We start from the raw sequence: 72,089 nt of genomic DNA, 5'->3' as shown, positions 1-72,089 counted from the left end.
AATGTGAAAGTCGGTTTCCCACTTAGGCAAGTGTAGTGTGTGGAGTAGCACTGAGAGTATTAGTAAACAAGAAATGTAAGTAATAGAACCCGCCCCAGAACCCAGGAAATCAGGAGTAAATCACAATAACATTCCTAGAACACACTAGAACATGAGAAAGAAGATTATGCAAGAACAAGAAGAGACCTATGATGGATTCCTGGACCTGAAGACCTGTGAAAGAAGGGAACCAAGTCCAAGAAGCACTGAAGAGTCCAGGAGAACAGGAGTCCCTGCTAACCCGGATGAAGGTGCAAAAGAAGAACCACCGGTGAAGAACAACAGTAAGTACTGCACCCAAGAAGACGGATGCGGGTTCCTAGTTGGTGGATATGATGTCCAACGCCAGATAGATGATTGCAGTCTGGTTTGCATCACTGGATTCTGCCAACAAGCCTTGGTACATGCAACACTTGCGATTAGTGGAAAATGGTGCTGCCTGGGACGAGAAGGGACCTGGTGGACTCTACCTAGGAGGGGAAGTTAGAGGGGGCTCTCAGCAACTCTGAGAGCCATCAGAAGACTAGGCAGCATGTACAGGAGTCCCACAGCACTGGGGCAACAAAAGTGCAAAAGGAGGCCTGTGCAGCACTACAACGAATTGTCCTACGCTGCAGGAGAATCACCAGGAAGCTGTGCGTCTCATGAAGGAATGCTGGGGGCCAGAGCTGCACGGTGCATTAACAACTTTGTGGAAGGTTGCAAACAAGCCTTGGCAACTGCCAAATATGTGGTGCATGGGGGTACTGTCTTGCGTGGGGAGGCAAGCTCTTTCCTCCACCAAAGTTGGACAGTTGGATGTCAGGATCGTCGGGACCACTTCAGTCCACCAGTCGTGATGCAGGATCCATGCAGCTCATCAGGAGAGGGGTCCCACACAACCGGTCATCGTTGCAGAGAGGTGCCTCCTGAAGCACTCCAAGGGTGCAGGCTGAAGACAGGCTGTCTTCTGAGGATGCGTAACTGGGAAACAGTTGCAGTTGCTGGCAAGAGCTGAAGATACAATGTTGCAGAAGTCACATTTGCTTCTTTGTTGCAATTGTAGTGTTCCTGTAAGGTCCAGATGCAGTCTCTTCAGGAAAAAGGTGAAGTAAAAGATGCAGAGGATACCTGCTGGAGTCATACAATCCAAATCTGAAGAACCACCCAAGAGAGAGACCCTAAATAGCCCTGAAAGGGGGACTGGTCAGCTAATAGGTAAGCACCTATCAGGGGAGGGCTCTGACATCACCTGTTGGCACTGGTCACTCAGATGCTTTCAGAGTGTCCTGCCAACTTAGAATCCAAGATGGCAAAACCCAGGGTACCTTTGGAGGATTCTGAGCACTGCCCCTGGGGTGGTGATGGACAGGGAAGTGGTCACTCTCCTTTCCTTTGTCCAATTTCACACCAGAGCAGGGACTGGGGGTCCCTGAACCAGTGTAGACTTGATTATGCAAGGAGGGCACCAACTGTGCCCTTCAAAGCATTTCCAGAGGCTCTGGGAGGCTACCCCTCCCAAGCCTGTAACACCTATTTCAAAACGGCGAGGGTGTAACATCCCTCTCCCAAAGGAAATCCTTTGTTCTACCTTCTTGGGCTTGAGCTGCTCAAGTAACAGGAGGGCAGAAACCTGTCTAAGATGTGGCAGCAGCTGGGGCTGCCTGGAAAACCTCAGAAGACTGGAATGGCAATAGTGGGGGTCCTCTAAGGAGCCTACAGAGTGCATGGAATCATACAACCAATGCTTCCAACATGTTTGATGCCAAACATGCCTATGTTCGGAGTTATCATTATGTAGCTGGACATCGGGTAGTGACCTATGTCCAGTACACGCAGAAAATGGCGTCCCCCGCTCACAAAGTCCAGGAAAATGGTCCTGGAGGTCGTGGGGGCACCTCTGCTAGTGCAAGGATGTCCTCACACACAGGTACTCAGCACCCTGCCCTCAGGGCTAAAGGGCCTACTCTAGGGGTGACTCATAAGTGACCTGGTGCAGTGTAAATGGCAGTGAAAGGGTGCATGCACCTTTTCACACAGGCTACAATGGCAGTCCTGGAGAATCCTTTGCATGAGCTCCATGTGGGTGGCAAAAAAATGCTGCAGCCCATAGAGATCCCCTGGAACCCCAATGCCCTGGGTACCAAGGTACCATATACTAGGAACTTATAAGGGGGCACCAGTATGCCAATTTTTGGGTGAAATACTGGGTTACCAGTATGCTGTGATACAATTTAGAGGAGAGAGAGCATAATCACTGGGGTCCTGGTTATCAGGATCCCAGTGAACACAGTAAAACACAATGACATCAGCCAGAAAATGAGGGTAATCATGTCAAAAAGAGGGGACTTTCCTACAGTAGTTTACAAATTATTAAGATTGAATTGCAAAAACTGGGTTAATTTTAAAATATGTGCATTGAATATATTTAATGCCTGACAATTGCATGTATGAAAAGTAATAATGAAATTCAAAGTGGAAAATGTTATGTTGTGGTCAGTGGTGTACTGCAGAACAAAAGGAAAACTGATCAGACAAGAAGAAAGAGACAGATAGAAAATCCCAGTTCTAAATGAAGTACGCTCTTGGGGAAAGAAAAAGCAGACAAAAGATACCAATTGTTTATGTGAAATGTCAAATGCGCACATCTGTAAAATATACCCGTTTACCAGATCATTTTGTAAAGTCTATCACGATTCTCTGCCCAAACAATATGTAATTACTGAAAAGACAAGAGTATTTTTGTAGGCACAGTTACTAACTCTAATATTTGCTACCAAATTGCATGACTTATACACGGCCTGCAGTGTGGAAATGACTTCTGGGACTAGGAGCTGTGTTGGACCTGGCCCTTTTTACAAGGTCATCCCCCAAACTTTTTGCCTCCTTCCTCCTATTTTTACTGTCCTGTTATTGTTGGCTTTTGAACTCTGAGCACTTTACCACTGCTAACCAGTGCTAAAGTGAATATGCTCTCGGTGTAAATTGTACTATTAATTGGTTTATCCATGATTGGCATATTTGATTTACTAGTAAGTCCCTAGTAAAGTGCACTAGAGGTGCCCAGGGCCTGTAAATCAAATGCTCCTAGTGGGCCTGCAGCACTGATTGTGCCACCCACACAAGTAGCACTGTAATCATGTCTGAGACCTGCCACTGCAGTGTCTGTGTGTGCAGTTTTAAACTGTAAATTTGACTTGGCAAGTGTACCCACTTTCCAGGCCTAACCCTTCCCTTTTCCAACATATAAGACACCCCTAAGTTAGGCCTTAGGTAGCCGTATGGGCAGGGTGCAGTGTATGGCTAAGGTAGGACATATACTATTGTGTTTTATATGTCCTGACAGTGAAATACTGCCAAATTCGTTTTTCACTGTTGTAAGGCCTATCTCTCTCATAGGTTAACATGGGGGGCTGCCTTTAAACATGATTTAAGCGTAGCTTCCCTTTGGGAGCAGATAGCCATGTGGAGTTTGGGACCTCTGAACTCACAATTTAAAAATACATCTTTTAGTAAAGTTGTTTTTGAGATTGTGTTTGAAAATGCCACTTTTAGAAAGTGGCCATTTTCTTGCTTGAACCATTTTTGTGACTCTGCCTGTTTGTGGATTCCCTGTCTGTGTTAGTTTGATAGTTGGGTTGTTTGCACCTCTCTCCAGACAGTGACACAAAGGGGGCTGGGGTGTAGACTGCATATTCTGATGAGCCATCTGTGCTAGGAGGGAGGGGATGAGTGGTCACTCACACCTGAAAGGGCTGTGCCTGGCCTCACACAATGCAGTCTCCAACCCCCTGGTGTGTGTCTGAGGCCTTGTCTGGGAAAGGCAGTATTTCACAAACAAGTGAGACTTTTCTTTGAAGTAAGCCTACTTCAAAGACCAAAATGGGTATAAGAAGAGGACCCAAAACCACAGACTTTAGACACTTCGTGGGGTAGACACTCTACCTCACAGACACTTCTGGACAAGAAAACTGCTGGTGAAGAATCCCTGAACCAGACCTGCCAAGAGGAACTGCCTGGCTGCCCAAAGGACTCACTGTGACTGCTTTTCTGACAAGGACTGCTGCCTTGCTGTTGCCCTGTTGCCTTGCTGCTCTCTGGCTGTGCTGAGAAGTGTTCTGCAAGGGCTTGGATGGAGCTTGCCTCCTGTTCACTGAAGTCTCAGGACCAAACAGACTTCACTCCTGCAACTGGGCTCCTTGTGTTGAGAAAATTTGATGCACAACCTGCTGAAAAAACGATGCCCAGCCTGCCCCACGGTGTGAAAGTCAATGTACACTGAACCGTGATGATGCACCGCTACTTTGCAAGGAGAAGATCGACGCAGCGCCTGCGTTGCGACCGGAACTTCGACACACAGCCCACCTGATCGACACATAGCCGACCCGGGACGACGCAGCCTGACTTCCAGAGAGGAATCCACGCAGTGCTTGCCGTGCGGGAGAAATTTCCACGCAACACCCACTCGATCGACGCAGCACTTGTGACTTTGCTCCGGAAGCCCAGGATTCCACACAAAGTCCCCGGGGCACCAGAAATCCTTGCAACCCAAAGAGGGACCAAGTCCACGTGCTGGAAATCAACGCAAAGCTTTCCCCTGTGTGGAAAATAACAATGCAAGTCGGTGTGCGAAGTGGCGAAACCGGCGCACACCTCCCCGTTTTCCACGCATCACCGCCTCTGCAGTCCCTTGCAGAGATTTTGAACGCAAACCAGATACTTTGTGCCTGCAAGAGACCTTTATTGTTTTTAAAAGACATTTACTTGTTTCTCTACATCTACTTATTGCATTTGAATAATTTTGACCTGCATCTTATCAGATAAATATTATATATTTTTCTAAACACTGTGTGGTGTATTTTCTGTGGTGCTATATGGTGTTGTTGTATGATTTATTGCACAAATACTTTACACATTACCTTCTAAGTTAAGCCTGACTGCTCAGTGCCAAGCTACCAGAGGGTGGGCACAGGATAATTTGGATTGTGTGTGACTTACCCTTGCTAGAGTGAGGGTCCTTGCTTGGACAGGGGGTAACCTGACTGCCAACCAAAGACCCCATTCCTAACAAGTAGCATTTGTCATAAGCTAATTTTCTCCATGTAGTCTAGTAGCGAGGACCTGCTTGTTATCAGAATTCTGTTAATATGTAGTTTCACATCATAATCCCGCTGGCCCTTGCTCTATGGCTCTCTTCATATTCTTGTGGTGAAAGAAAATAAAATAAAAAAATTGTTTATACTAAATTTTCCAAAACAAGAAACAAAGACAAAGGAGATTTACAAAAATGGTCATAACTCACATTTCTCTTAAGTTAAACCATGTCTGTTCTTACTTTGTTAGCTGTACAAACCTTCGCTTACCAAATAAGCATGCCCTAAGCCTGTGATAAGAATCAGTCCTCACAGCTTGATTCACAAAGATAATTTTCTGATTATGGACTGTCTTACAACTGTCACTTAGCTTGTCTTGCATTGCACTGTCCAACGTGAATCACAAAATTCTTCAGAATCAGGGGTCTGCTAATTGCATCTTGATGCCAATGATGTCCTCTGCAAGATGGTGCCCCCTGAAAAGGTGTATGTAAGCGATTGACGTGTTGTATACTTTTAAGTATACTTATACTGTAGGTTCCAGCGATTTCATTTGTTGGTTCCATTGTCCTTTATCCTTGCTTGCTAGTGGTCATTTCAGCCTCTTTGTCCTGCCTTCTTCACTTTTGGAAAGCACCAACTACTGTATAATTATGCTAGGTCGTGTTTATGTCTTCTGTAGGGGACTTTTTTTTTTTAGTATTTGCCTGTTGGTCTTACACTGTGGGTGTGTGTTCAGTCCCTCCTCCACACCAGCTCCCTCTGCAAACATAAAACCAACACTAGAAGGAGGCTTTTCCAGTCATCCTTGTTTATCTTAGTTCCCACATTTGGCTTGGAATAGAGAGCTTTAATTCCTCCTTGCCTCTGCCATAGCCGGAAAAGACCAGCTGCTGTGCTCCGATGGGAGCTGCTTCAAGGGTGTGCCCTGCTGATTAGTCACTGAAAGCACAATGTTTGTATGAGTATGATCCCAAAAGCCTGCATTTAAATACGGCAAAAATGCAACTTACAATTTATTAAGACAAACTAAATACACTGTAAAAAATGAGAAACAGGCACAAAAATGTACATAAAACACTGCGAGTGCAGCTCTGGGCCCCTCAAGGCTATAACTGGCATTGCCTCTTTAAGGGGTCCCTTGAAACCGCCCTCACTCTCTACATGTTGTCCTTCATGTCCTCCTGTCCCTGCTGTTTATCTACACTATCCCACTCTGAAGCATTCTTCCCGGTAAACCCGGTTGTTGTACTGCACCTATTGCCCTTTTTATTTCCCTGATGACGGAGATTATTCTGATAAAAAAAATTATTTTTTACATCCATGTTTTTGCTTTTCGGTGTTGATCCATGTTACTGCATGTTCTTTGACAAAAAATCGCACATAGTTTTTCATGAACGTGCACCAATGCTTGGGTGCCTGTTGGATTTTACGATAAACAGCAGAATACTTAGTGTAGCATTGCATTCTTTAAAGCATCCAAATTGTAGTGGCGGCCGTCGGCTTTCTTATGTGAAAAATTTTTCTTTTTCATTTTCAGTTTCTGTGGCAAGAAAAGTCTAGTAACGAGTTTACAACGCTAATAGCTTTTTTTTATCTGCTGCTTTCCTTTCGGACGATGTTTATGATGTTCAGCTCCTCTTTACTGATCTCACATCGAGGAAACACCACACATTTTAGTTTTTCACTTATCCTGAAAAGCAACGACTGACTAAGGCATGCTTGCGGGTGGTGTGCAGTGTTAACTGTCTAGAACAAGGTGCTAAACCAGCAAGCAACGTGCCTCTAGAGTCCTTTTATCTCTGGTCAAAAATGTTGGACCCCTTGAAGTGTTTTCTAAGCCCTTTAATCAGAGTTGGGAAAGCGATTTGACTGAGCTTTAGGTAATATCTACCAGGGAGCCAGAGAGCAGCACTTTTGCTAGAATTTGGGGCCTCGTTACACGCTGTCTGTGTCAAAGCATCCAATGCGGAGCCAGTGCCCCAGAAGGGATGGTGTTTGGGTTTGTGCTTGTGCCTCCAATATTCCGTATTCAATTTCAGTGCCAGATTTCAGGGTAGGCCACACTGCTCATTGCTATAGCAGGCTAGAAACCGCACACTGGGGGTTATTCTAACTTTGGAGGAGTGCTAATCCGTCCCAAAAGTGACGGTAAAGTGACGGATATACCACCAGCCGTATTACGAGTTCCATAGGATATAATGGACTCGTAATACGGCTGGTGGTAAATCCGTCACTTTTCCGTCACTTTTGGGACGGATTAACACCTCCTCCAAAGTTAGAATAACCCCCACTGTGTCTTGTTTATTTTATTTCCACCATAACCAAAACCAGGGAAATAAATATTAATGCTATTTTGGTTCAAGGCACCGAGACTTCTGCTTCAAAAACAGCTACTCACAAAAGGCTTGTAAATCAAGCAGTCAACAAAGTACACAACAGAGAGCCCAGCTTGCTCAGTGAAACCACAGAACTAATTGTAATGTGAGATTTTAGTCACTGTTTCAATGGCTTGCTCTCTTCTGTTTACTGGCAGTTGTCTAGTCGTTCTTTAATAAGCATTTTTTAGACACTGAACAAAAGGAGTTAGCAGACCTTGTTAGGAAGAAAAAAAGCACGAACACCTTCAGGTATCATAATCCTTCATTTGATTGGAGGAGTTTGTGACGATTGAATGCATGTGCGTGCATTTCTCACTTGTTCTGCTTGATGCGTCTATGTTATGAACTCTGAAGAAGCAGGAAACTAGCCATGGTTGTTACAGCTTTTTCACATTTCACGGGACAGACTCACTTCATTTAGCAGCGAAAGCTCGGAATCCATTCATGGATAGAGGGCATTACCACAGACCATTCACTGTGGGATAGACACTTTTTCTCCAGGGTTTGGTGTTTGGTTAAGCTTAAACTCCAGGAAGATAGAAGTCTGCTGGATAGAGATAAAGATAGAGGAAGAAGGTAGATGGAAGTGCTTTAGTTATATGCAGGACCACTGGAATTATGTGGCAGAAAGGACCAATTATGTGGCAGAGTTGATCAGTTTATGTGGCAAGAAAAGTCCAGTTATGCATTTATGCACCAATAGCTCTAACTCAAGCAAATGTGAGACCTATTGCATTGCAAATGTTTGTTTACTGTTGATTTCACTGGTATTATCAGAAAAATGCCTGCAGCAAACATAAATACATGCAGTCTCCCACACTTTGCAGAACACATTTATAATGTGGCATTAGTTTAAAACAGTCCCAGTTTGCAAATGTGGGGCAGTTTTATAGCTTTCTGATTCGTCAATAGGACCACTTTTATTTGGATCCCCCGCCCATGTTCTGTCCCGTTTTGACCCTCGCATGCACTCTTAACCGATGCACCCTCGTTTCTGTTCTTGGGCGTTTCCTCTCTTTCCACAGAGGTAAGAAAGTGAGCTTGCCAGCGATGGACATGCAGTAAAACAAACACATTGCAATGAACCAAAGCACTGAAACCAACCTCTGTCCGTGGAGGGGACTTGGATAGTAAAGTCCACTAAAATAGTCCCAATGTGAAGTACATTGATCGCTTGTAGGCACCAACCAAGGGCACCCTGTGAAAAGCAGGTATCTCCACATGGGTTAGTTTATTTTCATTCTTTGATTCAGATTATGGGGGTTATTACAACTTTGGAGGAGGTGTTAATCTGTCCCAAATGTGAAGGATATACCACCAGCCGTATTACAAGTTCCATAGGATATAATGGACTCGTAATACGGCTAGTGGTATATCCGTCACTTTACCGTCACTTTTGGGACGGATTAACACCTCCTCCAAAGTTGTAATAACCCCCTATGTCCTTTACATCAGACCCCCATCCATCAGTGGTCAGAGCAACACAAGCTCCCAGCTTCAACTTCCACATAGTTCAAACATCACTTTCTCATCTGCAGTATTCAACACCAAGCTATTCCATAACCAAATACAACTTATTACATAACACCTAGTACAGCATACCACACCTCCCCCATTAATGCAAAACAGGCATGCTAAATCCCACATTATATTTTAAATTCTGTTCTTAAATGTGAAACAATTTACATTGAAGATATAAACGTACATAAAATCCTTAAGACGGGCTGGCCTTTTACTCACAAAGCAAACTTTTCCTCTTGACAATCGGCATTTTGCCACCATATAAAAATTCCCCAATGCCGACCTTCCCAGACTCTTGCCTGCCCTTGGTGACAGGATCATGATGTTCATGCTCTCTGTTAATAACAGGTTCACTTTGCACAGCATCCTTCCAAAGCACGACTCTACCCAAATTCCAAATTCGAAAATCCTAATTTTTCATCGCATTTTTGAAAGGCTTAATGACTCTTATGAGTTGCCTACATTTATCCATTAACCCACATTTCCTTGGGTCCTTTCTCTTTACCCAATCCCCAACACGGATTTTAGTATTCTTCACAGTCACCCGCTTATCAAACTATTCTTTTCTCATTCTCCATTCTCAACTCTTCCCTCTCAAGGACCTATTCTGTTCCAAGCAATTTCATTGTTTCACCTATGCCAACCACAATGTCATTAGAGGATCTCTTCTTCAACAAGTTGTAACTCCTGTTGAAGAATGGGGAGTTAATCTATACATGCAAACCTTTCTTTTAAGTTCCTCCATCTAATTCAAACCATTTGTCACCATATGCTGCATTCACTCCTTGACAATGCCATTAAAGTGCTTCATCATTCCATTGGACACTGGATGATATAAGGATGTTGTTTTATGCTTGTACTCCTCTCATTCAAAAACTCCTCCATCACCTTAGACGTCAGCTGCACACCATTGTCTGTCAACAAAGAAACAGCAAAGGCTTCTCTTCCAAATATTTCCTCCGGGAACCATTTGTTTTCACTGTATTCACCACCTTCAGTTCAGGCCACCAAGAAACCATATCCATGCATGTGATTATGAACTTATCACCACCTGACACACCAAATCAGATCCACAACATCCAGAGCGACCTCATTCGAAGGACCAGGTATTGTTTCTCTGGCGACTGTAGGTTGTGTTCTACATTTTAAGATTTTGTCCCTTTTGCAACACTAGCATTTTACATCACTACACACCTTTCCTTCTTCAGATCATCCCTTCTTCAACCTACCTCTTGTAAGTGTGTGTCATTCTCCTGTTCTCTTCTCTACTCATCCTCTTGAAATATGCCACCTGAAATCATACAGACCATGAAACGTTCATTGCCAAATTCATCCTCCAAAGCCACATTTTCCTCACCACTTTTCCCATCCACACACAACCTAGAGCAACAATCTGCAATGATATTCATAACACCAGGTACATAGGAAACAACAAAGTCAAACTCTTGCATTGCCACCACCCACCCATGAATCCTACTGGAGATAGCATCAATACCTTTAGTATAAAAAAAACCCTCCTTGAAAGGCTTATGATCGATTTATACCTCAAAAGGGAAACCACACAGGTAGTTTTTTAGTCTTCCTACCACTCAATGGCCAGCCAGAGCCTCTTTCTCTCTCTCTCAATCATTGGTTTCAGCTCCATGCAATGCTCTAGACATAAACAATATTGTGTTGATTTTCCCAGCAGACACTTGCTCCAACACCGTCTGCAGCCCTTTTGTGCTGGCATCCATTCTCAAGATGGTCTTGGAACCTGGCTTGAAGCTACACAAGTTTGTTGTTTTGCACATCCTCGAATTCTTTTTCACACTCCTTCGACCAAGTATACTCCACACCTTGTCTTAATAATTCCCTTATGCTACCACACACTTCAGCAAAGCCAGGGACAAATTTACTGTAAAACTCTGCAGTCCCAAGAAATTTCACCAGATAGTTCTTAGAAGCGGGACTCAGCATCTTCTTGATGGTATTCATCAAATCCTCCTTGGGTTGAATTCCATCTGCTGTAATATTCTCACTCAGTCTCTTCAAATCCTCACATACCTTGAAATCATGCTCCTACCGATTCCTTCCATGCACCAACACATCATCTTGGTACACCTTCACACCATCGACATCCTCCAGTGCATGCTTCATGGCCATCTAAAAAACAGCAGAGGTGGAAATTAAACCAAAAACATCTGTACATAATTGTAAGTCCTAAAGAGGGAGATAAACGATGTTAGCTCTCGTAACCAAGGATTAAATTATATCTGGTGTTACGCCAAGGTCAGGTCTAATGAAGTGAAGACATCTGCACCAACCAGGCAACACAACATTTCTGTAATATTTGGCAATGGATAGTGATCTGCTCCCACAGCCTTGTTCAGCTCTCTCAGGTCAACACAAAGCCTGGCTTCTCCATTCACTTTCCGAGCCATCACCACGAGCGACACCCATTCAGTTACCTCCACCTCTCGAATTGCTCCACACTTATGTAACTTGTCCAATTCCCTTTTCATTGCATCTTTAACTATCACAGGCACACTTCTTTTGCTGACTCACCTCAGACCTAAGCTTTATCTAGTGAACAGAATTCATCAGATGTCCCAACTCTTCAGAAGAGCTCAGGGAATTGTGTCTCACAGTCAATTGCCTTCCTCATACCATCACCCCTTGATATAATAACCCTTTCCTTTGCAACACAACCATCTTTCAATTTCACAGAAGATGTTTTGGTCGGATCCGGGAATCTAGATAAATCTCTTTGATGAAACCAACTCTTCAAGCAATCTCCCTGGAAGGACACATACATTTTAGCTGAAACCATTCTGTCACAAAACCCAATAGTCCCCCAAAACTAACCTATCAACTTGATGGACTGTCGTCCATAAGCTTTGGGTCTGATATCAGCTTTCATCAAGCTCACTGAACCCTTCAAACCTTCATAAAAAAACATCCTGGGTATGAATGTTATTTTCACCCCAGAATCAAATAGTATTCTTACTTAAAAACATTTGATCCGCATCATCTCAATTGGTCCATCACATTCTCCATTTCTTATTTGTAAAACAATTTTATCACATTCGGAATCATCAGAATCATATATCAGGTCTCATAGTTTTTTTGTACTCTTAAATGATCTGCAACAGGATGTGAAGAGACCTTTCTTGCCACAAGTTTTGCACATGGCCTTCCGACCAGGACACTCCTTAAAATCTGGCACAAGTGTAATATTTCTACATCTAAAGCATTTAAGCTGAGGTTTTTTCACCACCCTTTCTTCTTCCCTAGCAGGAGCAGTTGGGATGGCCTTACATTTCACCACTTGCACTGTTTCCTTCTTTTCATCACTAGACATCGTGTTGCGTATAATTTCCACACTTGCTACTGAATGTTCACATGTTTTTTCTATTGTTAATACCTCATTGAGTGAGGGGTTATCTTTCAGCCATAAGGTTTTCCTTGCCTTGTTCAGTATGCATCCTAACATGAATGACACCCTCCACTCCAACAGACCCACGCTTTCAGACAACCTCAAATAAGACAGCAATAAATTATCCGACTACCTCTTCAACTGCGCCAATGAAGTGCCCTATCACAAGATCCAGCAAACCGGCAAAATGGTTCACCCTTGAACTCCGCAAACCCAAAAGAAACTACAAGCAACTAGAAAGATGGTGGTGCACCAGCAGAGATCAAACAAACTGCTCAACCCTCAACAAAGTGCTGAAATAATGCCATCTCTGCATCAAAGAAACAAAGAAGATCACTTTCTTCAACTGCACTGAGGAAAACACCAATTGCCCAAAGGAACTCTTTAAGATCATCAAAGGGTTCTTCTGCCCGACTGCCACCAAAAACTCCATCCAACCATCACAGACCCTCTGCGACCCATTGGCAGAATACTTCCACAGGATCACAGCAATCTACAGCAATTTTCCTCACCAGCCCACCAGCATTGAGCACCTACTCACCCTAGAAAGAGGATCTCACAGCCACCGGAAAACGAACTGGATACCTCTAGCCACCCAGGAAACAGTGGACCTTATGAGACCAACCCACTCCGCTCACCCAATGACCCCTGCCCCCAACACATCTTCAACATGGGCAAGAAGGAAATCAGCCATTACCTCACTCCCATCATCAACACATCCATCATAACAGTCACTATCCCCAAAACCTGGAAACAAGCTGAAGTCAAGCCACTCCTAAAATAAATATGGCAGACCCTAGCAAACTAAAAAATTATCAACTCATTTCTCTGCTCCCTTTACCAGCTTTACCTCCCTTTACCAGCTAAATAAAATAAAAAAGCTCTCTGAACACCTGAATAAATGCACCTTATTTTTGATTTTTCAGTGGAAGAAGGTGGCTAGTCTGTCACAGAGGTCTTGAGATGGAGGGATGTTTGCTGTTTCTGACTGGGGTTTGGCAAACACCTTGTCCATGGAGAAGAGCTCTTTCATGTTGTGAGCGGTGGTGCTGATATTGTCCTGGAGGGTGGCTTTTCTGGTGACTCCGATGAGGTGGTGGTTGGATTTGGTGGCAGCTCTGAAGGCCTCGAAGTCTTTCGGGGACTTGCTGTTTCTCTTTTTTTTTTCTAGCTGTCTGCAGGTGCGCCTGGAATCCTGGAGTGTGGGGGAGAACAAGCTGGTCTTCTAGAGGTGGTGTTTGGCTGAGGTTTTACATAGAGGTGCTAGAGTGCTGGCGTATTCAAAGATCCATTGGTGGAAGTTCCATGTTGAGATGTTAGCGTCTGTTGTTAGGGGCAGGAGAGACTTGCTGAGGGTGTTGGTGAGCTGTTCCTCAAAAATCTGGTTCCATTTTCTGCTGGGGGCTCAGAGTGTGTGGAGGTGGATAGTCAGTGAGGTGATGGTGAAATTAAGGCAGTGGTTGTCAGTCCAGTGAAGCGTGGAGGTGTTGTCGACAGTGATGTTGTTGCTGGTAGAAAAGATGGCATTGAGTGTGTATAGCAACGTGTGCTGGTGAGGTGACCAGTTGCTTTAGTCCAATTGTGGCAAAGTTATTGAACAGGAAAACGGTGTTGGTGTCATTGTCGTTGTCAATGTGGTAGTTGAAGTCACCCAGGGGAAAGTAATTCGGGAGGCGATAGTGGGGAGGAGAGATGATGTCTCCCACTAGACCCTCATTTCCAGACTCTGCCACATCGGGATCAGAAGCAACGCCCTCAAATGGATCCATGCCTTCATCACAGGACGCACCCAGAAAGACTGCTTCCCTTCTTTTACTTCAGAGCCCAAGGACATCATATGCAGTGTCCCCCCCAGGGCTCCTCTCTTGGCCCCACCATGATCAATTCCTACTTGTCACCACTGGCAGAGATCGTACACTCCCACAGACTCAACATCATCTCATACACCCTCACCATGCAGCTCGTCCTCTCCCTCACCAAAGGACACGCCTCAGTCCTATGCCACATAGCTGACTGGATGAGAGACAACTGCCTCAAACTTAACACAGATAAAACAGAACTGATCATCCTTGGAAACAACTCCTTCCCCTGGGATAACTCATGGTGGCCCTCCGTTCTGGGACAAACCCCGACAGAACACGCCTGAAACCTCAGCTTCTCCATAAACAATAAGCTCATTTTCAGACAAGTAAGCACTGTGGTGCCATCCTGCTTTCAACAACTCTGCATGCTTCATAACATTTTCAAATGAATCCCCACCGAAACCAGAAAAGCAGTAATCCAGGTCACCACCACCAGAAAATTGTACTTTGGAAACGTCCTATACCTGGGACTCCTTTGCACATTCCAGACCATCCAGAATGCAGCAGCAAGACTTGTCCTGGATCTACCCAGAAGAACCCACATCACCCCCCACCTCAAGTACCTACACTGGTTACCCGTACACAATAGAAGCAATTTCAAGGTCCCCACCATTACCTTCAAGGTCCTCCACAACATCGGACACAACTTCATTAACCACAGACCCTCCTTCTACCAGCCCACCAGAGAGTTCAGATCAACTAACCTCGCCCTCGCCCAAATCCTGAGAATCCATGGCACCCGAAGTGGAGGTAGTGCCTTCTCCTACATCGCAGCAAAGAAATGGAACGACCTACCCACCTACCTATGAATAACACCCACCCTCACCAAATTCAGGAGAAAACTCAAGACATGGCTGTTTGAGGAATAACCGAACCAGCCTGCAGCCACAACTCCCAATGCGTGGACACCCCCAGATGGTGATAACTCATGCTCTATAAATCTATCTTGTACTGATTTGGATTGGATGAATTGGTCATACAACCTTTTATCAGTCGCTGCACCTAAATTGCATTTGTAAGTCAATTTCCTCAATGCTTTTACATAAACCTCAACTGACTTCCCACCTGCAGCATCCTTCTCCCAAAATGATAGTTATAAGAGTGTGCTCTCCTTTGGTAAGTGGTGTATATCAAGTTTTTTAGAGGGAAACCTCAAACTCGTTGAGTCCATTCGCTTCATCAGAGGACAATTCAGGCAAATGTTCAAACACCTCCTGCCCCTCTGGCCTTAAGGAATGCATAAGTAAAGACATGTTTCTCTCCGCTACTAGGGATGTACCACACACCCTGACACAATGCATAAAAATCTTCTTCCGTCTCCACCATGGTATTGTAGGTTCCCCCGGAGATGAAAGAAAGAAAGGAGGTGCTGTCATATTCTGCATGTTGTCAACATTAAAGTAAAGTAAAGTAGAGAAAAGAATTCACATACACACACATACATGTACTCTTACACACACCCTTAATCCCAATCACCAGTAGCCAACCAGATACTCGTGCAACCACGTGTGATGTCTCAATGTGTGAATCCACTGAATCACACTCACCAGTACCCAATGAGATACTCAAGGTGTCACTTCTGAAAAAAAGTATAAAGAGAGGAAGAAAAAAATGTGCATAAACAGTCCCACTTTCACAAGACGATCCCATAATATGTCAACGTGCACCACACTGAAAAAACAGCAGAAATGTTAACCCTTAACGTGTGGTGAAGATTGCCAGTTGCGCTGTCACATCCAAGCGATTTCTTGAAAGACCGGTGTCTAAAACAGTTTCTAAGAATTTCTGGCAATGAGTTGAGCACAAAAAGATGGCCACTGGTGCAGCAGGTCGACATGCACCCTCAATAGCACTGGACTAAGCCTAAAGTAAGATGGACACCAACGCAACATTCTTTTGTGTGCCCAGATATTCTGTTGTGCCGCTCTGACGCCCTCACCAGAGTTGAAATGCAGAACTTGGTGAATGCAAAACTCCATGCGGTGAGGCATGTGATATAATGTGGACAGGAATCCAGGTTCATATGGTGAGCATTGCAAATGAGCTGCCAATGCACTCACCAAAGTGCACGAGGTACAAGAGACATTTATCTTCATGCAGTGAGACATGGACTCGAGGCACAATGAGTCTGCCAAAATGCTCATCCTCTCTTCCCAAAGTTCAATTTAAATGCACCACACTCACCCGCACTGCTGTTCCATTGAACGTGAAGCAAGGCAAGAAAGGGACAAATTCGCTAGGAATCTCTGCTGGCGTACACGTCCTTGCCTTGACAATACAATTTAAATAGCTTTCAATAAAATTCAGTGATGTTGGGTCTGTGGCATAGGTCGATGCTTCCTTTCAGTCGTCGCCAATGTAACAAGCATTTTCAATGCAACGGGTCTTGCATTTGTTCGAGTTAGAGCTATTACCACCGTAAAGCAAAAAAAACGCAGCACAATCGTGCTATGTAAAATGCAGCCTGATCGCGCTGCGTGGAAAATAAACAGATAAAGTAGTCCGGACTCTAGGCTGAAAACATCGAGCCTCATATGTTTTTGGTACTTTACAGGTGCTGTGTAGGTGGGCTATCCACCGGAAAAGGCATGACGTATGCATGCCTTTCACAAATGAAAGCAAGCGGATTTTAAAAGGCAAGCCCACAAACCAATGTAAGTGAGTGATGTGGCATGGGTGTGGTTTGAAGCCCAAAGAGAGATTACAGAATGGACGGAGCACTTTGTGCTCAACCATAAAAAGCAGGAATCTGCACACAGATTAGTTTATCTTCTTCTTTTATTCAGGTTACTATGTCCAGTACATCAGATCCCATCCACCAGCAGGCAGAGACACACCAACTTCCAGCTCCAAATTCCCACTCAGTTCAAAACATCATAGTCCCAACTGGAGTATTCAACACCTAGCTATTCCAGAACCTAATACAACTTACTGCATAACACATAGTACAGCATACCACACTCCCACTCCCCTGGACTACTGAACTGACTGCACCAATGGTAACTACACCCCTGAACACTTGTGTTGGGAGTACCAAAAAACAGTGGCTAGATAGAAGTCTATACTGAGAACATGTAACAGGAATGAAGAGGGTGCAGAAAAAAAACTTGTGATAAGGGACGTAGGATTTACAAAGTTGCCTGTTGCAATTTTGAACGCAGTGGTTCTTGGGGACAATTGCCCATCCAATCCCTTTCCCATAAAATGCACAGGCAGGGGTGAAACTATCAGTGGTGTATCAGGTACATTGACAAGCAAAGGCAGGGATGTAACTAGCAGTGAGTAGTTGGTGCAGTGACACCCTACCCCAGAGATGGAGATGGAACAGCCTGCTGTGCTCTAGCTGCAGTGATTTAGTATTTTCCAGCTGAGCGTTTTCTAAACACAGGCCCAGCCTGGCGTCTAGCTGTAGGTTTACTCTTCACAGAGGCTGGGTAAAGTACTTTGGGACTATAACGAAAGGGAGGAATGAAAAAGAGAGAGGAACACTGTGAATGAAACGGGGATGGTGTGGGGAGCAATAGAACAGAGAGGAGAGGAAAAAGTCACACAATAAGAAAAAGAAATGATGATGAAGAAGAAAAAGGAAAGCAAGATGAGCAAAAAGGGCCAAGAAACATATAGGGGTCTGAAATAAGGATGCAGGGTATATCAGGGAAGAAGGAGATAGTAAGGTGGTGGAGGCAGAAGTAGGGAAGAGAGCAGAGAAAGGGATAGTGAGCAGAGAATGAAAGAGATGAAGGGAACAAGAGGAGAAAAGTATAGGTACACAGAAGAGAGTAGGAAGGAAAGGTAAATCAGAGAGACCCGTAAGCAGGGATGGATCTACTATTTGTGCAGCATGTGTAATGGACACCGCCATCCAGTAGTGTGAAGCACCTACTCTACTACAATTAGCTTTGTAGTTTTATACCACCCCAGGGTGGAAATGGGGCCCATTTTCCTTGCTTGCACCAGGGCCCATGGTACCCAGGCTATGCTACTGAGCCCAGCCCCAGTGACACCTCTTGAAATAGGTGCCATTTAATCACTTAGTGATTGTTCACAAGATTCCAAAGGGGTTGTATTGTATAAAGTTGCTATGAACAGTATTTACGGACTGGAGCAACAAACTGAAACAAAGTACACTTAATACGGGTGAAGTGAGAAACTTTGTTTATTTTTCCAAGTATGTAAATAAGGCTCAACCATAAAACGCGGAGGAGGCGTTAACCAGTCAGCGCTGCCTCAAGCCTTTCTCCTTCTCCCCCCGCACGCGCTCGTATTCCACGCTGATGTCAGCGATTACCTCAGAGTGGAATAAAACACCCCCCCCTCCTTTATATATCAAAGCAAAACAATTAAGAAAAGATAACAACAAATGTGTACATAAGAACTAAAGATAACAAGGGAAATATATGCACCACTGACAACCCTTGGAAAACGCCAAAGGGATTAAACATAATATTTACACATAGGCCCTCATTACAACCTTGGCGGGCAGCTTGGACCGCCGGTTGCGGCCGCCAATGCGGCCGCACCCCCCGCCGTGGCCATTTGGAGATCCCTGGTGGGCCGGCGGGCAGAAACCTAGTTTCCGCCCGCTGGCCCAGCTGGGATCTCGGCCGCAACACAGGAGCCGGCTCCAAATGGAGCCGGCGGTGTTGCGGCCGTGCGACGGGTGCAGTTGCACCCGTCGCTCTTTTCACTGTCTGCATAGCAGACAGTGAAAAGCTGCTCGGGGCCCTGTCAGGGGGCCCCTGCATTGCCCATGCCAGTGGCATGGGCAGTGCAGGGGCCCCCAGGGGCCCCACGACTCCCTGTGTTGCCAGCCTTTTCCTGGCGGTTTGAGGCTGGCGGTAGGGGGACTCGTAATCTGGCGGATTACAACCGCCGGTGCCATTGTGGCGCGAAACCGCCGGCCCCGGCGGTGCGACCGCCGCACTTCGGCCGCGGTCGTAATGCCCTGGGAAGCACTGCCAGCCTGTTGCCGGTGCTTCCTCCGGAACATCCCTGGCGGTCTTGGACCGCCAGGGTTGTAATGAGGGCCATATGGCCAGATGTACAAAAGGATTTTACTGATTCTGTGTCTATGGGAAAAAGCTTTCGTACATATGGCCCATAGTCTTTTAGATAAGCAGGGTTTCGCATTTTCCTATCAGAACTTCTTAATGTCCCAATCATCGGAATGTTGTCATCTTCCTTTTGTGAGTTGGCTTTCTGTTCTGCATCTTGTAAAAGCTTCCCTTTATACAGGACCACTCTGTTCAGATTCCATACACGATGATCATCTGTTCTGATGGCATTGTTGAAGACTTTAACGACTTTCATTGGTTTGGATAATCTATTGCCACCAGGTTGAAAACCAGGACGTTTTATCATAACTAAGTTGCCTATATTCACTTTTGTCACTTTAACAGAATGTCTGTGTTCAAAATAAATCTTGCGACTGTTCGCTTTGACATCTTCTCTTTCCTTCCTGATATTGTCATCATTAGTTCGATTGTCATTCCCCAAAAACATGTTGACCCAAGATGGTTCAAGTATGGTATTGGGCCGTCTACCCCAAAATAGTTCAAAAGGAGATATACCTGTGGTAGTGTGTGGTGTGAATCTGTATACCCCAATTCTTTTGCTTATTTCCTCCTGCCAATTCCTACCATCACATTTATCCAAGGAAATTGTCTCTTTCAAAACTCTGTTAAATCTCTCAATCATGCCATTGGATTCCGGATGGTACAGGGCACACTTTCTGTGCCTTATGTCACACTCAACAAGAAATTACTCCATTTCTTTAGATATTAGCTGCACACCATGATCAGTAAGCAACGTTTCAGGAATGCCTTCTCTCATGGACAGATCTTTCAAAAACTTTATAACATGTCCAGTTTCAATACCCCTGGAGAAACATATTTCAGGCCAACATGAAAACATATCCATCACAACTATGACATAGTTTTCTTGTCCACCATTATGTATTGGTCCTAAAATATCTAATGTGATGTCTTTCCATGGTTTGTCTGGGCAATCTCTTATCATCCTCGGTTGGACTTTTGGCTTCCTACTTTTCTCACTGATGGCACATTGCATACATTCCCTTACCAGACGTTCAATTTGCACATCCATTCCTGACCACCAATAACTAGATCGTAGCCTCTCTTTAGTCTTAGAGATACCCAAATGACCTTCATGAGCCAAGTTGAGTAACTCCACTCTCAGTTTAACAGGAGGAATCAGCCTCGTGCCAAGTAGCAGTAAACCTTCCCTAGAGGCCAGCTGATCCCTGACCATCCAAAAGTTTTTGCACAGATATCCCCCTTGAGCCTTGTGTGACCAACCACGATTTATTAGATCTACGACCTTTTGTAGAGTGACATCGCCCTTGACCTCTTCAAGCCATCTATCCTTTGAAATAACTTCGCAATCAAGTTCACACACTTCATTCGCAAAGGTATCACTGTCGTCAAAGGCATCACTGTCAGTATGATTAATCTTGTCCTCTTCCACTAACCTAGACAAGGTATCAGCAATTACATTCTCCACTCCAGGGATATACTTTACTTCAAAGCTATATTCCTGTAAGTCAATCACCCATCTGGATATTCTGGAAGATATAGAATCAATGCCTCTCTTGTTGAAAACCTCGCACAAGGGTTTGTGATCAGTCTTAATTACGAGTTTGGTACCCCACAGAAATGTTTTAAGTTTTTTAATGGCCCTATGGACTGCAACGGCTTTTCTTTCAATTACAGAATATCTAGATTCAGCCCCTTTGAGGCTTCTAGACAGAAACATAATGGTTTTGTCCTGGCCACGCCCATTCTGTTGTAAGACTGCACCAAGACCTTTGACTCTCGCATTGTGTTCATTCTTGTTCCTGCCATGCACTAAAATGTCATCTTGGTAAACACAAACCCCTTCCAAAGCTTTCAAAACTTTTTCCATAACTCTTTGGAAAACAGAGGCAGCTGAAATTAACCCAAAGGGAAGACGAGTATATCTGAATGTGCCAAAGGGTGTGAAGAAGGCAGTGAGATCCATAGACCTTTCATCCAGCTGAATCTGATGATAGGCTGATGCTAGGTCAATGGTGATGAACACCTTAGCATCGCCCAGCATCATGAGCAATTGAGAAATGTTGGGTAGGGGGTACTTATCAACCAAAACACACTTGTTCAGCTGTCTGAGATCGATGCATAACCTAAGGGAACTATTAGACTTCTTAGCTGCAACCACAGGGGCTAACCAAGCAGTACCCTCCACCTCTTCAATTACACCTTGATTCTTGAGTTTGTTCAATTCAGCCTGCACCTCCTCTCTTATGTTCCCGGAACACTCCTCACCTTACTACAAACTGGTACAGAACCCAGACAAATTTTTATTTTGTGCCTATAACCCTTTAAACAACCCAAATTTAAACACATTAGGGAATTCAGAACACAGGGTTTGTTGTAAATCTAAATCTGTCTGTTGTACCACTGCATTGACGGGAGGCATTTCCTTTAATATGATGGGATTATCAGAAGTGGGATCTAACATAACTCTGAAGTCCCTTTGATGCCACCAACTAATAATATTAAAACCCTTCTTTGAAACATAGACCTTGCCAGAGACATAGCGATCTTTATATTCAATTAAGCCTATGAAATATCCATGCAATGGTATAGGTTCACCTCCATAGGCGCATGGCTTAATATCAGGTTTGAGCAACGCAACAGTGTCCCTTAGATGAAGATTGAAGAAATCGTTAGAGATAATCGTGATCTTGGCACCAGAGTCAAAGAGAACTCTAGTTCTTTTGCCTTCAACCTGAATAAAATCCAGAGGGCCAACACACTTCCCAGTTTCAATTTGTAGGACAATTTGTCCACAATCAAAATCCGCAGGGCACACACCCTCACTATCCCTAGTAGTAACTTCATGGATAGATTATTTAGATTTTCTCAACCTGCACACAGAAAAGAAGTAACCCCTTTTTTTACAAAATGTACATGTTGCATTTATAGCGGGACAGCTTTTATCATTTGCAAAATGACCCGATTTGTCACATCTAAAACATCTCTTATCTCTATTGGGTCCCTTGCTATCCTTTTGTTTAACACCCACAGAGGTACCAGTACTTTTTGCAACCACACACACCTGATTGGGCGTATCATTCTTGATTGCATCAACACACTTCAAAGAATGTTCAATTTTCTTAGCAATAGCCAGCACTTCTTCAAGAGGAGGTTCATCTCTAAGCCACAGCTCCTCACCTACTTTCTCAATGTGACACCCTAACATGAATTGATCTCTAATTCTTTCATTAGTTAAACCCCCAAATTTACAGTATGATGCAAGACGTCTGAGATCCGTCACATAATTCTCAATACATTCACCTTCTCTCTGTAATCGTTTCCCAAAGTAATAACGCTCTAAAATAGTGCTAACCTTAGGGAGGTAGTGAGTATCCAACTTGCATATACAAGTTTCATACTCATTAAGATCTATTGCTTCACTGCCAGGAATGTCTGGTAAATCATCAAACACCTCTTGGCCCTCTGAGCCCAGGCAGTGAAGCAATAAACCAGTGCTCCTTTCAGCACTCAACGAAGTTCCACACACTTTTGCATATCGCTCAAATATTTTTTTACATTTAGGCCATTTAATGGGCGGCTCACCCGACGATGACAGGAAAAAAGGAGGTGCCAGAACATTCTGCATATTTGAAAGAGAATATTACGTACAGAACACACACAAGTAATGCAGCATCAAGTAGTTAGCAAGACCTAAAAAACAAAAGTCACCAAAGTACATGAGAGAGTACAAGTACTGCATAAACCAATAATAAAGCTGTGTAGATTTTTAACGTGACAGTAGTTCAACTGCCTTAGAAACTAGTAAAGAAGCTGTGCACATCAGCGGAATCCTTTGCACAGTGAACAGAGGATTTTTGCACATGAGGGGAATCCTTTGCACTGTACAGTTAAGAGTAAAAGTCAGAACTGCAATCCGGAATCCTTTGCACAGTGAACAGAGGATTTGTGCACGTGAGGGGAATCCTCTGCACTGTACAGTTTAGAGTTGAAGTCAGAACTGCAATCCACAGAGAAACGGTGAGGCATAATAGAGTCACCAACATCAAAGAACTTGAAAGGTGACCCCAAGTGAATTCTGTTGATTTCCTCAGCTTCTGAGCCAAACTAGCTGAGTTGTCTCCCTTTTCCAGGGTGTCTGAGAGCCTAGACACCATGACACACTGCAAGCATAGTCTACGGTGAGAGAAGAGGCTCGTATCCCTAAACGCGATTACAGCGCTTTACTGTGTGGGCGCTAAAAATACACAGAAGTAATCTCTCTGCCCAGACGATGCAGGATTCTTTAGCCCCTAGCTGCGGTGAGTCAGGAAGAGACCATTAGGGAGTCCGGCAGCAACAGAAATGGCTACAGTTGTAACCACCACAACAAAGCACTGAACAGCAAAAGGATTGAGCGTGCCACTGCAAAGGTTTCCAGGGAGACTGGCAGGCGTCCCTGCAGAGCGTGTGAGGGTTTCCTAGTAGAAACTCCTCGTGCCTGAGTTAAACAGCAACAAGCAGCCAACCGTAAAAAGTTAATGGGACCACCTACGGGGCTGAATAGTTCAAAAGAAACATTCCGTCTCTGAGCTCGTCCGGAATAATTTAGCAAACGCTCGCGTTCACATCCAGACAAACCGATCCTTTTGAAAATTAAGACGCCTTCAAACAGTGTCTCAGCGAATGCGGCGAAACGTGATTATGCTGAGCCTTTGATGAATCCCACCCTCGTCACCAGTGAAACAAAGTACACTTCATACGGGTGAAGTGAGAAACTTTGTTTATTTTTCCAAGTATATAAATAAGGCTCAACCATAAAACGTGGAGGAGGCGTTAACCGCTCCGCGATGCCTCAATCCTTTCTCCTTCTCCCCCCGCACATTCTCGTATTCCACGCTGATGTCAGCGATGACCTCAGAGTGGAATACCACAGAAATACTGGTCAATTTAAAAACCTCACTCAGTAAACCCTTTTCCACTTCATCTGCTACAGTCACTGACAGAAAGAGGATCATGTGGAAGATGATTTACTTAGTAGGCCTACCAAAGTCTACATGACAGCAGCTGCTTTACTTAGCTACATAGATAGCTACTCTTTGGTGTCTGAAAACAGACTTCATTCTGCTCAGTTAACAAATCCTACCATCATCCATAAAGCAAGTAAAGCCTTCGAGATTGTCTTGTTTTTTTTTAACTCTGAGGTTGATCACAGCCCAATGTGACCTCGCTATTCTTGGTTGGCACACAGACAGACATACACAGAAGGATTTGGAGTTTTTGGTTTGCTAATAACTTTGGCGCTGTTTGATTAATGTTCACTAAACTTACCAAAAGAAAGTCTTAGGGCCACATGTAAGAATATTAGGTTTTGAGACTCACAAATTGCGAGCTGCAAAACCTGATCTACAACAGTGTCAATGACACTGTTTGCGATTCCCAATGGGGTCCCAAATGACCTACCTCATAAATATTCTTGAGGTAGGTTGCAATTTGTGACCCCATTGGGAATGGCCTCCCTCTCAGGGATGGTGGCCTGCTGGGAACAGCAGACCAACATCTCTGTGACTGCTTTTAAATAAAGCAGATTTTTCGTTCTTTTGAAATGCAGCCTGTTTTCCTCAAAGGAAGACGGGATGCATTTGAAAATGAAAATTAAAAGATTTATTTTCATTTTTTCAGAGCAGGAAATAGTCCGTGGGTCCACTGCCTGCTCTGAAAAAAAATATTTTCGCTGTCATTCACAAAGGGACAGGGGTCCCATGGAGACCCCTTCCTGTTTGCGAATGGGTTAGCACCAGTTTGAAATTAGTACTAACTGCAAATGTTTTGTGACCATATTTACGGTCACAAAACAATCCTATATCGCTCTGTGACTCGCAATTAGGAAGGGAATGCCCCTTTCAAGTTATGACTCGCATACCTCTGTTGCGATTCGGTAAATTTATTACAGAATCACAAAATAGGGTCTGTACATACCACAATGCTTTTTTCTTGTCTCAAACTGCCAGATTCTGCAAATCAGGCCATTTGTGATAAGAAAAAAGGTACGTACATCTGGCCCTTAATCTGCTCAGGACCTCCAGGAAGGTTTTAAGGTGATCCATGAGCTAGGGAATGAGACAAAGGGGGTTCCCAAAACATATTTTCCTAAGGAAACTTAGACACATCTACAGTCAAAGTAGGTGATCAGAATTACACCAACATTGGAAGAAAGCAAGATCTTGGCCCAGAAAGAATGCTTTTTGTGATGTGGTGCAAGTCTGTTCATTAGTGTTTGAGAAATTAAGACTTAAAATGTATGTATATATAGAGATTTGGAGAATCAGTGGGTTGAACAGAGCGAAAGATATTTATTTCCCTGCCTGCACTCTCCAGAGCAGGGAACACAAATTTGGTCCTGCACACATGGAGCAGATTAAAAAACCTGCTTCTGCCTGGGTAGAAGCAAAGAAATAGTTGGTGGCTGGGGAGCCGCAGGGGCTGTGGGGACCTTGGGGCTCTTCTGGCCATCCAGTGATGATGACCATATTGTGGACACCACAGGTGTGCAGTTAGGCTCCACTTAGGGTGGGAGCTGGCTAGGATGGCAGCAGCCTTGTGGGCTCCCCAGTGGCCCCCAACATTTTAACATGTTCACTGTGCCCCTGATGGTCATCAGAATCTCACCATAAAATAATGGCTGGCTCCCGCTGGCATCCAGTATAAGTTTATGTTTGTTTTGGAACTCATAAATTCTGTTTTAAAAGTATGTATACAACTGTGGAGGCTTTGCCGTCAGGAGGAGAACTCTGCTCTTAAAATGATAGGCATGTCATATCTCTTTATGTTGCGGAGTCCTCTGCCCACGACTGCGAAGTCTTCACAGTCATAAACATACTATTAAAAAATAGTTTATGAATTCCAAAATGAACATAAACATAAGTATAAGGTTACCTTACTGAATCAGGTCCTCATAGATTGGAGAGGTTGGAATGTGGTTTTGGGACAGTCAGTTGGTAAGGAAGTTTGATTGAAATGATCAACTGATTGATATGTACTTTTTATTTTTTAAATGAGATAGTATTCTGGATTCATAAAATAAAACTGGGAACTTCTACAGCAATCTGCAGTAAGCAGTGAGTCATCCATTGTATTGCATTTAAGAGGGAGATGCTAAGCAAGGTTAAACACAGTACATGAAGTGAAGTTGGTGATTTTAATAAAAGCTGAAAATAGTATAGATTCAACCTCTGTTGTGGACTTCTACAATATTTCAGCTTGTCTGAAACCATTGCATATGTTCAGGTTTAAGGTATTGACTGTGCAGATGAAAAGGTCCTAGAGTCATTGACATTGTTCAGAGGTTAATAGTGGCAGAGGAGGAAGTGGAGGTAAACAAAGGTGGAAAGCTAACATCATGGTAGAGGGAATCCTCAGACTGGAAGCACAGTAAGAGATATAAACATCATAGAAAGCATAGCAAAATGGTGAAGTTATATTGGGCAGGAACATTTGACAAGGGATTTTGGCATAACACAGTGCTTACTCATCTTGTACCAATTGGGTGCAGGGTGGTTGACTATGGGAGTTTAGAGTTCATAATTGCAGGACAGAAAGGTGAAAACAAAGCAATTCTGAATCAGGAAATCAGGAAACCCAGTTAGGGAGTGTAAAAAGAGAGAGAGTGTGCATGAGAAACATTATTGAAAGATAAAAATGCATGGGGCCAGACCACCAGCATACTGCTGCCACCTCCAGGATCAGAGATCTCAATGGGTTGGTGGCAGCGCAAGTCGTGGTCAGCCACGGCAAGGCTGAGTTCCGCACCACAGTGCTGATCATGACTTTCCTTTCCGACAGCCTTTTCATGGTGGTGTAACTGCCATGAAAAGGCTGGTAGAAAGACAGCATTGCGACCACAGAAGGGCCCCTTCACTGCCTACTATTAATGAATGAACAGTGCAGAAGCCCTCCTGTCAGCACACTTAGAATGAGCAGTCTGCCATGGCAGAAAATGCGCATTCCAAGTGTGATGTGTGCGATGTCATTCGCCTCTGCTCTCTCTGAGAGCCAAAGCCAATGCCGTTGCACTGTTTCCGACAGCAAGCAAGGTGGAAACATTGTTATAGGCAGTGGGGAGGCCACAGGCTTGGCAGCCGGCTTCCTACCATTGTATTGTCAGTCCGGTGGTCAGGTTAAGCCGCAGAGATTGTAATGAGGCCCATAGGCCTTTGCAACAGGGAGAAAGATACTTTACATTTGGAGATGTTGAAATAGTTAGGGAGAGGGGAGAACAGCAACTGACAAAGAGCCCTGTTAATTAACAGTGAAAGGAGGACTAATCAGGAGCACAGAGGTATGGTTAGTTGAATGCGGGAGGATAGGATTTAAGGCAAGATAGTTCACTGACATAATATCGAAACCATAAATGTCATGCTACCAAATTATTGTCTCAAAAATATTGTTTTTCTATACTTATAAAAGTAAGTACAAAAATATCTAAAAAAAATATTGTTTTACTCAGGTCAAGTCAAGTCAAAGAAACTTTATTTCGGCTACAAGAGCCATAAAAGCGCATAGCAGCAATAAATACAAATAAATACACAAGGTAATAAATATAATATATAATTTGGAGATCCCTGGTGGGCCGGCGGGCGGAAACATAGTTTCCGCCCGCCGGCCCAGCTGGGATCTCGGCCGCAACACAGGAGCCGGCTCCAAATGGCCGTGCGACGGGTGCAGTTGCACCCGTCGCTCTTTTCACTGTCTGCATAGCAGACAGTGAAAAGTTGCTCGGGCCCTGTCAGGGGGCCCCTGCACTGCCCATGCAAGTGGCATGGGCAGTGCAGGGGCCCCCAGGGGCCCCACGACTCCCTGTACCGCCAGCCTTTTCCTGGCGGTTCAAACCGCCAGGAAAAGGCTGGCGGTAGGGGGACTCGTAATCTGGCGGATTACAACCGCCGGTGCCATTTTGGCGGGAAACCGCCAGCCCCGGCGGTGCGACCGCCGCACTTCTGCCGCGGTCGTAATGCCCTGTGAAGCACTGCCAGCCTGTTGCCGGTGCTTCCTCCGGAACAGCCCTGGCGGTCTTGGACCGCCAGGGTTGTAATGAGGGCCATATGGCCAGATGTACAAAAGGATTTTACTGATTCTGTGTCTATGGGAAAAAGCTTTCGTACATATGGCCCATAGTCTTTTAGATAAGCAGGGTTTCGCATTTTCCTATCAGAACTTCTTAATGTCCCAATCATCGGAATGTTGTCATCTTCCTTTTGTGAGTTGGCTTTCTGTTCTGCATCTTGTAAAAGCTTCCCTTTATACAGGACCACTCTGTTCAGATTCCATACACAATGATCATCTGTTCTGATGGCATTGTTGAAGACTTTAACGACTTTCATTGGTTTGGATAATCTATTGCCACCAGGTTGAAAACCAGGACGTTTTATCATAACCAAGTTGCCTATATTCACTTTTGTCACTTTAACAGAATGTCTGTGGTCAAAATAAATCTTGCAACTGTTCGCTTTGACATCTTCTGTTTCCTTCCTGATATTGTCATCATTAGTTCGATTGTCATTCCCCAAAAACGTGTTGACCCAAGATGGTTCAAGTATGGTATTGGGCCGTCTACCCCAAAATAGTTCAAAAGGAGACATACCTGTGGTAGTATGTGGTGTGAATCTGTATACCCCAATTCTTTTGCTTATTTCCTCCTGCCAATTCCTACCATCACATTTATCCAAGGAAATTGTCTCTTTCAAAACTCTGTTAAATCTCTCAATCATGCCATTGGATTCCGGATGGTACAGGGCACACTTTTTGTGCCTTATGTCACACTCAACAAGAAATTACTCCATTTCTTTAGATATTAGCTGCACACCATGATCAGTAAGCAACGTTTCAGGAATGCCTTCTCTCATGAACAGATCTTTCAAAAACTTTATAACATGTCCAGTTTCAATACCCCTGGAGAAACATATTTCAGGCCAACATGAAAACATATCCATCACAACTATGACATAGTTTTCTTGTCCACCATTATGTATTGGTCCTAAAATATCTAATGTGATGTCTTTCCATTGATTGTCTGGATAATCTCTTTTCATCCTCGGTTGGACTTTTGGCTCCCTACTTTTCTCACTGATGGCACATTGCATACATTCCCTTACCAGACGTTCAATTTGCACATCCATTCCTGACCACCAATAACTAGATCGTAGCCTCTCTTTAGTCTTAGAGATACCCAAATGACCTTCATGAGCCAAGTTGAGTAACTCCACTCTCAGTTTAACAGGAGGAATCAGCCTCGTGCCACGTAGCAGTAAACCTTCCCTAGAGGCCAGCTGATCCCTGATCATCCAAAAGTTTTTGCACAGATATCCCCCTTGAGCCTTGTGTGACCAACCACGATTTATTAGATCTACGACCTTTTGTAGAGTGACATCGCCCTTGACCTCTTCAAGCCATCTATCCTTTGAAATAACTTCGCAATCAAGTTCACACACTTCATTCGCAAAGGTATCACTGTCGTCAAAGGCATCACTGTCAGTATGATTAATCTTGTCCTCTTCCACTATCCTAGACAAGGTATCAGCAATTACATTCTCCACTCCAGGGATATACTTTACTTCAAAGCTATATTCCTGTAAGTCAATCACCCATCTGGATATTCTGGAAGATATAGAATCAATGCCTCTCTTGTTGAAAACCTCACACAAGGGTTTGTGATCAGTCTTAATTACGAATTTGGTACCCCACAGAAATGTTTTAAGTTTTTTAATGGCCCGATGGACTGCAACAGCTTTTCTTTCAATTACAGAATATCTAGATTCAGCCCCTTTGAGGCTTCTAGACAGAAACATAATGGTTTTGTCCTGGCCACGCCCATTCTGTTGCAAGACTGCGCCAAGACCTTTGAGGCTGGCATCAGTGGTAATTACTGAGGTTTTCTTTGGATCAAAATGTTGAAGTTTAGGAGCTAAAGCCAACTTTTCCTTGATTAATTTAAATTCCTTCTCACACTCCTCAGTCCATACAAGGTTCGCACCCTTCCTTAACAAGCCTCTCATGTTGTAAGTTACCTCAGCGAAGTTCTTAACAAACCTATGATAGTATCCCACCAACCCCGGAAAACGCATGAGTTCTTCCTTAGAGGTGGGAGGAACCATGTTTTGAACAGTATCAACCAAATCAGCTTTGGGTATGACCCCATCCCCCGTTATAGTGTGACCGAGATAGTCAATGGTTTCCATACAAAATTTACATTTCTCAAACTTTACGGTTAAATTGTGATCACACAATCTCCTCAAAACCTGCCTGACTCTCGCATTGTGTTCATTCTTGTTCCTGCCATGCACTAAAATGTCATCTTGGTAAACGCAAACCCCTTCCAAAGCTTTCAAAACTTTTTCCATAACTCTTTGGAAAACAGAGGCAGCTGAAATTAACCCAAAGGGAAGACAAGTATATCTGAATGTGCCAAAGGGTGTGAAGAAGGCAGTGAGATCCATAGACCTTTCATCCAGCTGAATCTGATGATAGGCTGATGCTAGGTCAATGGTGCTGAACACCTTAGCATCGCCCAACATCATGAGCAATTGAGAAATGTTGGGTAGGGGGTACTTATCAACCAAAACACACTTGTTCAGCTGTCTGAGATCGATGCATAACCTAAGGGAACTATTAGACTTCTTAGCTGCAACCACAGGGGCTAACCAAGCAGTACCCTCCACCTCTTCAATTACACCTTGATTCTTGAGTTTGTTCAATTCAGCCTGCACCTCCTCTCTTATGTTCACCGGAACACTCCTCACCTTACTACAGACTGGTACAGAACCCGGACAAATTTTTATTTTGTGCCTATAACCCTTTAAACAACCCAAATTTAAACACATTAGGGAATTCAGAACACAGGGTTTGTTGTAAATCTAAATCTGTCTGTTGTACCACTGCATTGACGGGAGGCGTTTCCTTTAATATGATGGGATTATCAGAAGTGGGATCTAACATAACTCCCAAGTCCCTTTGATGCCACCAACTAATAATACTATCACCCTTCTTTGAAACATAGACCTTGCCAGAGACATGGCGATCTTAATATTCAATTAAGCCTATGAAATATCCATGCAATGGTATAGGTTCACCTCCATAGGCGCATGGCTTACTATCAGGTTTGAGCAACGCAACAGTGTCCCTTAGATGAAGATTGAAGAAATCGTTAGAGATAATCGTGATCTTGGCACCAGAGTCAAAGAGAACTCTAGTTCTTTTGCCTTCAACCTGAATAAAATCCAGAGGGCCAACACACTTCCCAGTTTCAATTTGTAGGACAATTTATCCACAATCAAAATCCGCAGGGCACACACCTTCACTATCCCTAGTAGTAACTTCATGGATAGATTATTTAGATTTTCTCAACCTGCACACAGAAAAGAAGTGACCCCTTTTTTTTACAAAATGTACATGTTGCATTTATAGCGGGACAGCTTTTATCATTTGCAAAATTACCCGATTTGTCACATCTAAAACATCTCTTATCCCTATTGGGTCCCCTGCTATCCTTTTGTTTAACACCCACAGAGGTACCAGTACTTTTTGCAACCACACACACCTGATTGGGGGTATCATTCTTGATTGCATCAACACACTTCAAAGAATGTTCAATTTTCTTAGCAATAGCCAGCACTTCTTCAAGAGGAGGTTCATCTCTAAGCCACAGCTCCTCACCTACTTTCTCAATGTGACACCCTAACATGAATTGATCTCTAATTCTTTCATTAGTTAAACCCCCAAATTTACAGGATGATGCAAGACGTCTGAGATCCGTCACATAATTCTCAATACATTCACCTTCTCTCTGTAATCGTTTACCAAAGTAATAACGCTCTAAAATTGTGCTAACCTTAGGGCGGTAGTGAGTATCCAACTTACATATACAAGTTTCATACTCATTAAGATCTATTGCTTCACTGCCAGGAATGTCTGGTAAATGATCAAACACCTCTTGGCCCTCTGAGCCCAAGCAGTGAAGCAATAAACCAGTGCTCCTTTCAGCACTCAACGAAGTTCCACACACTTTTGCATATCGCTCAAATACTTTTTTCCATTTAGCCCATTTAATGGGCGGCTCACCAGACGATGACAGGAAAAAAGGAGGTGCCAGAACATTCTGCATATTTGAAAGAGAATATTGCGTACAGAACACACATAAGTAATGCAGCATCAAGTACTTAGCAAGATCTAAAAAACAAAAGTCACCAAAGTACATGAGAGAGTACAAGTACTGCATAAACCAATAATAAAGCTGTGTAGATTTTTAACGTGACAGTAGTTCAACTGTCTTAGAAACTAGCCAGGAAGCTGTGCACATCAGCGGAATCCTTTGCACAGTGAACAGAGGATTTGTGCACGTGAGGGGAATCCTTTGCACTGTACAGTTAAGAGTAAAAGTCAGAACTGCAATCCGGAATCCTTTGCACAGTGAACAGAGGATTTGTGCACGTGAGGGGAATCCTTTGCACTGTACAGTTTAGAGTTGAAGTCAGAACTGCAATCTACGGAGAAACGGTGAGGCGTAATAGAGTCACCAACATCAAAGAACTTGAAAGGTGACCCCAAGTGAATTCTGTTGATTTCCTCAGCTTCTGAGCCAAACTAGATGAGTTGTCTCCCTTTTCCAGGGTGTCTGAAAGCCTAGACACCATGACACACTGCAAGCATAGTCCACGGTGAGAGAAGAGGCTCGTATTCCTAAACGCGATTACAGCGCTTTACTGTGTGGGTGCTAAAAATACACAGAAGTAATCTCTCTGCCCAGACGATGCAGGATTCTTTAGCCCCTAGCTGCGGAGAGTCAGGAAGAGACCATTAGGGAGTCCGGCAGCAACAGAAATGGCTACAGTTGTAACCACCACAACAAAGCACTGAACAGCAAAAGGATTGAGCGTGCCACTGCGAAGGTTTCCAGGGAGACTGGCAGGCGTCCCTGCAGAGCGTGTGAGGGTTTCCTAGGAGAAACTCCTCATGCCTGAGTTAAACAGCAACAAGCAGCCAACCGTGAAAAGTTAATGGGACCACCTACGGGGCTGAATACTTCAAAAGAAACATACCGTCTCTGAGCTCGTCCGGAATAATTTAGCAAACGCTCGCGTTCACATCCAGACAAACCGATCCTTTTGAAAATTAAGACACCTTCAAACAGCGTCTCAGCGAATGCAGCGAAACGTGATTATGCTGAGCCTTTGATGAATCCCACCCTCGTCACCAGTGAAACAAAGTACACTTCATACTGGTGAAGTTAGAAACTTTGTTTATTTTTCCAAGTATATAAATAAGGCTCAACCATAAAACGCGGATGAGGCGTTAACCGCTCCGCGCTGCCTCAATCCTTTCTCCTTCTCCCCCCACACACGCTCGTATTCCATGCTGATGTCAGCGATGACCTTAGAGTGGAATACCACAGAAACACTGGTCAATTTAAAAACCTTACTCAGTAATCCCTTTTCCACTTCATCTGCTTCAGTCACTGACAGAAAGGGGATCATGTGGAAGATGATTTACTTAGTAGGCCTGCCAAAGTCTACATGACAGCAGGTGCTTTACTTAGCTACATAGATAGCTACTCTTTGGTGTCTGAAAACAGACTTCATTCTGCTCAGTTAACAAATCCTACCATCATCCATAAAGCAAGTAAAGCCTTGGAGATTGTCTTGTTTTTTTTAACTCTGAGGTTGATCACAGCCCGATGTGACCTCGCTATTCTTGGTTGGCACACAGACAGACATACACAGAAGGATTTGGAGTTTTTGGTTTGCTAATATCTTTGGTGCTGTTTGATTAATGTTCACTAAACTTACCAAAAGAAAGTCTTAGGGCCACATGTAAGAATATTAGGTTTTGCGACTCACAATTTGCGAGCTGCAAAACCTGATCTACAACAGTGTCAATGACACTGTTTGCGATTCCCAATGGGGTCCCAAATGACCTACCTCATAAATATTCATGAGGCAGGTCGCAATTTGTGACCCCATTGGGAATGGCCTCCCTCTCAGGGATGGTGGCCTGCTGGGAACAGCAGACCAACATCTCTGTGACTGCTTTTAAATAAAGCAGATTTTTAGTTCTTTTGAAATGCAGCCTGTTTTCCTCAAAGGAAGACGGGATGCATTTCAAAATGAAAATGAAAAGATTTATTTTCATTTTTTCAGAGCAGGCAATAGTCCGCGGGTCCACTGCCTGCTCTGAAAAAAAATATTTTCGCTGTCATTCACAAAGGGAAAGGGGTCCCATGGAGACCCCTTCCTGTTTGCGAATGGGTTAGCACCAGTTTGAAATTAGTACTAACTGCGAATGTTTTGTGACCGTATTTACGGTCACAAAACAATCCTATATCACTCTGTGACTCGCAATTAGGAAGGGAACGCTCCTTTCAAGTTATGACTCGCATACCTCTGTTGCGATTCAGTAAATTTATTACAGAATCACAAAATAGGGTCTGTACATACCACAATGCTTTTTTCTTGTCTCAAACTGCCAGATTCTGCAAATCAGGCCGTTTGTGATAAGAAAAAAGGTACGTACATCTGGCCCTTAATCTGCTCAGGACCTCCTGGAAGGTTTCAAGGTGCTCCATGAGCTAGGGACTGAGACAAAGGGGGTTCCCAAAACATATTTTCCTAAGGAAACTTAGACACATCTACAGTCAAAGTAGGTGATCAGAATTACACCAACATTGGAAGAAAGCAAGATCTTGGCCCAGAAAGAATGCTTTTTGTGATGTGGTGCAAGTCTGTTCATTAGTGTTTGAGAAATTAAGACTTAAAATGTATGTATATATAGAGATTTGGAGAATCAGTGGGTTGAACAGAGCGAAAGATATTTATTTCCCTGCCTGCACTCTCCAGAGCAGGGAACACAATTTTGGTCCTGCACAGATGGAGCAGATTAAAAAACCTGCTTCTGCCTGGGTAGAAGCAAAGAAATAGTTGGTGGCTGGGGAGCCGCAGGGGCTGTGGGGACCTTGGGGCTCTTCCGGCCGTCCAGTGATGATGACCATATTGTGGACACCACAGGTGTGCACTTGGGCTCCACTTAGGGTGGGAGCTGGCTAGGATGGCAGCAGCCTTGTGGGCTCCACAGTGGCCCCCAACATTTTAACATGTTCACTGTACCCCTGATGGTCATCAGAATCAAAATAATGGCTGGCTCCCTCTGGCACCCAGTATAAGTTTATGTTTGTTTTGGAACTCATAAATTCTGTTTTAAAAGTATGTACACAACTGTGGAGGCTTTGCCTTCAGGAGGAGAACTTTGCACTTAAAATGATAGGCATGTCAAATCTCTTTATGTTGCGGAGTCCTCTGCCCACGACTGCGAAGTCTTCACAGTCATAAAGGTACTATTAAAAAATAGTTTATGAATTCCAAAATTAACATAAACATAAGTATAAGGTTACCTTACTGAATCAGGTCCTCATAGATTGGAGAGGTTGGAATGTGGTTTTGGGACAGTCAGTTGGTAAGGAAGTTTGATTGAAATGATCAACTGATTGATATGTACTTTTTTTTTTAAATGAGATAGTATTGTGGATTCATAAAATAAAACTGGGAACTTCTACAGCAATCTGCAGTAAGCAGTGAGTCATCCATTGTATTGCATTTAAGAGGGAGATGCTAAGCAAGGTTAAACACAGTACATGAAGTGAAGTTTGTGATTTTTATAAAAGCTGAAAATAGTATAGATTCAACCTCTGTTGTGGACTTCTACAATATTTCAGCTTGTCTGAAACCATTGCATATGTTCAGGTTTAAGGTATTGACTGTGCAGATGAAAAGGTCCTAAAGTCATTGACATTGTTCAGAGGTTAATAGTGGCAGAAGAGGAAGTGGAGGTAAACAAAGGTGGAAAGCTAACATCATGGTAGAGGGAATCCTCAGACTGGAAGCACAGTAAGAGATATAAACATCATAGAAAGCATAACAAAATGGTGAAGTTATATTGGGCAGGAACATTTGACAAGGGATTTTGGCATAACACAGTGCTTACTCATCTTGTACCAATTGGGTGCAGGGTGGTTGATTATGGGAGTTTAGAGTTCATAATTGCAGGACAGAAAGGTGAAAACAAAGCAATTCTGAATCAGGAAATCAGGAAACCCAGTTAGGGAGTGTAAAAAGAGAGAGAGTGTGCATGAGAAACATTATTGAAAGATAAAAATGCATGGGGCCAGACCACCAGCATACTGCTGCCACCTCCAGGATCAGAGATCCCAATGGGTTGGTGACAGCGCAAGTCGTGGTCAGCCACGGCAATGCTGAGTTCCGCTCCACAGTGCTGATCATGACTTTCCTTTCCGACAGCCTTTTCATGGTGGTGTATCTGCCATGAAAAGGCTGGTAGAAAGACAGCATTGTGACCACAGAAGGGCCCCTTCACTGCCTACGATTAATGAATGAACAGTGCAGAAGCCCTCCTGTCAGCACACTTGGAATGAGCAGTCTGCCATGGCAGAAAGTGCGCATTCTAAGTGTGATGTGTGCGATGTCATTCGGCTCTGCTCTCTCTGAGAGCCAAAGCCAATGCCGTTGCACTGTTTCTGACAGCAAGCAAGGTGGAAACATTGTTATAGGCAGTGGGGAGGCCACAGGCTTGGCAGCCGGCTTCCTACCATTGTATTGTCAGTCCGGTGGTCAGGTTAAGCAGCAGAGATTGTAATGAGGCCCATAGGCCTTTGCAACAGGGAGAAAGATAATTCACATTTGGAGATGTTGAAATAGTTAGGGAGAGGGGAGAACAGCAACTGACAAAGAGCCCTGTTAATTAACAGTGAAAGGAGGACTAATCAGGAGCACAAAGGTATGGTTAGTTGAATGCGGGAGGATAGGATTTAAGGCAAGATAGTTCACTGACATAATATCGAAACCATAAATGTCATGCTACCAAAATATCTAAAAAAATATTGTTTTACTCAGGTCAAGTCAAGTCAAGTCAAAGAAACTTTATTTCGGCTACAAGAGCCATAAAAGCGCATAGCAGCAATAAATACAAATAAATACACAAGGTAATAAATATAACGATACATATAGTGATGAAAAAATTGAATAAAGATAAAATACACTCACACAGTGCGATGGGACAGTCTTGTTGGAATCATTAAACAGATAAGAATTTCTCTCTGACAAACCAACTAGCTCTGAGGAACTTGGCAAGGGCGATCACTAGCGTTGGCCTAGTGTCTAATCTGAGGATTCGCAGGGCTATTTCAGAGCTGAGGACTCCCAGCAGTCTGCATGCCGGGGCCAGTAATTTCCTACGTGAGGCGGTGTACGCGGGGCAGGCAAAAAGGACATGAGGGAGATTCTCAACGGGGCTTTGCAGGCTTTGCAGGCTTGACAGGCGGTTGATTCTTTGTGTGACCAGCGGCTGGTGAAAAGTCTTAATGGTAGCGTTCCAATGTGGAGCTGAAAGTACAGTTTCCTTTCCATTGGGACCGTAATTATGTCCCAAGAAAGCCTCATACTTGCATGTCTCTTTTAGGTTAACAAAATCACAAAATAATGTGGTGTGAAGTGCGGCCCCTATATCTTCGTGATCTGCCATTTGCCAATATAGTTTCTTTAATTCGTTTTTTGAGGGAAAGACGGAGGTGGTTGGTGAATTCCAGAGTTCACTGAGCCTGAGTGAGTAAAGTGACCCCTTGATGTATCGTAGCCAGGGGATTCTGTGAAGATGATCAGCTTTTAAAATAACCTGCAGGGCTTCAGTAAAGGTTTCAAGCTCTGGGGTAGTCCAGAGACGCCGCCAATACAGCAGTGGGCGTAGGTGGGCTTTATGACCGATGCGTTTTATGCCAAGATCCTTAAAAAGGGGGAACAGTGGAGTGCTTGGCGGAAGGGACACAAGGTTTCTCAGGAAGTTGTTCTCAGCGATGGTCATGTCTTGGATTTTAGCATAGCCCCAAAGTTCAGCCCCGTAGAGTGCTGAGGTCACAGCCTGGGCTTTGTATATCTGTATTGCTGGGCGAATTGGTTTTGTGTATGAGAGGTGGAAGTTTTTTAATAGTACCCCTGTTGTTTGCTTTAGTTTTAAGGCTTGCTTTCCTATGTGTGATTTCCAAGACATGTTGTCAGTCAATGTTATACCCAGGTATACTTCTCAAGTGTGGTGCCCTCTAGTGTAAACTTCCCTCTAAAGGATCTATGGGGATTAAGGGTCATTAGTTTTGTTTTAGAGGCATTGATTTCAAGTGCCCGCGTTGAGCAGAATTTCTCAAAGCACGTGAGGAGTTTCCTTAGTCCACTAGGGATCTTGGATATCAGGAGGGTATCATCTGCAAAGAGCAAGACAGAGATTTTTTGTGTGCCAAGTGATGGTGTGTCAGCCTCCACTCCAAGCAGGTAAGGGACGATTTCATTGATATACAGAGAGAAGAGGGTCAGGGCGAGGACACACCCTTGCTGCACACCCCTTGATACATGGATTCTCTCAGTTAGTTGCCCCTTGTTGTCCCACCTAACTCGTGCGTAGTTGTCCTCGTGGAGCCGTGTCAATATTGCTAGGATATGCTCCGGGATTCTCATTCAGGAGAGAGTGTCCCATAGTTTGTTGCGAGGTACTAGGTCAAAAGCAGACTTTAGATCCACAAAAGCAACAGAAAGGCTCCCTTTACCAATGAGCACTGTTTTCCAGTATAAAAATAGGAACCTGAGGGCTTGATCAGTGGTAGATATTTTCTTCCAGAAACCGACTTGGAGGGGACTAAGAATATCATGTTCAGTCAACCAGTCTTCGATCTTTCCCAAGAGGCAGTGCAGAAGACTTTTTGCACACACTCAATTAGACTAATTGGTCTATTGTTGCAGGGGAGTGATCTGTCGCCCTTTTTAAAGATTGGGATAACAATAGCCCCTTTCCAGGACTCAGGGATAGGCGCCCCAGATGCTATTGCGTTCGCTATGATGGTGAGGTATCTTGACCAGGATGCTATGTCGGTTGAGAACAGGTCTGCTGGGACACCATCAGAGCCAGGGTCCCTGCCACGTTTTATGGTGCCTAGGGAATAAGTTATGTCACTTTGAGAGAACAGCTGGGGTACTTCAGTTGTGGGTGCTAAAGAAGTGTTTAGACAGGGGTCCATGCAAACAGGAGTGGGGCTATCATGGTCATGGGAGTATAGCCTGCTAAAATTATCTACCCAGTCTTTCGGGGCGATGTTGGTTGTAATGTCCAATCCACTGCTTTCTGGGCCTCGCGCTGCCAGGGACCAGAACAGACTACAGTTCCTCTCGCGCACAGCGTCACTAATTGCTGTCCACCACTTATCGTCTTGGTCACGCTTGGCTTTGCGTATGGCTGACTTGTAGGACTTTCTAGCTAGGCGGATGGCGGCGGCATCCTTAGATTTAATAGCTTGGATTAAGCGCTTATTTAGGGACGACACATTTTATTGAACCAGCGGTGCCTACCTATGGGTCTCTTGCCATCATGGGCTGTGGATACTGAGAAGTGGGCTGCGATATCCCTGTAGCATGAGGTGTGGATTAAGCTTATTTCCTTATAGGGGATTCCGGGACCCACCTCTAGGTTCATTAATGTAGTCTTTAGGGTGTTATTGGCTGCGTTGATGAGTGCGGGCCGAGCCGCAACCTTGTCCCACTCTAGGTGTTGTTTGTCGTTAACCAGGCTAATACCCTCTGGTGCTGTTACTGAGGAGTCGTGTGCGAGAGGTTGCCCAAAGCTAACGTGTGAACAGAGAGAGGATTATGATCACTTTCAGTTCTTTCAACGATCGTCATATCGATGACTAGGGGAAATAGACAGTAGTCGATTCTGCTGGTGTGGTTGGTTTTGTTGAATGTGTGATGGCCTTTGGCGTCTGATTTGGCTCTGCCATTTAACACCCTGAGCCTGAATTCCATGGTCAGTGACTTAACTTGGACTGTGACCTGCGTCCGTCTTTTGATGGGTGGAATGGATAGGGCGGGGATAGACCAAGCTCGATCATCCTTGTCTGTGGACCTGAGATCATCCCAGTCTAGAGGTTTGAACGTGACATTGAGGTCACCTGCCACAATGGTTTTATGATGGCGGGACAGTTTTGCAAAAGGGCTGCCAGGACACAAAGGGTTTTGGAGACTTGACCCCCCCTTACCCCTCGGGTGTAGATATTGAAAATGTTCACAACAGTGTCAGGCACGAATGATAGACGAAGACCTAACAGGTCGGGAGAATCGGTGGGTAGCTGTAATACATGACAGTTAAGTGATGTTCTAATCCAAATAGTCAAGCCCCCTGAGGGGCTGCCTCTAGTACTGGGCACAGCAGGGATGTGGAAGTTTGAATAGCCAGTTCGAAAAAGTGGATTGGTTGACCATGTCTCTTGAAGAAGACATATGTCATGTTCATCAATAAAAGAGGTGAAGGATGGAAGAGGGAGAATAGATTTCAAACCTGCCACGTTCCAAGAGACAAGTCGTACCCCAGTGAGTGGTTGAACTATCCTGTCTAGTTGCCTGGTATTTACATGATTAGCTGCCAGAGATTGATTTGGCAGGTATGGTTGAGTGGGAAGAAGTAGATCAATACCAATGTTGGTCAGTGAGACCTGGGGTGAGTGGTGATGTTCCTCTACTGGAGCTGACCTGGCCCTGGTGAGGGAAGTGTTTGCAGGCTTAGCTATCGGTTCTTGATTTGGTGGGCAATAATCCTGCAAGATGAAAGGTGCAGTATTGTCATATTTGCACAGTAAACTGTCAAAGGTCTTAGAGAATATGTCATGAATGGGAGAGAGAATACTTGCACTGGCGGTGTTAGGGATTGCAGTAGGCCTGGGGGTGATTGATATTAGTTGGTTGCGTGGTTTATCAGCATAGATTTTAGATGAAGCTTTAGGTCAATCGTTCTCGCCAAGGGTAGAATTTTTTTCGCTGGGCAGTAGCTCGGGCAGTCCCCATAGTGCGTAGATGGCCTAGGGTATTTGAATTGGATGCGCGAATGTGCTGGTGGGCTTGTTCTTGCATCTAGGGCCACCAAATTGTCCACCATGGTCCCGTCCTTGAGTGTCAGTTTTAAAATGTCAAAGTGTGTTCCCGGGTCTGGCCATCTTGCTACATTGATTATGTCCTCGCGTATTACAGAGCGACAGCCTCTTACATGGCGAATCCAATGGATTGCCTTGTTTTTAATGGAGTCTGCCCCTTCCTTATGTGTCGATGCGTTTAACTTGGGAACGTTGACCATTAGAACTACATTACCTGATTGAGACCAATCAATGGCAGGCTGTGCAGAGTATCTTGGGGCAGTATTGCTGATGAGTTTGGGGATTTTGTGATGGTCGTCTAGTGTTTTTCCTGCGCCTAAACTGTTGTGTGAAGGAGGCTGGAGTGAGTTCTTGGTCTTAGCACCGACTGGGAGGTGGCCATCACAGCTGGGTGCTGAAAGAATGGGCAAATTCATCATGGTGCCTGGTAGGGTTTGGCTTTGGGTAAGGTTCATGGTGGCCGTGCCATCTGCAAGAGTTAACTGTTTTACTATTGCAATTAAGGAGTTAACCATGAGCTTAAGTTCTAGTACTTCCTTTTTTAAATCTTGTATGCATTGAATGTGCTATGGGTTTATGTGAGTTGAGTGTGTGCTTGCGGCTGCTAGCCCATCCACCCTGATACCTGGGTCGATGTCATCATGTGATTCTGGGGCGTTAATTAACGGATTAAAGCGGTTGCTGCACTGGATTAAATCATTAGAGCCCAGTGGTAGCTCCTGCACTAGAGATGGAGCAGTGTGGGTGATAACATTCCTTTCCTCTCCCTGCCCTGTAGTGGCTGTATCTGGTTGCCCACGTTTCACAAAAATCACAGCAATTTTCTTTGGGCCAGCCCTCCTATTGGTTGGGGAGTGCTCCCCCACAGTGCCGTTGGAATTATTTCCCTGAGGAGTAGTTAAAATTCCCTTGCATTCACCCAAAAGAGAGTCAATTCTGTCCATAACGCAGTTACTAGCTGCATGCTTGTGCCTTTTTCGCTTAGCTTTTAGCACAGCCCCTGCCCCCAGCCTCTATTGCTTTCCTTTTACCCACCTGGGACAGTTATTGGTGATAAAATGTTCTACAGAGTATCAGTATGATGATGCAACCTACAGGATGGCACAGTATTGGCAATAGCGCATAGAGCTAAGATCAATGATGCCTACTTGAATGGTCAAATGTTAGGGGGGTGGCTTCCGGGCTCCGATGGCCTCAAAGCAGCTTGGGATATGTAGTCCTTCTCGAGTCTTTAGCGCGTCCCGTGCAGCGAAGTGCCCCCATGCGCTTCATAGCACTCGTTGGTGTCAAGTGGGTGCAGGTGCGGGTGAAAATGGCTGCCTCCTGGGGCCTCAAAGCAGCTTGGGATATGTAGTCCCTCTCGAGTCTTTAGCGCGTCCCTCTCAGCGAAGTGCCCCCACGCGCTTTATAGCGCTCGTTGGTGTCAAGTGGGTGCAGGTGCAGGTGAAAATGGCTGCCTCCTGGGGCCTCAAAGCAGCTTGGGATATGTAGTCCCTCTTAAGTCTTTAGAGCGTTCCCCGGAGACTTTTATTAACAACAAGGAAAATCTTCCGTCGCACAAGAAAGTGCATCTTAAAATACAACAGCAGGTCGGCCTTGCCCACTTCGACTCTGACCCACTTCGATATACGAAGAACTTTAACCGACTTTAATAAGTGTTTTACTCTAATATCGAAAAGATATTTTTCAAAAAATATCTTAAAAATAACATATATTTCTAAATACAAAAAATCAAATTACATATACAAACACATAATAATATATATTTAAACAATATTAAAACTATTACATTTTAGAAATAATAAATATACTATTCCTACTCCAGTCGGTGCAACAGCAGGGAAAGCGTTGGGCTAGGATGGGTAATATATACTATTCCCACTCCAGTCAGTGCAAGAGTATGGAAATCGTTGGACTCAGGAGAGGTAAAATGTACTATTCCCACTCCATTGGGTGCAACAGTAGGGAAAATATTTCACTTCAAACACATACCATATTTTAAAGCATGTATTAATTGAATAAAAATATATAAACTAGTATTATAAAATCATATATATAAATTTTGAAAACAATTAAACAATTTACATATTTATACATTGTTTAATAATTAGTATCAAATAAAATTGCTGTTAATTAATTATATAATTAAGTTCCCACGCTATACTCCCACATACCTAGCAGCCCAAATTTAAATTATGATTAAAATTAAAAATACAATGATTAGCATATTAAGTCTTAAACAAAAAATAATAATAAATTAATAATTCATTTTAATTCATCATTACTTAAATTCCTTCCCACTCCATCCCCCTAAAATCACAACACACACCTAATATATACCACTATATATATATATATATATATATATATATATATATATGTGTGTGTGTGTGTATTAAATAATTTGCATAGCTAATAATAAATTGCATATTTAATCAAAATATTAATTAAAATGTAATATTTACTTAATTAACTTCCCACCATATACCCCTACAAACCCAAGGCTTCCTATCATGCCAGATATGTTGCCTTTATAGTTATGTGTATTTCGGAGGAAGCTCTTCGTTAAAATGCACCGCTATTTCTTCAATACGATGTTCAGCTAGCACCAAGCTAGGCCTCTTCACTCTAGATTGGCCAGACTTAAGACCTTCCCTTCCACTAAAAAGCAATGCTGTGGCCGAAGCTTCTTCTAGCTTCAGACGATTAAGATTCAGAATCGATGTATTCTTGAATAAGAACCATCCACAATCAGCTTGAGTTCTGCGGAGTATTACATGCCTGGCTCTTCCCAAGTGAAAAGATCATACGGACCACGCCGAATTAGAGGTATATGTCTGCGCTACACTGACTACTCTCCTGCTTTTTGAAACAGCTCTTGTTTAGATGCAGATAACACCTAGCACCGTGCTCAGAGCACATCCCTGAACCTCATGTGCCTCACTCAGCAACTCAAATACAGGCCTTATTATCACAACCAAAATCATGTCAAAGATGCATTCCTAAAGGGGAGCACAGGAGTCCGATGTGCTTTAAATGGGCAGGTACTGTGGACCTGCTCTTCTTTAATTTGAAAGGGAGAGCACCCGCATTTCGCTAGATTTAATGATAGCGTCCTGGCAAACAGGTACTCTAAAAAGCGAGTACCTGCACTTCTATATTTCCAATTAAAACGCTGATTAGGATCATTTATCTGCCTCGTCTGTTTACAAGTCCTATTTAATTTCTAAGCTCTAATATGGAGCCACTGGAACTATGCTGCAAAGAAGGACCAAGTTATGCAGCAGGGTTGGCTTAATTATGTAGCAAGAAAGGGAAATTATGCCACATAATGTAGAACATTTTGTGGCAGTTTTACTTTATCATTTTGTAATTTTTACACATGCACCACTGTCTGGGCAAAAGTTTTACCTCTGTACCAGTTTAAGACAGCACTGTCTGGGCAAAAGCTTCACTTCGGTGTGATGACGCAGAAATGAAGGTTTTACATTTATTAGCGCATAAACGTAGTGCCGCAATAATCAAGTGTGACTTTAACCGAACTAATAAAGATTGTACGGGGAAAAATGTGCCCTCAGAGTAGTTCGCCAACATTTATAAGCGTGCTTCATATAACGTGATGTATTAGAATTGTATTAATCTGACATAACCGTAAACGTGTGCCATGATTTGCTTGTTTGAAATGTTTTAACTTAGCATAACTTTAGTGGAGGCTTCGGCCTAGTTGCCTTGTCTCACGGTTTAGATGCTCGTGTTTTTCTAATGTGCTAATAAAACGTGTATTCCTGCTTGAAGCTGTACTTTTCCAGTGAGATCGGTTCACATGCTTATCTTTAAGGTTTCGTGCCAGCCTGGCATCTTCTTCTTTGCTCCAAGGTCAATCTGCAGGTGCAGACAATGGAAGCTCTGAAAGTGAGTTAATTGGTAAAATATGTTGCAACTTACGTTCCCGACTCCAAGGATAATGTATGCCTAGGTAGAAGCTTGTGAATTGTTGTTTTTGATTGGACAATTTGAAGCCAACCTATGAACCCTCCAATGGAAGACCCTACTGGATTTGAACTGTTGTTTATTTAAACCTGGTGCACAAGAAGAAAGCAGCCATTACCCGCCATTTGCAGGACATTGCAGCCATTAGCCATTGGCCATTGGCCATTACCCGCCATTTGCAGGATATTGCAGCCATTATGGCCCATCTTGCCGACCTCATCATTTTGCCATCTTCTACGATGCCAATTGATGTTCGCCTCCATTTTGAATGAGACTTTGATGCTTTCTCTAATCGAGAGAAAGAGACTTTAAGTAATTCTCGCCCTAGAGACTTTAACTTCGATTTGCCCCTTTGCATGAAGTAGTAGTTTTGTCCTTTTATCTTGCCGCTGTGAGGCAATTGCCCCGTCCACCCTGCCCCTTTGCCCCCGTCCCATGCTGATCGAAACCGGTACCTGTGAGACGAAGACTTCCTTGAATGCTGATTGAATTTGGTAAATATGAAAGGAAAATGTACAATTGCATTGTGTTTCTTTTTAGGTAACCAACTGCTGATTTTTGATAAGAGCCCTAGTTAGGAGTTTTCCAAATCAATGTTGCTAAATTGTTTTTTTGCATGAAGTCCCACATGCAGATGCTAATTTGAGGTTAGATGAGGATTCATTTGTTGCACGATGCAATTTGAGACCTTGTTATGCTGACTAATGTATGCAATTAGCTCATTACAGATTATAGTTTTAGTGGTTTGCGTTGCTATTATCGAATGCATTGTTATTCAAATGCTGCATAGATTGCATCTTTTTCGCCGTTATGGACAGCTATTAATGTTCATTTACATATATCATTTGGTGTTGAGACACATTTATATCGTGCTAGCTTTGTTAATATAGGGAAATAAATTCATTATCTTTGAATGAACTGGTGTGGTTATTCATGGCCGAAAGGTCATGGTTCGCCGAAATGTTTTCTGGATTAATTGTGAAGTGTTATGTTGATCAGGGCATTGCTTATGTTCGTTATTGATTATTGATTTGAGTAAATTGACTAATCTCGGGTGAAGAGAGCCCCACTTGGTCAAAAGATTCATCGACCCAAGAGCGTCCAAATACAGGTAATTTATTAAGAGGGAACGCTCTATCAGTAGATGGTAGCAGAGGACGGTTTCGCCCTTTGGGACCCCACTCGAGAGGTAACGGTTTCGCCCTTTGGGGACCCCACTCGAGAGGTAATGGTTTCGCCCTTTGGGACCCCACTCGAGAGGTAACGGTTTCGCCCTTTGGGAACCCACTCGAGAGGTAACGGTTTCGCCCTTTGGGACCCCGCTCGAGAGGTAACGGTTGCGCTCTTTGAGACCCCACTCGAGAGGTATATGGTGTTGAATTAGATTTTTCTTGGGTAAAACAGATTGAGAGAATGATGATGCCCTAAGTCCCCCGCGACTTTCCCGGGATCTCGGAGCTTGCGAATGGAGAGAATGGAGGTGTGAAATCGGCGTTGGCGGTACTAGTGACGGTATGAGTGAAGTCAGGGTTTTGCACTTGCACAGCTTATTGCCGCAGATTGTTTGAAAAGGTTGCGAGGATTTTAGAGAATAGCGGAGGTGCGACTCCGAGTGTGAGAGTAGGGAAGTCGTCGAACTTCATGTGCATGTGGCGCTTTGTGCAGAAAATGGTCCACTTGGTTGTTGTTGTTGAGACGGGCCCTGCGAGGTCAAGAGACTCCGGAGTATGTTGAAAAGTGTATGAGACACTTGTTTTATGTTGTGGTCTGGTCGGTTTAATAGGTTGACCGGGCGTGGTCAACGAGTCGGTACGTGTGCTAAGGGAGTGAAAGAAAACTTCGACTTCGGGCTTTGACAAATTCTAAGTGCACTAGAATAGATCATTGACAAGTTGAGAGCAGAGTCTGCGGGTCAGGATTTGCTTGCGAAAGTGGGGACCGAGAAAGATGGAATAACTGCCGAGGCTAGTGAAAAATCCCTAAGGTCCTGAAGCGATTGTGTTACCCTTCCTGTAGTAAACCGACAGATCTGTTTTATTATTATTTGGTTGCTCGCGATACATGCCAGAAGTTGTTACGAGAGGAGCGGAGTGAAGGAGGACAAGCCGCGAGGCTTTGTCAGCCGCAGTGTGTGTGAGTGTGACATCACTAGGAGCCGCGCTGGGTAGGTTGGTTGCAAAGAAGGGCCGCGCACGGATTGGACGCAGTCCGTGGGGCTCGATTGGAAGGGGAAAGGCAAGCGAAGAGTATTCCGGGAATTAAAGTCACTTATTGATTACAAACTTTGTGAAATAAAAGACGAGAAAATGAAATTTTTTAAAGCATTAAAGAGTGCGATGAAGGGGGAGTCTTACATTAAAGCGAGCGTAGGAGAGGAGACGCCACCCGAAGGTACACCAGCTTACATTGTAATGGAGGAAAGGGGGGTAGCTCCGTGCCTTTGGCTAAAGCAATGGCACAAGCTGACAGAGAGACATGGGAGCGTAGCATTCCCGATCCATGGGACATTCAATATAAGGATCCTAGAGAATTTGAGATTTGCGATGTACGACATGAAGGTACCTCCAAGGCCAGCACAGTTTGAGGCTCTAGCGATTTGGGAACTAATGGCTAGACAGCAACAGCAAAAGAAGTTCGAGGCCAGGATAAGAAAGGTAGAAAAGACACTAGCGGACGCTAGGTGGTATAATGCACAGAAGGTGTGGAGGTCAGATATATTGCAGGGGATAAAATTGTTTCCCGCAATTGCTAAGGAAGAAGAGGCGACAGGCAAGAAAGCTACCTGTAAGACAAACAGGAGGTGTTCCAAAGATAGAGAGGACGAGGAAAAGTTAAGGAGAGAAGACGAGTCAGAGGATGAGGAGTTCATCATGCAATTGCTGAACGACCGTCCACCACCTTATGCAGAGAGTGAACAAGGTCCAAGTACCAGTTCTGCCCCTCCGGCACCGGTACAGAATAATGAAACTCCGAGTTCAGAAACGCCATCGGGATCTAAGGACCCGAGTTTACTGTTCACCCCGCAGATACCGCAGGTTAGGAGAATATATCCAGATGTGCCTATATTGAAAACAGCAGAAAATTATCAGCCGCAGGTCCCAAGGTACTACAGCAGTGACAACAGTACGGGAATGATTCTAGATCCAACCGTAATGGGAGTACAGAATGGTCGCAACCCAACATTGGCACAAGCTGAATCAACCCAGTTTTTGATGCCTCAAAAGCAGATGCAGGGGGGAACCGCACATGCTCAGATGACGGGGAGTCAGACGGGCATGCCGGCAATGATGACCCATAGTGTGGGAATGAACATGCCTCAGAACCTGGGGAATGGACAGAACCCAGATTCGATATCCCTACCCATTACTGTAGGTCCACCGGTACCTTTGTACATTCAGCCTAACTCAGGTATGAGCGGTCAAGGATCAATGGTGCAGAGTGGGACGGAAAGGAGGTGCATAGAAAACACTCCAGAGACAACTCCGATAGCGGCTTTGCCAACTGGATCTGGGTCCTTGATGGAGTTTAGTCCCATATGTGCTCAGTCAATAGTGGTGAGGTCGAGTCCCCCACTGATGATACCGCTATCATCGAACACTGAAAAGTTGCCGCAACCATCAATGGCAGTCGATGTGAATGCTACACTGATGGGGTTGAATGCGCAACAGCTGACACAGTGGTTCAACAGTCTGAATTCCACACAAAGCCCAGCCAGTGGGAAGGGAGAAGACTATCTGAATAGGGTCAGGTTGAACATGGAAGCAGAAGAATTGGTGGAAGGGACTATGGGTTTGAATAGGTTAGAGTCCTACTCGGAAGAAGAGCTGAGGTATCTATGTCCTAGGATTACGAGAGAAGTGAACAAGGTACATAGAAGGTTGCAAGAAATAGCTGACAAAAACGGGGTTGAGATAGACAAGACAAAACACTTGAGCAGGAGCTATAGATTGGATTTCAGGACCACAGACTTTGAACACATGAGGTCAGCAGGCATGAAAACGCACCTTAGAGAATTGCTGCAGAGTGCACAAGTGTGGAGGTGTTTAGACAAATGGGAAAGCAGATGGGCAAAGAAAAAGGAAAAGAGGAAAGACAGTGTCCCAGAGCACAACGAGAAAAGACCACAGAGTAGTGATGCAATAACCATGTTACCAATGAGGGAGACAGCAGGGGGAAAATTAATACATGTACCGTGGCACAGAAGCGACATTCAGTCTTTTATGGATGATTTTCCCAAATTGAGAGAGAAACCGATTGAATGGTATCAACAGACTGATAGGTTTGTGAAGCTTGCAAAATGTCTTTGGGAAGACCTGAACACCCTCTTTGAGATTGTGGTTCCGGCAGATTTGTGGGAAGACTGCAAAAGGGCTGTAGGTTGGCCGACAAGTGAACCAGAGAGAGACAGGGATACAGGTGCACCATCACCTATGGTAATGAGCTTGTACTATAAGGTGATTGAGCATTTGAAGACGAAGGTTGCCGCGAAAAATGTGGATTGGCAGAAGATTGATCGAACTGCCCAAGAGGCTAAAGAGTCGATTCATGGTTACTATGAGAGGTTGTTGAAGGCGTTCAAGAACTACAGTGGCACGGAAACAATAGAGGCGAGGGACATGCTTCATTTTGTGTTTAGATTTGTGGAAGGGCTGAGACCAGAGATAAGTCAGATGATAAAGACGCATTTGATTTGTTGGCAGTCGAAACCTATTGATGAGGTGTTGAATCATGCGAAATACTGTAGCGACGAAATTGAAGTGAAACAGAAAAGGTTGAAAGAGAAAGTGATGGTGATGCAACTTAAAGCAGCTCAGACAGGTCTGCAAGGGTTGCAAGGGTTCCAACAGCAGATACCGCAGCCGCAGCCGCAGGGAAATATGGTGTTTCAGCCACAGGCGAGAGGCAGAGGCAGAGGAGGCTTTGGGAGTAATGGTCCGGATTTGAACACTGTTGCAATTCCGAATGGTGTGCAGGCAATGAAAAGGGTGATGCCGTGTCACGTGTGCGGAATCGTCGGACATTGGAAACGCGAGTGCCCGATGGTGGTGCAGGAAGGTGCAGGTGTTGGTCAGCAAAACAATGATGTCAATGCATTCCAGACAATGAGGGGACCGAAAATGAGAGGTCCAAACCCAAATTTTCAGACCATAAATCAGCTGCAGGGATTACAGCCCATGCAGCCGCAGCAGATGCAGATGCCCCGTATGCAGATGACGCAAATGCAGCCAATGCAACAGCAGTTTCCCATGGTACCTAATCAGCAAATGCAAATACCTTTGGCACCAGTGAGTCAGCAGCAAGTGATGGTTCCTCCACAGGTCTCGGGTCAGGTGATGAATACAAATGGCACCGTACAACAGTTCCCGTTACACAGTGAGAATGGAATAAACAATGTATGGGAGAGTGAAAGTTCAGATGAGGAGGGAAATTGTGTGCTTGCAGCATCCTTGGAAGTTGATCAAAAGGGTCCATATGTGGAGGGAAGAGTTATGGGTCATCGTGTTTCATTCTTGGTTGACACAGGAGCCACACGTTCAACTGTTAGGAGCATTGAAGTACCAAATTTGCCACTCTCAGGGAGAACAGTTCAAGTAGTGGGAGTAGCAAACAGGCACCTGACGAACCCAATCACAGATCCAGTACAAGTCAGAATTGGTAACTATCAAGGGTTACATAATTTTGTGGTATGTGACTCAAGCCCGATAGCACTGTTAGGGAGAGACCTATTGTGCAAATTGGGATGTTCGATTATGTGTTCGAACGATGGAATTAGAATTCAGACGAGCAGTGATGGGGAAGAAGAGGACAGTGTAGAAGGGGATGAGATGGAAACTGTCGATGAAGAATATCCTCTGATTAACCTTTTTCCGATGATAACTGAAGAAGATATTCCAGCTGAATTACGGGAAACAGTCGGGAAGGAAGTGTGGGATATGACAGGAAAAGAGGTGGGATTGGTGAAAGGAGTGGAACCAGTGAAAGTGACCGTAAAACCCAATGTAACCTTTCCCCAGACCCCACAATACCACATGGCACAAGACACCCTCATGAAAGTCGCCCAACTCATTGACGAGTTTGTAAAACAGGGAGTACTGAAAGAAGTGTTAAGCAGTCCATGTAATTCACCAATCATGGGACTAATAAAGCCGAGTGGAAAGGTCCGAATCGTGCAGGACTTGAGGAAAATAAATTACATCATAATTAAATGCTGCCCTGTAGTACCGAATCCAGCTGTGATAATGTTTCAAGTCCCTTGCGATGCCGAGTGGTTCTCAGTCATCGACTTGTCACAAGCATTCTTTTCGGTGCCTCTTCATGAGGACAGCCAATTTCTCTTTTGTTTCAAATTCTTAGACAGAGTTTACAGTTGGTGTCGAATTCCTCAAGGGTTTTCGGAGTCACCGTCAATTTTCAATCAGATTCTAAAGAAAGACTTGGAAGCGTTAGAATTGCCATTCGAGTCAACCCTAGTACAGTACATCGATGACTTACTGATTGCATCTAAGACAGAAAGTGGCTGCACAGCCGACACCATTGCTCTACTGAACCATTTGGGAAGGAATGGACACAAGGTGTCTCCTTCAAAGTTGCAGTTCTGTCAGAAGAAAGTAAAATACTTGGGTCATCAAATAGAGAAAGGGTCACGGAGAATAATGAAGGAAAGAATAACAAGTGTACTTCAAATGAGTCCACCAAAGACGAGGAGGGAGGTGAGGAAGTTTTTGGGGATGGTGAGCTACTGTCGCCAGTGGATTCCCAACTTTTCAACTCTAGCAAAGCCTTTACTGAAACTGACCCAGAAGGATGCCTTGGATGAAATTGAGCTGAAAGGAGATGAGATGGATGCTTTTATTGAATTGAAAGAATGCATGTGCAGGGCTCCAGCTTTAGGTATGCCTGATTACACAAAGCCTTTCACATTGTTTTGTCATGAACGTGATGCATGTTCTTTGTCTGTCTTGACCCAAGCCCATGGTGGCATAAACAGACCAGTAGCGTATTTTTCAGCTACTTTGGATCCGGTCGCAGCAGCACTGCCAGGGTGTTTGCGCGCCGTAGCAGCAGTTGGTATCAGCCTCACTCAGAGTGAAGGAATAGTGATGGGACACCCATTAACAGTCATGGTCCCTCACTCAGTTGAGATACTTTTGACCCGCTCCCGAACGCAACACATGACTGGAGCAAGACTCACAAGGTATGAAACAATAATTCTGGGCTCACCGAATGTGCAGCTGAAAAGGTGCACTACGTTGAATCCAGCAACCTTGCTTCCCGGTGAAAATGCTGAAATTGAGAACGCTGAAGACGTCGAGCACAACTGCCTTCAGGTGACTGAATTTTGCACAAAACCCCGACCTGATATTAGGGATACTAAGCTTGATGAAAATGACCATATTATTTTTGTTGATGGTTCATGTCTAAGAGATGGGTTGGGAATTTTGAAAGCAGGATATGCTGTATGTACTGTAACAGGTGTCTTGGAAGCGTCCTGGCTCCAAGGAGTCTATTCCGCACAAGTAGCAGAGCTTGTAGCCCTTACAAGAGCATGCCAACTGTCTACATTGATGAAGGTTACCATTTACACTGACAGTCAGTACGGGTTTGGAATTGTGCACGACTTTGGGCAACTATGGTCACAGAGAGGTTTCCTGACCTCTTCAGGGTCCCCAGTGAAAAACGGGGAGAGAATAAGGGAATTGTTACACGCCATTCAGATGCCAGCCGAAATTGCAGTGGTAAAGTGTAGTGCTCATACAAAAGGACAGGACTATGTTTCCCTGGGAAATGCATATGCGGATCAAGTCGCAAGATTTTGTGCCTTGAACTGTATATTGCTCAGGGATGAATGGAATTTGATAAGTGAGCCAGAACTCGAACCAGCTGAAGCATTTGCCTTGAAGGTCGTGGATACAATGGTTGAACTAAAAGCATTACAGAATAGCGTCAGGGAGGAGGAAAGAGTTTCCTGGATTAAGTCACAATGTACAAGGAGACCAGATGAGTTATGGGTTTCAAATGAGGGAAAATTTGTTTTACCAAATAGTCTCTTATCGCAGCTAGCGCGGTTCTATCATGGGCAGGCTCACCTAGGGAGAGATGCCATGATAAGATTGTTCAAAACTGATTGGTTTAACCCCAGATTCCGTCAAGTTGCAGAAGCAGTTTGCCATCGTTGTGTCATTTGTCAGCAGATGAACCCAGGAAAGGGAACGGTTGTGAACGTGAGCCACATTGGCAGGGCGGGTGGCCCGTTCAGCAGAATGCAGATGGACTTTATTGAGATGCCTGTGCATGGAGGTCTGAAGTATGTGTTGGTGATTGTGTGCATTTTTAGTCACTGGATTGAAGCATACCCCACACGTAGAAATGACAGCCTTACAGTTGCAAAACTATTGTTGAGGGAGTTGATACCACGTTTCGGATTCCCGATCTCTTTAGAATCAGATAGAGGAAGTCACTTCAATAACGAAGTGATAAAGTTACTTTGCGCAGCGCTGAACATTGAGCAAAAACTGCATTGTAGCTATCGCCCTGAGGCCTCAGGACTGGTGGAACAGATGAATGGTACACTGAAATCAAGAATGGCGAAAATATGTGCATCGACAATGTTGAAATGGCCTGACGCATTGCCTTTGGTGTTAATGTCAATGAGAAACACCCCTGACAGAAAGACTGGATTGTCCCCGCACGAAATTCTCATGGGCAGGGCCATGAGACTTCCTGCAGTTCCCGCAAACACGCTTTTGAATATTACAGATGATATGGTGTTAGACTACTGCAAAGGTCTGGCTGACGTGGTTCGCTCTTTCTCTCACCAGGTGGAAGCAACCACCTTGTCACCGATCCAAGGTCCAGGACACACACTGAAAGCAGGTGACTGGGTCGTGATAAAGAAGCACGTGAGGAAGTCGTGTCTGGAACCCCGTTGGAAAGGCCCTTTCCAAGTGATCCTGACGACCACTACCGCTGTGAAGTGTGCGGGAGTTCCCAACTGGATTCACGCCAATCATACAAAGAAGGTGTTGTGTCCCACAGATGAGGAAGTTGAAGCGCTGAAACTGCCAGTACCTGATAACAAAGTGCCGAGCGCTGAGACAGAGCAAAACAGAACTAGAAGCGAACAGGCAGAAATAGAAGAGAGAGAAATATTCTCTGAGGACGAAACAACCGATTCACTTGGGGAAGACCAAGGAGAAACCTCAGACAGCGACGAAGCAGCTGAAGGTAACAAAGAGCCTGAAGCAGCTGAAGGCAACAAAGAGCCTGAAGCAGCTGAAGGTAACAAAGAGCCTGAAGCAGCTGAAGGTAGCAAAGAGCCTGAAGAAAGTAACGGTGACAAAGGGCTCGAAAGAGGTGAAGAAGCAGGAGAGCCTGATCAGAGGAGGGCTTTCCCAGAAGCAGACGGTACAGAAAAAGAAAAGGAAAACCTGATTGACTCCCCAGAAGGAGGGGACAAGGCAGAACAGAACGAAACTGTTCAAACTTCCTCAGAAGAGATCACAGGTCCATCAAGTGGACACAGTGCAAAGAGAAGACCAAGTATATCACCAGTAAAACTAAGAACTAGAGAAACGTTGAACGACAGTGAAGGGCCAAGAGTGAAAGAGAAAAGAAAGGAAGTGTCTGTCGTGGTACCAACATCAAGTGAAGAAAAGGACTTGGCCAAAGAGGAAAGTACCAGTGAGGCAGAATCGAAGAGAGATGCAAAATTGAAAAGGAAAAGGATACCAAACAGGAGATATTCCGGTCCAGAATGGGCATATGTAGTCAATGACGATTGGACCGACAAATTTGTATCTCTTAGCCTCGAGAACGAAGAAGAAGAGATACCAATAGAAAAGAAAAGTTTTATGGAAACTATTGATTGAAAGGGTGATAAATGACATTGCTTGCTATAATCTAACGTGATACAACCAGCTGAGACACTGCTAAACCGGATGAGACATTTGCTAACTTGATAAGACTTTGATAACCTGATTGACTCTTAAGCCCGATTTGAGACAACGTTGCTAACTGATAAAAGACTGAGTTATTGCCGAATTGAGACAAATGCTGCTAACCGATAAGTGACTGGGCTCCTGAAGAAAACTGTGTGAACATTGCGCTCGTTCAGCTTTGTAACTAATTGCTAAATCGTTTCTTTATAAGTGCTTCTAGCTCTCTGATTCTATACAGATCATGACTAAGTACGCTACACAAAACAGTAGAGTGAAATATTGTAAATATGCGTGTATAGGCTTGATAACTGCATGTGTACTAATACTAATGGCAATAGTGCTTGCAACGCGTGGTAAGGGTGAGAATGAGAAAATTGATGCTTCTACTTCTGCTCCTGTTACTGTCACTGAACTAACCGCATTGAAAAGACTAGAATTAGATGAGAGACACTTGCATGATAAGAAGGAACTTTCGTATAATGTTTTCTATCGCCTACTAACAGAATATGTTGAGACTATGGATGCGAAAGATTGTTATGTGTGTACACAGATACCGACATCGGTAACGGAAGGGGTGACTTATCACCACATGCCTCTTACATATGGGATTACATGTACTGTAGTTTAGTAACTTCTAGATTTTATGGTCAAACTAACATACAGTATTTTTATTCAAATTATGATGTTACCTTTGCATATGTTCCTATAATAACGCAACTAAGCCAGATTGCTAAAGATTGGGATGCTAAAATAATGAGGGAATTTTTCGAGCCAAAGCAACCTTTTGAAACAGCTCACGCTCATAGGGAAAACCTTACCTGCTCGCTCTCTGCAGTAGAAATAAGCTTTTTAGATCGCACAGATGATAGAAGGGCACAAATGAATGCGAAATTAGAAAAAGAGCTAAGTAAGAGGACTTCAGTAGATAATTATGCTTTTGCCGCAATAAAAACACAAGGAAAAATAGCTTTAGACGCTTGGCATGTAGGGAAATTTTGTATATATCGTGGTGAATCTTATTATGATAACATTTTCGTGGGAGCGAGTGAATGTAAACATACGTTTATCTTTAAGGCCAAATGGACATTCATGCTGAACGGACTTGACCCTGTCATACCTGGTGTATATTACATTTGTGGGCATAATGCCTATTATCGTCTTCCAAAGGGATGGTGGGGGAGATGTTATTTGGGTATAGTGTTCCCAAAGGTTTATCAACTGGATGACCTATCGGTGATTCCAAAGACGTCTGGATCTCATCGTATCCAGAAAAGAGAGACCGCAGCTGCTGTGGTAGGAGATATATTTGGAGCCATGATTCCTTCATTGGGAGTTGTGTTGAATTCCATCAAAATAAGAAAGTTGTCTACTATAGTGGATAACATGTTGACAAAGTTTTCAGGTGCTATAATCCTGATGGATGCTGAACTTGCAGCAGAAAGAGCTATGACTCTTCAAAACAGGCTTGCCATAGACATTCTTTTAGCAAAGGATGGCGGCGTTTGCAAAATGCTTGGTGCGCGTCACTGTTGCACGTATATACCAGACAACAGTGTGAAGATTAAAACAATGCTTGCAAATCTAACAAAAGAGAGTGCAGACTTGAAGGAATTGAAAGAACCAGGAGTTTAGGAGAAGGTTGGAAAGGGAGTTGCTTCAGTGGGAAATTGGCTTGGTGGCATTTGGAATGGAATATTACTAAAAATAATACAGGGAATACTAATAGTACTAATTTGCATCTTTGGGATTTGGGGAATAAAGAGGGGAATACTAATGATCATGGCAAGAATTAAGAGAAGGAAGGAAGAGAAAATGATGAAAAGAATGGCAGAAGAATACAAGGCAAGAACAAAGGGAACTAAAAGGCAAAGAGAACTGACAGAATTTTAATGGAATAACATTTGTGGGAATAGTTTTGTGTGATGACAAATAGTCATCAGAGGAGGGATTGATGACGCAGAAATGAAGGTTTTACATTTATTAGCGCATAAACGTAGTGCCGCAATAATCAAGTGTGACTTTAACCGAACTAATAAAGATTGTACGGGGACAAATGTGCCCTCAGAGTAGTTCGCCAACATTTATAAGCGTGCTTCATATAACGTGATGTATTAGAATTGTACTAATCTGACATAACCGTAAACGTGTGCCATGATTTGCTTGTCTGAAATGTTTTAACTTAGCATAACTTTAGTGGAGGCTTCGGCCTAGTTGCCTTGTCTCACGGTTTAGATGCTCGTGTTTTTCTAATGTGCTAATAAAACGTGTATTCCTGCTTGAAGCTGTACTTTTCCAGTGAGATCGGTTCACATGCTTATCTTTAAGGTTTCGTGCCAGCCTGGCATCTTCTTCTTTGCTCCAAGGTCAATCTGCAGGTGCAGACAATGGAAGCTCTGAAAGTGAGTTAATTGGTAAAATATGTTGCAACTTACGTTCCCGACTCCAAGGATAATGTATGCCTAGGTAGAAGCTTGTGAATTGTTGTTTTTGATTGGACAATTTGAAGCCAACCTATGAACCCTCCAATGGAAGACCCTACTGGATTTGAACTGTTGTTTATTTAAACCTGGTGCACAAGAAGAAAGCAGCCATTACCCGCCATTTGCAGGACATTGCAGCCATTAGCCATTGGCCATTGGCCATTACCCGCCATTTGCAGGATATTGCAGCCATTATGGCACATCTTGCCGACCTCGTCATTTTGCCATCTTCTACGATGCCAATTGATGTTCGCCTCCATTTTGAATGAGACTTTGATGCTTTCTCTAATCGAGAGAAAGAGACTTTAAGTAATTCTCGCCGTAGAGACTTTAACTTCGATTTGCCCCTTTGCATGAAGTAGTAGTTTTGTCCTTTTATCTTGCCGCTGTGAGGCAATTGCCCCGTCCACCCTGCCCCTTTGCCCCCGTCCCATGCTGATCGAAACCGGTACCTGTGAGACGAAGACTTCCTTGAATGCTGATTGAATTTGGTAAATATGAAAGGAAAATGTACAATTGCATTGTGTTTCTTTTTAGGTAACCAACTGCTGATTTTTGATAAGAGCCCTAGTTAGGAGTTTTCCAAATCAATGTTGCTAAATTGTTTTTTTGCATGAAGTCCCACATGCAGATGCTAATTTGAGGTTAGATGAGGATTCATTTGTTGCACGATGCAATTTGAGACCTTGTTATGCTGACTAATGTATGCAATTAGCTCATTACAGATTATAGTTTTAGTGGTTTGCGTTGCTATTATCGAATGCATTGTTATTCAAATGCTGCATAGATTGCATCTTTTTCGCCGTTATGGACAGCTATTAATGTTCATTTTCATATATCATTTGGTGTTGAGACACATTTATATCGTGCTAGCTTTGTTAATATAGGGAAATAAATTCATTAACTTTGAATGAACTGGTGTGGTTATTCATGGCCGAAAGGTCATGGTTCGCCGAAATGTTTTCTGGATTAATTGTGAAGTGTTATGTTGATCAGGGCATTGCTTATGTTCGTTATTGATTATTGATTTGATTAAATTGACTAATCTCGGGTGAAGAGAGCCCCACTTGGTCAAAAGATTCATGACCCAAGAGCGTCCAAATACAGGTAATTTATTAGGAGGGAACGCTCTATCAGGTGCCAGTTTAAGACAGCAATAGGCAATAGAAAGGTGATCAATCAAGTGATCAATAAATCTTTGTGAAAGGCCTGGCAGCAACATAGTTAGCCATGTTTTTAGGTAACTTTCGATAAGTTAGTGCTCAGAAATTATTTATTTTATTTAAATCTGCAGATCATGCAGCAGATGATGGATAATATGGCAAATTCAAATCCATAATTATACAGAAAACGCCATGGCCGAAAAATTGCATAACTCTCGTATCCTTGGTCATAGTACAGTACGCGCTGATAGTAACACTAGTGAAAAGAACTTGAGGTATGGAATAGTTTTTAGAACATGAAAAGGGTAACAAAAGTGTGGAGCGGTGCTCTAGGAATGAACAACAGCTTAGACCGCTAAATGAATGAGCCATCGAGAGACCTTCTCAGGCATTGTTATTAATATGCACTGCAGCATGCTAGAACATGCGATTGAGCTTTCACGACTGAAGATGGAAATCCGGTACAATTTAGTAATATTGCGCTAGGAGCATTGATGGGCTTAGAGAATTGCCTGGGAGTGCACACACAGGTTCTTTAAGTTGCGAACAGCTTTCCTAAAGGCCAACATGCATTCCAGTACACCTGAGATAGGACAAGAAAGCATATTTTACCAGTGTAATCAGAAAAGCAGCCACAGGCGTTTTTCTCCGGCTTCTTCGTTTTTTAAAATCTCTAGTTAATGACTGTCTATGATACATATTTTGGCCTCCTACTTGATTTATGAATGTTTTTCTTCATGTCTCAGTGTATTTACAACATCTGCATTTACCATGGGTAAATACAGTAACTGCGTTTTTTAGAACTCTTTTGCATATTAATGATAGACATAGTTAAAAAAAATCTGAAGACTATTGTAAGCAGGTTTGGAATTGTATGTTAGCAAGTGCCTATTTTATAGCAAATTTATATTTTAAGCCATGTCATCCTTTCTGAAATTCTTGATTATATCAAAAGCCTAATATTGACAGCTGATTCTAGTCCTCAAATCAAACTCTGTGTCTAGATGCTTTCCTCTGCCTTTATCTTTTAAAAGACTGACGACCCCCTTCACAAAGGTCCCAGATAGAAAAATTAGAAATTTACATTCAGGCCCCAAGCCTATGATTGTCTGTCTTTCATAGAATTCACCTAGAATTCTAGTAGTACACCTAGAACCTCAAAGCTGTAGCATATTGTATCTGAAAACATTATTTTTGCTTCCTCATCAAGACCTTCCTTCTTCCACACCCCTAGCAGCTGTTAAGGTGATCGCCCCCTCACTCTGTCTTAGTCATGGATACAGAATTAGGACCTCATTATTAGTTTGGTGGTCTGTGGACCTCGATGGGGGCGTTGGTGGTCTTACCGCCATCGGGTGGTGGTCGGACCACCGTATTACGAGTCATGAGGGCCTATGTAGCAAAGACCGCCTGGTGGTTGCACCGACACTGCCAGGCAGAGCTGACTGCTGCAGTCATGAGGCAGCACAAACAGGCCGGCGGAGACAGTGTTTTCGTCAGACACATAATGAGGTTGTACACCACCAATGTGAACATGTAGGTCCAACCACCACATCTCAGTTGGTGGAAACAGGGAGTATAGAGGCAGCCTTACGCATCTGTTGCTGCCATGGAGCCCATCACACACATTCTGCCGCTGCTGATGATCATCGAAGGTGCACAAAATCCATGCCACTGTGAGCCCAACCACCCATCAGTACACACACCTTCCTGTGTCGTTACGCTCAACAACAGGTGGTTGCACAGTCAGCCACATCATATGGGGGAACGCTACGAGGACCAAGTACACATGTCATTGTGTCCCGGGTTGGAATCATTCACAAAGAAGGACGCATTCACAAAATGCCCCCTTTGGGCAGGTCCCTCACACTGCACTGCAATGCTTCACAAAAACAAATGTCTGCTCATCTCAGGGACAGTGAAGTGTACACAACATTGTGTCACACAGCACCAGCAACACAGCAACATCACATCTACAAATACAACTGACACACTCACATTGCACACATGCCATAGACTGTCACCACATATTCAACCCACATATGTATGGATGTAGCATAGAACACAACGACCACTCCCATTAAACAGCCCTGCAATGGACACACACATCACCCACATTACAACACAATGGAAGGGCAAAAGGATGCACAATAGGCAGAGGGACAAATATACAGAGCTCACTATGCAAACCATACCAGCCCAATAGGGATGGGGACATCAGGAGCACTCAGGGAAGGAGGCTGCTCTGGGACACATATCACTGTGCACATGCTCCTTCAACAACATTTGCACAGGAACTGGCCCTACATGTATCTCAGGGAGGAATAATACTAGAAGTAAGTGAAATGCCTATCTGCACAATGTGAAAGTGCAAGTCAACAAAGCAAATACAACTGCAACTGCATGGGACATACAGCTACATGAATAAGCTGCAAGGTTCACACAGCAAAATGAATACATGCACATTCAAATGAAAACAAAGGTAGCACAACTGAACACCCTCCATGTCTACACAAATAAAACTCAAGCGGCCACACATTAGGTGAATCTATAATCATTATCAGGGGGGCAAGTCTAACACCATACATGCTCACATTGGACAACACAAGATGAAATAAGTACCATACCAAGCAGAACACAATGCTATGACACTACAATTGCATTAAAACCCACATATCTGTAAAGCCAACATCTACTGTTGTCTTGGGTGATACCAGCACTGCCCATAAAGTCAGATACTGTAAACAACAGCAAATAGGTCAGCAAGCAGGCTGAAACACACACAAATGTAGGAAGACAACACAAGGCACTAAGGAACAACATAAAGGTAGAAAAGGAATGCAGGACAAATGTGTACCCAAGAAACAACAACTTGGGGTTAGTAACTGGAAATTCCTCAGAATTAAGACCATTGGCCAGTCCATATGCAATTCTCCATGTACATCACAGTACTCTTACTTGACTCCTTTACTGCCAGGGAACCTCCACAGGAAGGGACATCAAATGGGCAGGCAGGCACCTCAGGGATCATCCTTAGGGGGTGGATTTTGGATAGGTGGGTTTCAGTTTTGGGGGGGACTGCTTCTTTGGAGGGGTGGGCTTGAGGGGAGGGGTATAGGTGCTTTCATGGGGGACAGGTGTGACAGGGGATGACTTGGAGGTGGAAGGGACGGGTTGGGTTGTGTGTAGGGGCCTCTTGGGTTTGGAACGGGATTGGAGGGAACATGAAAAAAGGACAAGCTCAAACAAAAAAATATTGATTAGGAACATGGGGATGGTCAACAGAAGGTTGTGGGGATTTGGATGTCGAGGGAGGGGTTGTCTGTAGTGTTGGTGTGGATGTCTTGGGTGTGTGCATGTGTGAGGTATGCTTATGTTTGGGTGGTGTCTGTTGCATGTGTGAGTGTGGGTATTTGCATGTCTTGTGGGGCTAGAGGGTGGAGGTGCTGGGTGATGGAGTGGTGGATGTGTGTATGTCTGTTGGGGTGGAGTCTGCAGGTATGCTTGTAGTGGTAGATGTTTGTGTCTGTTTGGGTAGTGTCTGAGGGTATGGTGGAGGTGGTGGATGTCTGTGTGTCTGCTGGGGTGGTTTCTGCGGGTATGGTGGTTGTGTCACTGACTGTTCTGGTGGTGCCTGTGCGTATGGTTGATGTGGTGTGTGGTACAGTGGGAGTGGTGGGTGTACCTGGGGAAGTGATGACTGATGGGTGTGTGTTGAGTGCTTGCATGCCAGTGTGTCTTGTGGTGTTTGTGTTTATGTGTGCTGCTCTTGTGTGTTGAGGTGTGTGCATGTGGATCGGTCTGTGTGCTAGGGATAGGTAGGGGAATGGGGGATTTGAATTGGGAAGAGGGAGGAAGAGGGGGCGGAAGGAGGGGGATGACTGGCTGCAGTCAGTGAAGAGGCCGAAGCCTGAAAAGATCTCATTGCAATGGCTGTCTGACCCACAAAGATACTCCTCAGGTGGTCAATAGCCTCTTCACTGAGGGCAGCAGGGGGAACAGGGGCTGAGGCAGAGGTGCCTGCATCAAAGGAGACGCCCACCCTCTTGGTTGAGCGGGCATGGCCAACTGAGTGTGGAGCAACAGGGAGGGTGGATGATAGAACTGGGGGTGGTGGACAAAGATGTTACAGTAGTACATCCCAATGAGTTTGCCACCACTAGGGAGTAGCCACTAGAGGAAGAATCCGATGATGACAAGGATGTAGATCCAGTCTCCTCTATGGCACTTCCCTTACCCTCCAGACCACTGGGTCCCTTTGTGTCAGTGGTGTCTTGACACGAGATTCAGTGGCCAGATGCTTCCCCACTCGGCTGTGCCCTGTCTCCTTTGATTCCCTGAGCTGATGCTGCAAATACAAAGAGAAATATGGTCATCATATGTCCATAATCACCCTTGATAAACAGTTGTGATTAGCAAAAATTACCATGATGTCAAGTAGTCCTCAGTAACAAACACCACTTAAGCTGCCGCTACATGTGCCATACTACATGCATGCATGCCATATGAACTGTCAACAGTTGCCCACAGAAAAATCAGGATCTTAGAAAACTTCAATTACATGGCTGAAGTTGTTCAATCACAGTACCTATTGAAAAAGTAAACAAGTAGAAGACCAGATCACCTTCAAATCTTTGCCTCATGGAGCAAACATCACTTACCTGTTGTCATACAATATTAGGCCAATGCAAATTGAAGTTCCACAGATCCCACACAAGATCATGCAGACATCTCTTTGTCACATACACAATAACACAACAATACGAAATGACGCTCCCATACCATGCAATGTTGCTGACAACAATACAATAGCCTGGAGAAGGTGACATGGAAACACTCATGTCACGCTGGAAACAGATCCACAATAAACACTTCACCAAGTGCAGTTTGTCCCAGTGGAGTCATGGAGGTAGTACTATTGATGCTCAGACATGCTACTCATTTGGCATGGAAATGTACACTGTAGACAAAATGTGCAAAATGTCCGGGAGATATGTCTCTAAAATCCACAACACAATTTATCAGCAAGTCCCAGGGAAAGTGCTACTAACGTCTGGCACCCCTTACAATGAAATACTCTGAGTGCATCAGTAGACACCATTAGTCATTTGGATGTTGGAGAGGCCCAGAGATTTGCAGGTACTTGTAGGAGGCCTTCAACATGTTGCCCTGTTGGAAGCTACATCATTGTCTCCATGTTGGTCATGCAAACTCAGATGTCTGTGGATGATTACTTGTACCCAAACACATGTGATTCCAACATAACTACAAGCCATTCCATGATTCATGCCAGCAGTCAGGTTACAAACTTTCCCATTTCACATGTAAAAAAGCCCTTCACTACATGATTATACATTAATGGCATGGAAATGCACATTGTGGGTAAAAACCCCAGGCCTGCCCGGCATGTCCCTCATTGCTACTGCAGTTGTACTTGCCAAATGACATGCTTTGATGAGTAAGGGTATGTGTCAGACACACGGGTTGACATGCAAACATATGTATAGGAATGCAGAAATTATCCCCTCACACAGGTAGACCATGCGTGAAACAGCAATTTCAAATGTTTTTCTAAAGAGAAAGGACACATGCTGACATGTAGGCACAAGGAATGATGGCAACAATGATGGTACATAAGTCATGACTATGTATATTCCCCACTTACCAAAGGAAAGCATTGATCTAGAGCTGCACCCCAAAACAATATATGCGCTGTAATATGTATGATGGCCATATTCACATTACAGACATTTGTGATGCAACTGCACCAATCATTTGTTGAAGACAAGTAGCCTCTGGGTAGCAGAGGCCAATATACTTCTTTCACCAGACACATGGCTGAGGACAGTGATCCATCACTATCTGTCATTTGGCCTGTAACACTGAGGAGTAGTGGTCTGTTGCATAGAATTTACACCCACTACAACAACAAACAGTACTTGATTGATCAATGTACACAGCCACGCGTTGTCCCTGGAGAGAAAATCGTGTGTGTATTTCACTCAGTTGTGTCCTAGGTCCGTGGGTCAATAAGAAAAGCACATCAGTATGCAACACGTGACATGTCTACACATCTACTGTCTTACACATGGCTCATCCCTAATCGTCAGGGGAAGCTGTCAGAGATTAACATATTCACTTGGCAATGTGACAGGCAGGAATATGCCCTGTACTCATTCTCTTGTGGCTTCTGTGATGCCATCAAACGCCCATCAAGGCCTGGGTAGGCCCTGCCAGAATGCAAAAACAACAGATGATAGACGGAATGCAGAGCAAATGAAACATTCACCCCCAGTCACAGATCTGGGTTTAATCCATCAGTTATTTTGCTTGCTATACCATTCCAGTTTGGACCCAGCCATATGCAAATCAGTCTTGACCCTGTTCCCCATGGGAACAGTCCATCCCAAACTGCCAGGCCGGGTCCTCCCTGGACCAGGAAAAAAGCATCCTGGGACCGGTTTCAGGGTATCACCCTGTGACAGGGCACCATCCCCTTATGGGAATCCAGAAGACATCTGGGAATCCCGGGCCACCCGGCGATTGGCCGGGGGGGATGATGGAAAGCAAAGTGCCAAAGAATCCGGAAGAGCGTGACATCTGTAAAAGGAGGTGGCACACAGAGGAATGGGTGTCGCTGGAGGAGTGGAGAGGAAGTCGGGAGTAAGGCGAAAGGAATAGGATGGCAGAACGAGAAGATGTGTAAAGAGGGAGAGAGACAAGAGGAAGGCCACGGCGGGGATGGAAGAAGACCAGTGCATCGGCAGGAAAACCCACTGCCTTCCAACCAACAGAGCTGGGGCCATTGAGAAGAGGACATGGAGAGGAACACAACACGGAAAAAAGCCTAGAGACCCACCATGCCCCAGGAGGATCGTGGCTTCGTCAGTACGATCCCAGTTGCTGGATACGTTTTTCTTTTGTTTAAAGAGGGCTGGGTAGGGGAAAGTGGCGAAAAGCCGGGCAAGATCGCTTGTCACAAGGAGTCTGGCACAGGGAGTAGTAAGACCCCTTTCAGAGTCCCAAAAAAAAGGTTACTGAACGCATGCTATTTGTTTTGGTTGGGCACAAGATACATATATGTATCTAGTCACCAGGTGTGCAAAATCTCTAACCCCACTCATCACGACCCCTCTTTCATGCACCTGAAAGAGAAAAAAAAAAAAAGAAAACACTTACCTAAGTTGATTCCTCTGTTCTCTTGTTCACATGCCCATGGGCCCGGAGGCACGGCAAAGACCGGAGAAGGACCTAAAGAAAAAAAAGAAAACCAAAATAAACATCAGTGAAATACAACTTACAGGGGACCTGGGACAAAGATAAGAGAAAAGAAGAAACTGACGTTGAACTGAGACCCAAGAAGTTCCATAGTAGCTCCTAGTTATTTCTATTTTTATATTTTCTTTGTTGTTTCTGTGTTGTGAGACTCAGAACAACACTTGAAGTGTGACCAATCTGGAGGTCATAATAAACGTAGTTTGACCTAATAGAGCGACTATCTGGCCTGTTTGTACACCATTGAAGACGCGTGGAGTAAGGATACCGCAGGGACCCTACCACAGTGGTGTCAGAAGTGGGATCAGACACCCTAGTGAAAAGACAAGAGAAGGGATCATGGAGACAAATATCCCTCTGGAGGACATGATAAGTCAATTGGCTGAGGGCCAGCAACATCTCCAGCTAGTCTGGGAAGAACAAGTGAGGGAAGCCCAGGCAGACAGGGTGACCTTACAGAACGCCTTAAAAAGCCAAGCCACTATTATTGGTAACAACAAATTAGTCCATGAGGCTGCACTACAGAAGCTGACAGACATGATTGCTTCTACTAGGGTGCATCCGAATGTACTGAGTTCCGTACTACAAAAGCAGCAGGAAGGGGAAGACCCTGATGCTTTCTTTACCAATTTTGAAAGGGTAGCCGCCTCGGCAAACTGGCCCCAGGATCGCTGGGGACAATATGTAGCCCCCCTCTTGATTGACACCACGCAAGCCACCTCTCAAGCAGTAAACTCAGGGGGAACCACCCCTTATGAGGACATTAAGAAGGCCATTCTAGAGAGGGTGGGGTTCGACACCGAACACTATTGATTAAAATTCTCTGAGACTAAGTGGGTTCCCTCTGAAAACCCTAGAGCCCTTTTTTATAGAGTACAAGATGTGGGGATCAAGTGGTTAAAACCCGTAGACAATACAAAGGAGGAAGTCATCCAAACTATACTCTTAGAACAATTTCTGGAAGCTTTACCCACCAGTACCCGAAACTGGATTAAACAACATCCCGGAGTCACGGTTAACTCTGCGATAGAACTGCCCTGTGCATTCCATAGGGCCCCTGATTTTGAAATGTATCTAGGAAAAGGAACAATATCAGCAATGAGAAATAACCTCCCTACTCAGAAGACGCGTTCCCCAATTCCACCTGAGAATAACATGAGTATCCGCTTCCCATTAGAAAGCCAAACCAAAACCCTCAATGTTATAATTGTGGAGAATGGGGCCACATTGCCCGTAACTGTCCCCATAAGCTACCCAACCCCAAACTCATGGAGTTAGGATTGACTACAGGTATGGTGTTATGGTCAGGTGAAAAGACCCCATATTATGTAAAAGTAATGAAAGTAAATCAAATCCCCACTTGAGTGTTGATTGACTCAGGGTGTAGCCAGACAGTGATTAATGCAGCCCAGGTTACTGAGGACCAGTGGACAGAAGGGAGAACTGTGCTCATCTACTGTGTACATGGGGACAGTAAAGCCTACCCTGTGGCAGAAGTCACAATAGAATGGAAAAGACAGGAGTAAAAGATAATAGTAGGGGCTGTACCACACCTGGTAGAGGATATGATAGCTGGAACAGACTACTATGATTTCCAGAACCTGATAGACAACGTGAGGGAACAGGACACAGAAAATGCTTGGATTAAGAATGCTCCCTTTTCTAACACCCTTAGAGAACTGGGTTAGGGGAGACCCAAATTAAGTAACCAGAAGAAGAGAGAACAGAACAAGAAGATAACCCTAACAGTTTCCCTTTTTCCTCTGCAGAGACAATGGTTTTGTCTACTCAGGGTCGGTTTAGAATGAACCAGAGAGAAGACTCCTCCCTGAAGCATGCCTGGGACTCTGCTGTCTCCGAACCAACAGGTCAGGTGGGTACATATTTCCTTATAAAGAATGGGTTATTGTATAGAACCCTGCAACAGAAAGGAATGCTAAAATCCCAACTGGTTGTTCCCAACCCGTTCCGCATACAGGCACTACATCTAGCACATGGGCAGGTCAGGGGTGGACACTACGGTTATGAAAAAAACGAGGATTATCTATTGCGCCTCTTTTATTGACCTGGGGTATTCTCCGATATATGGACGTTCTGTAACAGTTGCCCTAAGTGCCAGTTGGTCAATCCGTCCTCAGTCCCAAAGGCCCCACTATTTCCTTTACCCATCATAGATGCACCGTTTTCCTGGGTGGCATGGATTTGGTAGGTCCACTTTTATCCTCAACCAGAGGTTGTCAATATATTTTGGTATTGGTGGACTATGCTACCTGCTATCCTTAAGCCATTCCTCTCACCAGTATGACAACCAAAAACCTAGCCCATGCTATGATTTTTTTTCTTTTCCCGAGTAGGGTTTCCCCAAGAAATTCTAACTGACCAAGGAACTCCCTTTATGTGCATTCTCATGAACCAGATCTGTCAGGTCTTAGGTGTAAAACACATTCGAACCTCAGTTTATCACCCCAAAACAGATGGCTTAGTTGAAAGATATAACCGAACTATCAAGGCCCTCTTAAAGAAAACCTCATCAGAGTCAGGGAGGGATAAAGACAAAAAGTTGTCCCTGGTCCTATTCGCCATCCGAACGCACATACAAGCTTCAACCGGACATAGTTCACTTGAATTGGTTGTTGGTAGGCAGCCAAGGACCCTACTCGATATGGCCGCTGAACAATGAGAAGAAAGGGAAGAGGAATGTCAAGATATCTTGGAGTATACCCAGCAGTTAGAGGACAATATAGATTCAATATTGAAGATGTGAGGGTTCATCTAGAGGAGGCCCAAGAGAAACAGAAGAGGAGATATGATATAGGAAAGAAATTGAGAAACATATCCATAGATAATAAGGTCCTAGTCCTACTACGGTCCTCAGAAAATAAACTATTCGCCAAGTGGCTGGGGCCCTATAGGGCAATAGAAAAAGTGACTCTGGTTACCTATAGAGTTGGGACATCTTCCACCCCTAAGAAAAGTCAGATATACCATATCAACCTTCTTAAACTCTGGGAAGAGGAAATCCCCTCATCCTCTACACAAGGTACAGTATTACTTATCAATCAGACACAACCATTAGAGATCTCGTTATATCCTCGTTTGGAGGAAGGGAGAGAGGATTTACCCCGGTTTGGCCCTAATCTCTCAGAACAACAGAAAACCAAAATAACCATTCTCCTTAATCGTTGCAGTGTTGATCTTCCATAAAGATCAACACCTTGATCCTTGCGGAATCAGGGTGTTTCCACAACACCTGGAAAGACTACGTTAATCCAGCATAGTATAAAAACCCAGGAAGGGAAAGTAGTATGCTTAAAACCATACAGCATTCCTGAAGCCCGAAGACAGGTTGAAGAAGGGGAAGTCCAGGAAATGCTAAAGGCAGGTAAAATAGAGCCATCCAATAGTCTCTCGTGTTCCCCAGTTGTTCTGGTACCAAAACCGAAAGAGTCTATCCGGTTCTGCATTGGCTTCTGCCAACTCAACGCTATATCTAATTTTGACACGTATCCCATGCCCCGGGTAGACAAATTAATTGAACAACTAGGACAAGCTTGTTATCTTACCATCTTAGACCTCACCAAAGGATATTGGCAGATTCAACTTAATCCCCAGGATAAAAAAAGACGGTATTCTTCACTCCTACAGGACTATATCATTTTGCTGTTCTCCAGTTTGGGTTACATGGTGCAACTGCCACATTTCAAAGACTTATGGATAATATATTGAGGCCTCACCAAGAATATGCTGTGGCATACTTGGAACATCGTCATTCACAGCCACAATTGGAAACAACACTTAAACCATTTATCAATAATACTGCAGACCCTAAAGAATGCTGGCTTAACGGTGAATCCTGAAAAATGAAACATAGCCTGAAATTCCATTGATTACCTAGGCTTTGTTACAGAACAGGGTCAGATCCACCCTCAGGTAAACAAAACCAAAGCTATTAAGGGGATACCACCTCCCAAAAACAAAACAAGAGATACGGTCCTTCTTAGGAATGGTGGGATACTATTGGCGCTTTATCCCACATTACTCCACTCTTGCAGCGGCTCTCACGGACATGCTAGGGAAAAATCAACCAAGTAAAATACCCCAGCTAACAGGGCCCCAATATAACAGTCACCAGAAACGTAGGGAGATAGCATGTTCAAACCCAGTTTTGTGGTTTCCTGACTTTAACAAACCATTTATTATGCAAACGGATACCTCAGACCAAGGACTAGGACTGTCCTATCACAGAATGATGAGAAAAGAAGGGCACAACCTATTGTGTTCATCAGTAGAAAATTACTGCAAATGGAGAGGTACTACCCGACCTTGGAAAAGGAATGTCTTGCTATAAAGTGGGCGATCGAGGCTCTCCAATATGTTTTGCTGGGACAGCCCTTCACCCTCTTTACAGATCATGCCCCACTGATGTGGCTAGCTCAACATTAGGACACCAACCCTAGCCCTTCAACCTTTTGTGTTCTAGGTACTAAATATGCCTGGTTCAACTCAGGCCAATGTGGATTCTTTGTCCAGATCCCTGTAGATACATGGCCGAATCAGCCACTCCATGGGGAGAGCATGTGTGACAGGGAGCCACTCCCTTCCGGGAATCCAGAAGACATCTGGGAATCCCGGGCCACTCAATGAGTGCCCTGGGGGTATGACAGAAAGCAAAGTGCCAGAGAATCCCAAAGAGCATGATGTCCGTAAAAAGGAGGAGGCACGCAGGTGAATGGGCCTCGGCCGGAGGAGTGGAGAGGAAGTCGGGAGGGATTCCAAAGGAGACGGACAGCAGAACGAGAAGACACGTGAAGAGGGAGAGCGACAAGAGGAAGACCATGGTGAGAACAGGAGAAGACCATTGCATCGTAAGGAGAACCCACGCCTTCCGACCAATGGAGCTGGGGACCATTGAGAAGAGGACATGGAGAGGAACATAACGCAGAAAAGATCCAAGCAACCCGCCACGGCCTAGGAGGGATGTGGCTTCGTCAGGTACAATCCCGGTTGCAGGATAAGTTTTCCTTTTGTTTAAAGAGGGCTGGGTCGGGGATAGTGGTGGGGAAGCTGGGCGGGGATCGTCGGTCACCAGGAGTCTGGCACAGGGAGTCATAAGACCCTGTTCAGAGTCCCAAAAAAAGGTTATTGGATGCATGCTATTTGTTTTGGTCAGACACAAGATACACATAATTGTCACATCACCAGGTGTGCACAATCTCCAACCCCCCTTGCATGCACCTGAAAGAGAAAAAACAAGAAAGAAAACACTTACCTGAGTTGGTTCCTCTGTTCTCTTGTTCACATGTCCATGGGCACAGAGGCACAGTGAAGACCAGAGAAGGACCTAAGAAAAAAAAGAAAACCAGGAGAAACATCAGTGAAATACAACTTACAGGGGACCTGGGACAGAGATAAGAGAAAAAGAAGAAACAGACGCTGAACTGAGACCCAATAAGTCCCATAGTAGCTCTTAGTTATTTTTTTCCCCAGTGTTGTGAGACTCAGAACAACACTGGAAGTGTGACCAATCCGGAGATCATAATAAACGTAGTTTGACCTAATAGAAAAACTGTCTGGCCTGTCTGTACACCACTGAAGACGTGTGGAGTAGAAATACCGCAGGGACCCTATTGCACACCCTTCATCAGCCAAGCTAGCTTGAGTCTGGTGGCATAACAAACACGGGACCCACATCTGGACATACCCTTCCCACTTGGGGCGACAAATGCAAAAACAACAGATAATGGACAGAATGCAGAGCAAATCAAACATTCACCCCCAGTCACACATCTTGGTTTAATCTATAGGTATTTTTGCTTGTCATACCATTCCAGTTTGGACCCAATCATATGGCAATCAGTCTCGATCGTTTTCCCCATGGGAACAGTCCATCCCGAACTGC

The sequence above is a fragment of the Pleurodeles waltl genome, chromosome 10 (assembly GCF_031143425.1).
Source record: "Pleurodeles waltl isolate 20211129_DDA chromosome 10, aPleWal1.hap1.20221129, whole genome shotgun sequence".
NCBI lineage: Eukaryota > Metazoa > Chordata > Amphibia > Caudata > Salamandridae > Pleurodeles > Pleurodeles waltl.
This window is presented reverse-complemented; position numbering follows the sequence as displayed.